General features: G+C 32.1%; 6 protein-coding genes across 9 annotated transcripts in view; 3 read left to right on the top strand and 3 right to left on the bottom strand.

The window, feature by feature from the left end:
• Positions 1–15,010: 15,010 nt before the first annotated feature.
• On the bottom strand, positions 15,011–16,238 carry LOC18095525 (probable glutathione S-transferase). Its single transcript, XM_006370132.2, has 2 exons — positions 15,839–16,238; positions 15,011–15,627 (listed from the first exon to the last, which is right to left on the bottom strand). The coding sequence occupies exons 1-2, from the start codon at positions 16,148–16,150 to the stop codon at positions 15,280–15,282; spliced, it is 660 nt and encodes a 219-aa protein (XP_006370194.1). The 5' UTR covers positions 16,151–16,238; the 3' UTR covers positions 15,011–15,279.
• A 6,931-nt stretch (positions 16,239–23,169) lies between these two features.
• LOC18095524 (ubiquitin carboxyl-terminal hydrolase 25) lies at positions 23,170–29,134 on the bottom strand. 2 transcript variants are annotated; one of them, XR_008059496.1, is made up of 9 exons: positions 28,596–29,134; positions 28,055–28,517; positions 27,899–27,974; positions 27,685–27,777; positions 25,675–25,761; positions 24,754–25,535; positions 24,231–24,346; positions 23,694–23,830; positions 23,170–23,607 (listed from the first exon to the last, which is right to left on the bottom strand). XR_008059496.1 is itself a non-coding variant. In XM_024605370.2 (9 exons), the coding sequence occupies exons 1-8, from the start codon at positions 28,783–28,785 to the stop codon at positions 23,725–23,727; spliced, it is 1,926 nt and encodes a 641-aa protein (XP_024461138.1). In that variant the 5' UTR covers positions 28,786–29,132; the 3' UTR covers positions 23,170–23,607; positions 23,694–23,724. The 2 variants fall into 2 exon arrangements, 1 of the variants encoding a protein (XP_024461138.1); XM_024605370.2 differs by having other exon boundaries at positions 24,218–24,346; positions 28,596–29,132.
• A 1,062-nt stretch (positions 29,135–30,196) lies between these two features.
• On the bottom strand, positions 30,197–33,232 carry LOC18095523 (probable sugar phosphate/phosphate translocator At3g14410). Of its 2 annotated transcripts, none has more exons than XM_024605379.2 (8): positions 32,936–33,232; positions 32,512–32,619; positions 32,392–32,426; positions 32,166–32,278; positions 31,502–31,763; positions 31,114–31,382; positions 30,740–30,900; positions 30,197–30,570 (listed from the first exon to the last, which is right to left on the bottom strand). In XM_024605379.2, the coding sequence occupies exons 1-7, from the start codon at positions 33,035–33,037 to the stop codon at positions 30,776–30,778; spliced, it is 1,014 nt and encodes a 337-aa protein (XP_024461147.1). In that variant the 5' UTR covers positions 33,038–33,232; the 3' UTR covers positions 30,197–30,570; positions 30,740–30,775. The 2 variants fall into 2 exon arrangements, with proteins under 2 accessions (XP_024461147.1, XP_006370192.2); XM_006370130.3 differs by having other exon boundaries at positions 30,197–30,537; positions 32,936–33,231.
• A 7,533-nt stretch (positions 33,233–40,765) lies between these two features.
• Positions 40,766–45,097, top strand: LOC18095522 (glycolate oxidase). Its single transcript, XM_006370129.3, has 12 exons — positions 40,766–40,933; positions 41,687–41,861; positions 41,974–42,098; positions 42,234–42,280; positions 42,874–42,951; positions 43,075–43,199; positions 43,305–43,371; positions 43,497–43,559; positions 43,953–44,022; positions 44,104–44,204; positions 44,308–44,412; positions 44,671–45,097. The coding sequence occupies exons 2-12, from the start codon at positions 41,725–41,727 to the stop codon at positions 44,860–44,862; spliced, it is 1,110 nt and encodes a 369-aa protein (XP_006370191.1). The 5' UTR covers positions 40,766–40,933; positions 41,687–41,724; the 3' UTR covers positions 44,863–45,097.
• A 3,427-nt stretch (positions 45,098–48,524) lies between these two features.
• LOC18095521 (UDP-glycosyltransferase TURAN) lies at positions 48,525–53,478 on the top strand. 2 transcript variants are annotated; one of them, XM_006370127.3, is made up of 16 exons: positions 48,525–48,669; positions 48,767–48,914; positions 48,996–49,051; positions 49,143–49,283; positions 49,887–50,035; positions 50,119–50,208; positions 50,318–50,384; positions 50,458–50,521; positions 50,615–50,729; positions 51,407–51,570; positions 51,692–51,802; positions 51,882–51,943; positions 52,063–52,115; positions 52,215–52,290; positions 52,517–52,642; positions 52,986–53,478. In XM_006370127.3, exons 2-16 carry the CDS (start codon positions 48,788–48,790, stop codon positions 53,007–53,009), a joined length of 1,425 nt encoding a protein of 474 aa, XP_006370189.2. In that variant the 5' UTR covers positions 48,525–48,669; positions 48,767–48,787; the 3' UTR covers positions 53,010–53,478. The 2 variants fall into 2 exon arrangements, with proteins under 2 accessions (XP_006370189.2, XP_024454718.2); XM_024598950.2 differs by having other exon boundaries at positions 48,563–48,669; positions 48,770–48,914.
• Positions 53,479–65,024: 11,546 nt separating this feature from the next.
• LOC18095520 (protein OSB2, chloroplastic) overlaps positions 65,025–71,392 on the top strand; it is an 8,395-nt gene continuing 2,027 nt past the window's right edge. The window contains exons 1-5 of the mRNA XM_006370126.3: positions 65,025–65,644; positions 65,887–66,025; positions 66,705–66,798; positions 66,875–66,978; positions 67,063–67,210. Of these exons, the coding sequence (XP_006370188.2) occupies positions 65,271–65,644; positions 65,887–66,025; positions 66,705–66,798; positions 66,875–66,978; positions 67,063–67,210 (859 nt within the window). The 5' untranslated portion in view covers positions 65,025–65,270. The remainder of the gene's footprint in view (positions 65,645–65,886; positions 66,026–66,704; positions 66,799–66,874; positions 66,979–67,062; positions 67,211–71,392) is intronic.

Below are 71,392 nucleotides of genomic sequence, written 5' to 3'. Positions count from 1 at the left end.
GATGTAGGAGCTTTTTAAGAAAAATAAATATTTTCTTTAATTATTTTTATTATTTAGTTTTAAGTTTAAGAATTTTATTTTTTTTATTCTTATTTTTCTATTCAATGTTATTAGACTTTTCTAGTTTTCTTATGTGAAGAGAATAATTTAACTATTTTTTTCATTTTCTATATAGTATTAATAGAGGTCTATAGGTTTTTCTATATAAATGGTTATAATAGTTTTTTGCCAAGTGAGATTTTGATAAATAAAAATTAAATATCTTGGATGTTTTCTATGGTTATAGTTTCTTGGTCATTAAAGATTTTAACTTGTAACAAATCATATTATCATTTGTTCTTGATTGCATCAAAAAGCTAATTAGGGCAACCCGATGCATGTATAATTCCAAACTATTTTACAAAGGAAGAGAAAAAAAAAATTAACATTAAGTAAAGACTAAAGTGAAAATTTTATATTCATTATGTAGTGGCGTGGGTAACTTTTCTTTTCGAAAAACAATTATTCAATTGAGTGACAATAAAAAATAAGTTTTTCTAAGATTTACTAAATTAATAATTTGACCAATTCTAATAAAATTCATAATTTTTTCATAACTCCTTCAATTTATTTTTCAAACATGTTACTTTTATACCAAAAATACAACACACAATCCAATTCAACAATTTCATATACAACTTGAAGAATTCTTAACTTTCATATTAACAAGGAACACAACAACAACAACATCAATTCAATCCTTCCCCTTTTTTAATCCAAGTATTAATAGCATAGTTCAAACCCAAAAGGACTAATGACTTAGCCTAACCTAACCATTTAACATGACATGTCAATTTTTTTCAATTTGCAAACTCAAATTTTCCATTACACTTACAATTTCGCATAGTATGATTCACTATCCTTTTCAACATACAAAAACATTTAAATAATATAAATCAACTAAATATTTAGATCTATTTCCAAAATTTCTCAAAAACTTACAAACTAATCATTTTTTCAATTTGAAACACCATTCATAATTTTTCATAACCCCATCCAAACATTCGCAGGCATATTTATTCCAATAATAAAACACAATACATAATTTCATTTAGTAATCTCACATACAATTTACATTTTTAAAATCAAGGTTTCCAAACTTCATTCTTATACTTTCTAAACATATATCATAGCATGCTAATGAATTAAGAATTTTACTTCAATTATAATTTTTAAGGCTTTTGCATTTATCCATAAGCTTTCATATCAAAAAATCATACAAGATTTCACACCATAACTTTCCCAAAACAAATATGAAACATGTAATTCGCATATCCAATAAAAAATCTTTCTCAACACAATTACTCATACCTACACATTAAATAAACATACTATCCCATAAAATTTAAATCAATTTTTTCATTTCCCAAAAACTTTCCATATAAGTGGCCTAGGTGTGTGATTTTCCCCAATAATTTTTCATGAATCCTAGAATTGAAAAATTAAGGGTTTTTCATCCACCCATACTAAACCCATCAGAACAAGAAAAATAAATGGTAAAAAACTTCTTACCACCTTAATTAGAACTCAATTAATGGATTCCTTGACAAGTTTTTCCTCTATACCTTCTTTCTTCATCACAATTGCTTCTCTCTCTCTCTCTCTCTCTCTCTCTCTCTCTCTCTCCCCCCACTCTTAAACTTGTTTCCTCTCTCAATTTCCTCTTTGATTTTGTTTTCTCCACTAATAATTACTCATAATCACCCCATAAGCTCATAAATTTTGAAGAACAAACATGTATTTTGGAAGGAAAAAAAAAGAAATATTGTTCTTTTTCCATGGCTGGTCACAGCCTTAAATGGAAAAGGGGAAGGGAATTTTGACTTATTTACGATAATTCCATCACTAATTTCCTCTATATTATTTTAAGTAAACAATACGGCCACCGATATTTTGTACATTACTTTTGACTAAATTCACTGGTATTTCTAAACTAATTCGCGAGAAAAAACCTTCACCTTTAATCATAATAAAAGATTTCTTAGAATTTTCACCATTTTCAATTAAAACAATTATGCGATTAAACACGATGTTTACAGCGACAATTGATATTATTTGTGCGCACTTGTATATTTAATTATTTGGAGTTCCCTTCTAAATTTTTCTAAGGATTTTTCATCCCAATAATAAAATTTTCCTTCTTAATTTATTTTTCTTCTTAATAATAAAATTTAACATTGGTCTATAATTTTAGAATAAAGATTTATATGTCAACCTTGACACATTGTTTCTATATGCCACTGGTGTTTGACCATCATGTGAAGGATCTTATTGGGTGCACCAGGTTGTCCTTCTTCATCCTATAGTGGTGGCTTATGTCATATCATGCCGATTGAGGAGATACGACTTTAGAAGGTCACGATGGTCTTTTCTATCTATTAGGTTGATTTGAAACTTTTAGATATGCTCACACCAAGGTTAATAGGTTATATGGCTTATGTTTCTATGTAGTTCTCTTCAAAAGGATAAGAATGGAAGTGGCTTTTCTTGATTAAGAGGTCAAGGAGATAAATCAAAGAGAGAAGTTTTTTGTGATGTTTTCTCTCTCTTTCTCTCTCTTCAATTGATGATGATACATGAGTTGTTGTTTAAATTGATTAGGGTATTTTATAGAGGGCTTAAAGACAAAGAAAATAACGGTGGTCTCGTCAAAAATAGAGGTAAGAGGTGATAGAAATCAAGGAAAGAGATTTTGGCTTTATAGAGAGAAATACAAGGTTAGGGTTTTTTTAGGGAGAGAGGTACGATAAGACGAATATTGTTCTTTCTAGGGTTTATTTATCCACATTTTAGCTCATATTCTCGTAAAAACTTTATGGTGACTAGGATTTTGGTGGAAAAGAATTACTTGTGTTTTTTGGTTAGGGATTTTTTGGTGGAAGAGATTATGAATAGTGTTTTTTGTGGTAATTCTCATTTTCTCTCTAATTCACTCATCTTATTATAGACCATAAGTTTTGTCTTCTTCTTTTTAGTTATTTGATCCCCAAGTACCTCAATTTTATTTTGGTCCATCATTTCTCTTGTTTTACACTTTACCCCACTTAACTTTTTTTATTTTTTTGTTACATGGTCCCCAAGAAAATCCATTTTCTTCTTAATATTTTTTATTTATTCCCATAAAATACCTAAATTTGTTTTTCTTTTCTTTTTAATGCTTTCCTTCACTTATACTTTGGCACTTAAAGCTATCCTTTTGTGTAAATTCAATGTTCTTTATGTCTTATGGTTCTTGTTGTTCTTGGATCATTTCACTCATCTAGGGCTGAAAAACTCATCATTAAAAATATTCATATGGAAGACAGGAAACATGGCCCTTTATAATCTATCAAGACTTGACCTTAAGAAAATCTACTAGTTGGTTTACCAGGAAAGATGAATTCATAAGGCTCTTTTCAAGAAACTGAAAATGTTTTTCACTTGTAAATATTGTACAAAAAAAAAAGAATAATAGAGCATAAAACAGATGTATAAAGTGTATTTGTTTCTCCATTGATGAACTAAAAGATATGGAAGTGTGAAGTATAGTAGTGTACATATAGATGGAGGGCAATGAAGGAGCAATTAAGTCATATCAATTATGATATATATTATTAATTTTATAGCCATTTTTTTTTAGCATAATTCAAATGTGGAGTGTTCTATTTGGTTGCTAGAATGTATTGTTGTAACCCAATTTTGGATTTACCAAGATTTTCTCCAATGTTATTTTATTTCTATTATTATTTATAAAAATCCAAAAAAATTAAAAAAAAGTTTAAAATTCAAAAATATATTTTTCTCGAGTCAACCGCATCTTTCCATCAAAACCGAGTCCACTGAATCAATACGGGTCAAACCATGTCGACCAGGGTAAAAAATGAGTTTCGGACCGTTTCGGGTCAAAACCATCATTTTCGACCAAAACCGAGTCCACCGGGTCAATACGGGTCAAACCATGTCGACCAGGGTAAAAAATGAGTTTCAGGCCGTTTCGGGTCAAAACCTTTATTTTCGACCAAAACCGAATCCACCGGGTCAATACGGGTCTAACCATGTTGACCGGGATAAAAAAATGAGTTTCAGGCTATTTTGGGTCAAAACTGTTATTTTTTGTCAAAACCCGGTCCACCGGGTTGATACCCATCGAAAGTTTTTTTTAGTATCTCAACATAATTTTCGGTCATTAAAATTGATTTTTAACGGTTGAATCGGACTTTTTCTAATACTGATTTGAGTTTTTAGTTTTACTTATATAAATATTTATTATTATATATAATAAAACAAAATTAATAATACAAAATTTATCATACTAGGCGCCGATAGTAGGCGGAGAAGCTGTTACGATGAAATTTTTCTTTAAAGCAGATTCATGCCAGCTGCATTAGATTTATGTCCCCTGTCATTGGCTATAAATAGATAATATCATTGGTTGGGGGAGCCAGTTACAATTCGTCAGAGAAAAAAAGAAAAAGAAAAGAAAGAAAAGCAAAGAGAGATTACATCCTCATCACTATTCAGGTTTTTTTTAGTTTTTCTTCACAAATATTGATTTTTATTAAAAATAATTAGAAAAATACTAAAAATATCATAACCGTTAGATCTAATAGTATTTAGTTATGAACATTTGATTTAATAGGATACAATAGGGCTTATCGCCTATTAAAACTCAAATACATCTCAGCCCTTAAAACAATTTGCTCTTAGATCTTGTTGCGCCACGTCACCCGGTGTACCAAGCTCTCGGTACACCGCGCCACACCAGATCACACCTCAGCCCATCCGGACCGTCCGATCAACTTGCAGATCCAGCCAATCACAGCCGCAGGATCAGTTCAACCGCGATCTAACGGTTCAAAACCTTTAGATGCACCGGTGAACCATGTGCGCGTTCACACCGTAGTAACTCTCGGAGTCTCTCTCACCTCTTGCCGGCGATTCTCTCTCTCTCATCCGATCTCCCATTTCCGGCCGTTTGAAGCCTCCCAAATACCACAGAAAGGTTTCTAGCCTCAAATAAAGCAAAACCCCGGCCTTTTTAAGCGTTTTATCCTCCCTATATGGCCGGAAAAAGGCCGCGATTTTCGTCGGCCACCGAAGCTTCAAACCGACGATTCTCCCTCTTCAGCCATCAACGGCCGTCAATACCACCTCCATCAGAATCCTCGCCCTCATATCTACCAGAATCAACCATTTTGTGGCCGGAAATCTCGCCAGAAAATTTCACCGCTCCAACAGTAACCGCGCGTGGGCCACACGCGCCGCCAGTTGCATTTTCGTAAATTTCGGAGAAATTCAAGGGTATTTCAGTATTTTTCCTATACAGTGGCACTCAGGTAATTTTTTGGGGTTCCTGATGGTATTTTTGATATTTTGTATATATAAATGCTTGTAAATTTTCTCGCATGCTAAAAGACAACAAAAAAACCAAAAAATAAATATAAACGGAATAACGACGCGGGTCCAACACCCATCTTATCATGTCATTGTTTGTGGGTCCAAAGCCCGGTTCTCAAGTATGGTTATACCTATTTCTCAACAATATCAAAATAATTTTGTTTTTATAAATAAATATTGTTTGTCGGCACGTCTCTTTTTTAGAAAATGACTGATGTCAAAAATTTAAATACCAAATATGGATTATGTCCATTATTTCTTTTGGTAACCCAGACGTAACTCTCCTTTTAGGGACAAACGTCAATATTTTAGACAAGTCTCCTATTTTTTAGGGACTGATGTCATTTTTTTTGACGTGTCTCCTAAGAATATTGTTTGTCGACACGTCTCTTTTTTTTAGAAAAGGACCGATGTCAAAAATTTAAAATACCAAATATGGATTATGTCTATTATTTTTTTTTTGGTAACTCAGACGTAACTCTCCTTTTTAGGGTTAAAACGTCAATATTTTAGACGAGTCTCTTAATTTTTTGGGACTGATGTCATTTTTAACGCGTCTCCTATTTTTAGGGACCGACGTTAACCATTTTAAAAAACAAATTACCAATAAGCCCAAAATATAATAGCATTTGAATCAAATAAAAAACACACAAGTAAGGATAACCTTTCTCTTGAAAGGATGTTTTAAGGGTGGTGTTTACCTTCCCTTAATCATAACTAACCCCGTACCCGAATCTCTGGGACCAGTGTCTAATTTGGGATTTCTAGTTTCCCTCAAATTACTAGATGGCAACTCCAATAAAATCTTTATTTCCCCCAATTGAGAAAAAACCCTTTTTGTTAAATAAACAAAAAAGTGGGAGCCGTCGCCCGACGTCGTGTATCGACATGTATAAAGCAAGCTAAACAAATATTTTGTTGAACTAATTTACAAGTCTAAAACCATATAAGGAAATTATAAAGACATTTTGAGAAAGGTTAGGATACTAGAGTCTAGAGTACAACTTTTTGTTCTTTTGTTCTTCCCTAGGTGGTGACTCCAATTCTCTTATTTTTTCAATATTTTCCAAACCCAATAATCCAATCCCCAAGTCGCCATGATGTCCACCGATGTACGAGAATCAATATAAACAACAAGAATAATAGATTAGGTAATCAATATTCATCTTATTTATGGCATTGTAGATTATGTCATATCAATAAAACAAGAATCATAAAGTTATATAAAAAAGGATATTTCAATTCTTTTGATTATGAATTGTATGAAACTTGTATATTAGGTAAGATGACAAAAACAACCAATGCTGGAAAGAGTGAAAATCTAATGAATTGTTAGGTCTAATACCAATACAGATGTATGTGGATTAATAATAATTTGTGTTATAGACGGATATAGGTGTTTCATCACAAAATTACTGACGATTATTCTAGATATGGTTACATATATTTAATGAAACACAAGTCTGAATCAATTAAAGGTTTAAAGAATTCAGAAGTAAAGTTGAAAAACAAACTAAAAAGAGTATTATGTTACCTTAATCTAATGAGATGGTAAATACTTGAGCCAAGATTTTTAAAATTATCTAAAAGAGATTCTGAAACACCACAGCTTAATGGAGTTTCTAAAATAAGAAATTGCACTATATTAGATATCATACGGTCCATGATAAGCTATGAAAACCTACCACCTTCTTTTAGGGCTATACCCTACAAGTTGTTGTTTATCTTTTAAATAGAGTCCCAATAAAATATGTTGATAAGACTCCATATGAAATATATAAAGGTAGGAGACCAAACTTATCATACTTAAAGATTTGGAATATGAAACTTATATGAAATGTATTATATCTGAACAGTTACGAGTCAAGTCAGATAAATATAAGTTTATTAGATATCCAAAAGAAACTATTATGTATTATTTCTTGCATCTGTTAAGTGAGATGTTTATCTCAAAACATGTTACCTTTCTAGATAAAAAAAAAATTGTTCTTGAAAGGAGCAGTAGGAGAAAAATAAAACTTAAAGAAGTTTAAGAACCACAAACTGACATGCAATTGAAACCCAGGCATGAAGCTATAAAATTGGATGTTTAGCATAAAGCTCAAGAAACACAAGAACTCTATAAATTTGTTATGATATTTCATATACCAATGAGATATGAACTTTTCATGAAAGCTAAAAATAATGAGTTAATCATACTTGATAAGCCCACTAACTATATAGAAACAATAAATAATGACTTGAGACCATGAAATCTAAGATGGATTCTATGTATGTCAATCAAGTGTTGACCTTGGTTGATTTACCTGAAGGGATAAAACTCATTGGAAGTAAGTGAGTTTTTAAAAGAAAGAGTGATATAGATGGCAATTTACAAGCATACAAAGTTATACTAGTTGCCAAATTTACAGATAAAGACAAAGGTTTAACTTTAATAAAACCTTCTTGTAGGTAGCTATATTAAAATGTATAAGGATTTTACTTGCTACAATTGTATATCATAATTATGAGATTTGTTAAATAAATGTCAAAATTGCATTTCTAAATAGAAATCTTCACAAAGATGTGTATTTGACACAACCTAAATGTTTTGAATATAAAATATTTGCCAATAAAGTATTCAAGTTACAAAAAATCCATTTATGGACCTAAGTTTGAAAATTTGTTTTGATGAGATAATTAAACAATTTGATTTCATCAAAAATATGGATAAGCCTTGAATTTATAAAAAGGTTAGTGGAATTGGAGACATTTTTCTAATATTATATATAGATAACATATTATTGATAGAAAATGATATTTATTTACTCTAGTTAGTACAGATCTGGTTGTTCAAGAATTTATCCTTAAAGGATATAGGAGAAACAACTTATATACTATGAATAAATAACTGTAATGATGGGTCTAAAATGTTGCTTGGATTGCCCTAATCTATGTACATAAACAAGATGCTAAAATAGTTTAACATGGAAGAATCTAAGAGATGATACTCACTTATATAGTCAGGAATACGTGTCTTCAAGGATATATACCCCAAGACATAAATTGAGAGAGATAGGATGAAAATGATACCTAATGCTTCCTTTATATGATCCATCATGTATGTAATGCTATGTACAAGACCATATGTATCTTATCATGTAATGGACTAGAATCTTATAAAATAATTTTCTCATTTCAAATGATTATATTACTACAAAATGGACTGTATTTTTTTATAAAAAAATCAGCATAATTTCTCTTGTGCAAATGCCCTTCCCAAAATAAATCAAGTCTCAAATTACTGACACAAACGTGGCCTCAAGCTCACCATCCATCAATTCCATAAAAAAAATATATAATTATACATAATAGACATACAAAATAGCAAGATCATAATACTTCTTTGAATTTATATAAACATCCTAAAATAAAATATAAAAAAAGTCATCCTTTATTTATTTTTTTTCTTACAATCCATGTGGTTTTACTATCTTAAGTATATATGGTACATTTATGTACATATCATTAATTTGTTTTACAAAATCCCATCTAGTATGGAATAACTGATAAGTATATGGAGTACTATATCAAGGTAAAGGTGATGGATGTGATATGCTTGTAAAACATATAGAAATATAGAATACAGAATAAGTATTCAAGTATCCATTTCAACTAATAGTTGTACCGGACTTTAGGAATAACATAACATTAAAGGTCCTTTCACAAACATTTTTAATTTATACTATATTTCCAAATTATTTCATTCTCTTCATAAAATAATAAGCCTCGTCTCCTTTTATTATACCACCACTCTTATGTGTTGATTAATATTCCATCAATTATTTATCTATTGATCCATTTCAATAATCATAACTCGTGTCTTAAGACTCTCTTTAGCCCCTACTATTGTGGCTGGCTCAATTTGCATCAAACCCCCCATCATTATGGCCAATTTAGTTTCCACATATTAGCCTTCATTATTGTCGCCAACTTAGTTTTCACATCTTATCCCCTGTTAGTGTGACCGGTTTAGTTTTCACATTATAACCCCTGCTATTGTGGCTGGCTCAATTTGCATCAAATCCCCCATCATTATGGCCAATTTAGTTTCCACATATTAGCCTTCATTATTGTGGCCAACTTAGTTTTCACATCTTAACCCCTGTTATTGTGACCAGCTTAGTTTTCACATTATAGCCCCTGTTATTGTGACCGGTTTAGTTTTCATATTATAGCTCCTGTCATTATGTTCGGCTTAATTTTGCATCACTTACACATTCCTATAACATACTTCATTTACAATCATAGCCCCCACCATTTTAGTCAACTTAGTTTTCACATCTTAGCCCCTCATCATTGCAGCTGATTTAGTTTTACATTATGTACATATTTTCATAACATACTTCATTTGCACACAAAGTAATTACACAAAACACCTTTTTAATTTAAAAGAAGTAAGGTGATGAACACGTACCTAAAGCTCCTATGAATTATGCTTCTTCTACTATGGGTCCCACATCTAATATTCTCTCTGAATCTTGAAAGAATATCCCAATCAATACCTAATTTTCTTTGGTTTATTTATCACTTCTACTAAATCATATTGTCACCATTTATGCAATATAATTTAATGCCCAAACACATCATTCCCCATTTTTGTAATACAATTTAATGTCTAGGCATGTCGTCATCCATTTTCATAATACAATTTAACAATACACCACTTTTACATATTTACCTTACTCTAAGCAAATCAATATCTCATGTATATGTCCTTAGTCTATAATTTTAGGTTTAGTAGCTAATACATTTGTCTTCCTATGACATTTAGTTAATCATTATCAAGATTGATAAGCTTCCATTTAACAAGTTTACTTTCATTCATGTCATTTATCAAACATATAGGGTGCACTTCACTAAACCATCCTTCATATAAAGAATATATACGTGCATGCGCGCGCACAACTTTCCCATCATATAACAACTATGGTTTAAACTCATCATAAACATGTAAAGCTCCCCTTAGCAAAGTACATATATAATTTATATAAACATGTTACAACCATATGCAGGTCTAAACAAACTTGGGGAAAAAAACAATGCATAAAATGTTCAAAAAAATTTTAGTGGCCCAAACGATTAGTCTATTTTAGAAAAACAGTCTCACCATTTCTAAGAGAATGGTTGACCAACCATGTTGCTAAACATTATATTTGATCTTCAAATATAAGTCAATCAATTTCTTAAATTGATAATAAGTTAAATTATTTAAGTTATTTAATCCTATTTTATTTAGGATTGTGATTTATATTTGAATCAGCTTATTAGAGAACCTAACGAGTAACACACATAAGAACCATTTGTTAAAAATAAATTAAATAAATATGACTTGATTCTAAATAAGTTTTAGAAATTGAGAACTACAATGTAATTACTATAGGGGATTATAATTTTAGACCTAAAAAAATAAAGAAGAGACTTGATTGAATAAATTAATAAAACTACCTTGAAATAATATATGTAATATTAGTTAGGGAGAAAATTTATATTTTACCATTTATATGGTTATCAAGTTTCCTTATAAATATAATATTATGCCTTATATTTTCTGAACAAAAAAATTATATAAGTTGTAGACTATATAAAAACACTTGAAACTATAAAAGAAAGAGCTAACACTCAAAGACATATAAATCACTCTCTCTGATTTAAAGAGATTTCTCACTAGTAGTTCATGTAGGTTACTGTTAAAAGTTGAACACTTGAACAGCTTATAATTTATGAAAACTTAGCCTTGAAAAAGTTTACCAAACCTAAAAAAAAGATTTGATTTTTTTGGTAATCTTCACTCACACCCTAAATGATCTTAGATGGTTTAACAGAATCCTACGAACTCCTAAAATAATTTATATTTAACATTAACCATAGACTTGTCATTTCTCATTACCATCGCTAAGAAGGTTTCTACATACATGTGAAAAGGGACATCATGAAATGGAGTTTTTAGCAAGCTTTTTCTTATGCATGTTAATTTAGGGGGTCTTAAGTGGCTTTGACATTACTAAATTAATGGAAATAGACAATCGCTCATGCTTGAACCCACTATAAAAATTCATAAATACTTTATTTAACCATAAATGGATAATCCTCACTCTTTTCTTGGTAACCCCTGGTACCTTGTGGATATGGCTAAGTACGAAAGGTCTTAAAGCAATGATTTTACTCTCAGCCAATGTCAATGCTATATTTGAGGAAACCTAGAACAAATCAAGTTCCTAAACACCTAATAAAAGAGAAAGGTTGCATGCTTTTTTTATATAGGAGGATTTACTTTCTTTCTTTCCCTATGTAACATAGTAGTAAACTCTAGAGTTTATGTCAATAAGCCTTTAAATTTGGCTAGTTTGAACCTGTGAGGAAACAAACAATACATAAACCTCTTGCTAAGGCCAAAACATAAATTGTAATGGTTTGTATCTCTTACCTAAGTAAGAAAGCATTACTAGACTTTGACTAAAAGAGGAATATGTCTGTTAATAGTTCTTTGTTTGGCTTGGTTACAACTTGAGATAGTTGAATCATGTTTAACATATTTTGGTATTTCTATTATTCACCAAAGAGCTCTTTCATTTTATCCAACCAATTGATGTAGTTTATAATGGCAATACTTAAAATTCAAAAGGGAAGGAAGAGGTCATCTTCTTCATAGGTAATTTTCACTTGGTACAACCCTAGGAATTACCTAGACATTCCTTTCAATGCATTACTTATAATTGCCTAACTGATATGGGAAATGCAGTATGTGCAGTTTTGAAGGTGAAAGAGAAGGTTGATTTCAGTTAAAATAGGTTGCTTGAAGAGGTCATTAAAAAAAGCTTAAGGTTTTTCTTAAAAATTATGGGTCTCTGTTAAAGAAAGATTGAGGATTTTAGAAAGGCTTTAGATTTTTAAGAAATTTAAGGGTTTTGATAAAGAACTAATATTAATTACATAATAATATTGCAATTCATGCAATCCTAAATGTCTCTTCTAAAATAGCATAGCATGCTTTGTTTAAAATGATTTAATTGACTAATATGTTAGAAAGAAAAGCATGGTTAACATTCTGACAATCATTATTGGTTGATTTGTTTGATAGATTTAATAGTAAAATGATGAGGAATATTCCTTTATTTATTTTAAAATAAAGAAGTATGTAAGATATTGTTTATATTTAAAATAAATATACAGATAACAAAATAAAAATAGTAGTGGTTCATTATCAAGGAGAGAAAAGAATCCTAAAATTAATCATTAATAATAAGATCAACCATGAATAAGAAAACATATATTTGAGTACATATATTGGAGTAGGTTAAAATGAAATTAATCCTAATGTCTATCTTGATGAATGAAATGCTACCTGTCTTTAGCGATATATATATATATATATATATATATAGACACACGCACGCACGCACGCACTTGGTGGTGTTGGTTCATGATTTAAATTCTGGATCTTCTCATGTGACGACTGGTCTAATGCACTATAATTTTTCTACAAAAAAAAAAAAAACTATTCTTCTTGTTGACAAAATGATGCACAGGAAAATCCGAACATTTCAAAAAGAACTGGTAGGAGAAATCGACTAATCATATAGCAGAATACAAGGAAATTCTACAATTCTATTCTTGAAGCAGTTCGACCATTCTGATGCAATCAATGACAACAAAACCGAAGAACCTTGAAGTAGAAGGGAAACTGAAAATTCCCACCAAGGACTCAAGTTCTGCTATAAATTCTAGTTTTCGTCTCAGTCCCACATCGCCAAGTGAAAATAGAAACAAATTACTGAGTAAAATCTTTTTTTCATGTGTATCAAATGGCTAGTGTAGTAGCTTTTTTGGATTTTAAGGTTAGTCCTTTGCAACAAGGGTCGGGATAGCTTTGGAAGAGAAGGGAATAAAGTATGGATCAAGGAAAAAGGACTTGAGCAACAAGATATCTCTTCTTCTCTAGATCAACCCGGTTCATCAGCAAATCCCAGTCTTGATCCATAATGGAAGAAGACCCATATGCGAATCAATGATCATAGTTTAATATATTGATGAGGCTTGGATCCATAAATCCGCATCATTGCTTTCTGATCCTTACCGACGTACACATGCCAGGTTTTGGGCTGACTATATTGACAAGAAGGTAAGCTTCTAGAACTGAGTTTTTTTCTTATTAGTTGGTTCTTTCTTATTGTGTTATGGTGAGGTGGGGGGGAACGTTGATTAAAAAATATGTTTTGTCAGTACACTGACTATATATCAATCTATCTTTGTTGCCATGCAAATTGCTTTCGTGCAGATTTATCCTTTTGAACAGAATTCTCTATGGGCGTCTAAAGGTGAAGTCAAAGAATTATCAAAGAAGGACTTAATTGATTGACTGCTTCAAAATCTTGGAAGGAGAACCTGGAGACAAGATATACTTGCCACTTATTCCATCCTACCGCTTCATTTACAGTTTTGAGACCCTTGGAAATTTGAGCATAGTATTTGATAATACAGAATAATATAAATTATATTTTGAAATTTTACTTAATAGCTTAAATTTTTAGGTGGAAAAGATTCTTTAACATAGTATCAGAGTCTTGATAATCAAATAGTCACGAGTTCGAATCTCACCACCCTCATTTATTTGATAAAAATTAAGCACAATGTAATATGAGTCTATCCAAGTTTCAAGCCCAAAGAGTTTTCACTTAAGAGGATGTGTTAGAGAATAATATAAATTATATTTTGAAACCTTACCTAACAATTTAAGTTATTGAACTGAAATGATTTTTTGACAGTCGAGTGCCTAAGCCAAGAGTAGGCTGAGAGTTGCCTTTGAAAAGGAGAGTGTCCTTATGTGATCAGCAAAAGGCTTATGAAGTCATTTTGCAGATAAAAACATAAACTGGGGATCGAATAAATATGTAGCAGTGCAAAAGAAGCTTGATAATATTGTGCATTTTGTGTTTATTAACTTGTTGTGGAACTGTAATCGGTTGGTTTTTCAGCCTGATGACAATAATAGGGTTCTTAGAGGATAACGTTTACGGGATGAAAATCACCAGGTGTCCCTCTATGTGTTGTCTTTAAGCTTGAAGCCTGAGTTTGTGGGACCTGTGTGTTATTCAAAGGAAGGCGTGGGCAAGGGCTTGTTTGGTATGAGATAGAGAAGAAAAGAGCTGTTGGTTTTGTGATTGAAGGATGGGAACGTTGGTTTGAAGAAATTTTATGTTTGAATAGCCTTGTTTTACGTAAACATGGACGGCAACCCACTGACGAAGAAAAGGAAGACGGCTAATCCAGTTGTATTCTCGTGCGAGAATTTGACGCTTCACCATATCTTCAGCAAAAATCAAACCTGGCATCAATTACTTTCATGCCTGTAGAGGACCCTTTTTTTTAAGAAAATCCTTTCACCAATTCAGCCAAGATAATTATAAAAAAATATTAAAAAACCCTGCAACAGATCACAGCGACAGCCATGGCAAATTATGCACTCCCTAACATTTCTCAATTATCACACGCTCTTTTGTCGCGAAGCACCATCATCAACCAATAAATTCCCTTGTGGGAACTGAAAATTTCTCCATTTCTCAATTTACTCTTTATTTATTTATGGAATAGGTAAAAGAGGACATGATATTACATCACCAACGAATTCCCTTGTGGGAAATGAAAATTTTTGTATTACGTAGTAAAGAAAAGTAAAATCCCAATAAATTTAGTCAAGGCCGGGCAACCCATGTACAGAGAAACAGGGTAACGAAGACAAGCTGAAGGTAATCAAGAGAAAATCAAATACAAAAAGAGTGACGTGAAGCCTTATTGTGTAGTAGATTTGCGTGCGATGTAATAAGTTCATTCAATCCCAAGCTTCTTCCTGTGCTCCATAACAAACTCGTAGGCCTTGTATGGGTCAGGTAGGTTCTTGGACACACTTTCCTTTTGCAAACATCTCTTACCCCATTCAACAAGCTTGGGGCACTCTATAGCAAATCTGAAGTTCCCAAACGTCTCATAAGTATAGAAGTACCCATAGAAAGGAACAAGGGCAACATCAACAAAGCCAAAGCCTTCTCCTCCAAAATAGGGCTTGTCTCCAAGCTCTCCTTCTATTACTTTGAAGAACTCGATGAGGTCCTTCGCGGCTGCTTTTTTGTTATCACTGCTTGATGACCATACCAACCGTCTAATAAGGCTATAAATCTGCATTAAATGATCCCAGTTTTTCAAATCATAGAAGTTGATTTTGAAGATATTGCCTTATTAGTGAATATCTTATCATATATATATATGATGCTATAAAATGGATCAACTGATTATGATATGGATGGACACAAATGATCTTTTAACATAGAAATTAGCAGCAGCAGCAGCAAAGAGGGGTGGGGGGGTGTGGAACAAGATGATTCAGTACCTTTTTGTCAATTAAGTGAACCCAAAACCTTGCTCGAGTTCTCTCCTGAACATCTGAAGGCAGCAAAGGAGACCTGTCATTCCAGACCTCGTCAATGTACTCAACTATGATCATCGATTCACATATGGGCTTACCATTGTGGATCAAAACGGGGATTCGCTTATGGACTGGGTTCATCTCTAGAAGCAGAGGGCTCTTGTGTGGCAAATCCTCTTCCATGGACTCATACTCGATTCCTTTCTCAGCCAATGCTATTCTCACTTTCATTGCAGCAGGACTAGCCCACGAATCTAGTAGTTTTATTCCTGCCATTATTAAACAGCTACCTTTAAAAATATGGAAATTCAGATGGCTTGTTGCTTTCGTGTTGTTGTAAGTATTTTCTGTTAGCGCATGATATTGAGGCAAAAGCAAGTGTTGATATATATATATATATATATATATATATATATATATATATATATCAAGAAACATTCAAGCTGTCCTATATCAAGAAACATTCAAGCTGTCCTATGGAATGTTTCTTGCATAAAAGATTTCCACAATTTCGAGATCACAGTGAAAGTGTCATTGCTTGCATCATAACTAAACCAGACCTGGGTTCAATACTTCACATGAAATACTAATTCGGTGGATGAATTAATCATTCAGTGTTGTTTTTACAGGTCTTAATTTTAACGTTCTGGTCAAAGTTTTGCTTAGTCTAATGTACGTGCAGATGTAGAAGCGGCTTGGAAATATGTCTCTCGCCGTACTTTGAAAAGGAAGCAACAAAGGAAAAGGGTAAAGAAATCAAGTTTTGTGCATAAAAGTCACCAAGGATCAGCTATGGCCAAACAGAGTTTAACATTTAGGCAGCATGTAGCTCAAACTAGTACTCTTATTAAAGCAATAATCCAGAGGTGATCTTGGAGATTTTAAAGGTGCTCTGGGACTGCAAAGCACAATATTAACCATATATAATGCCGTCCCACTCATCAAAGGGAGAGCTATACGAAGAAAGAATGAAACCAAGGAAGAATGTTGGTTTATATGGAATATCTTAAAGCTGAAATTTTTACATTAATGGTTGAAATCCAAGATTTAAGCGCAGAGAATAGGAATTTGGTTCATGAAATTACAGATTTGAAGATAGTTTATTGCAAGTAGGGGTGGCAAATTTCGAACCCGATGGATACCGACCCAACCCGACCTAAATGGGTGGGTATTTTTTGAGTCTAAAGGATAATGAGTAGGGTATAGATATTATCAAACTCAATCTGAAACCGCCTAAACCCAATATATAAATATATTTGTAGAATATTTATATTTTTTTAATATAATATGATATGTGCATCCCTTAATATTGATATAAAACACATATATATAATAATATTTATCATTTTATCATTTAATATACATATAAGCACTTCAAATATATATTAACTATTTTATTTTTTATTGATTAATAAATAATAGTAGATAATGGATACCCATTGAATACCCGAAACCTGATGGATAGTTTATGAATATCTAAATTTTTTACACGATAGATAATGGATAGAGTATAAATATCAAAAAACTCTGACCCATATGTAGCTGTACCATCCCTAATGACAAGCAAAAAGAGAGCAGAATCTTTTGAAGCTTATTGAGTTCATATGTTTTTCACAAGACAACTAGAAAGATAATTTATGGAAAAATATCAAATAAAAAGATAGAGAACTAATATACAAAAAAAACATAGAAAACAATGTTTAATCACACATTCTCGATAATTTTTATTTTGATCCATGAGTTTATTTTGTTTATTTTTCAATGCATGTCTTTGAAAGTCATCTGAAAATGTCAATGAGAGAGAAAATCATTAGTTAGGCCACTTTTAGGCGATGAAACCTAACATTCTTTGTGTCAATGGATTCCATTCAACGAGAGAAGTTTGACGGGGGTTGTTTTGAACCTTCATCTTGCCTAGAAAAACATATTGGGGTTGAGAAGGAAAACTTGATATCATGTTTTCAAGCTAGATTTTGGGGTTTTTGGCTTGATGAATTGGTTTTCTAAGGTTCTAAGGATGTTTATTAGGTGTTTTGGTAGATGAGAAAATGAATTTTTCACACCCAAAAACCCTCATCCATGATTTCTCAGCCACCATAATGGTGGCTAGCTTCTAGGCAGGCAGACGGCATGTTGTCTGTCACCTTAGACAACACGTCACCAAATTTAAATTTTATATATATATATATATATATATATATATATATTTCATACTCCCTTTACAAAAGAAAAAAAACAAGAAGTTAGCTTATGCTTTTGTGATTTTTTTAAGGCCCACGCATGTTAGGCAATCTAGGTTCACGCATGTTAAGCAACTCAGGCCTGTGCGCCTAGCCTGGCTTTTTTTTGGGCATTTTTTCCCTTTAGAATACCTCAAGTCTAGATGGGGAGAAGAAGAGGATATATAGTAGGCTACGTAAACTCCAAACCGAGTATGAAATAAATTTTATGAATCAAGGACTCTATCACCCTTCTAATACCAGTATTCTATTTTCTCAATCATTTATTTTAGTTTAGCATTGTCATTCATCATCTAATGTTTTCCTTGTGCAGAATCCTTTACAAGAACAACTTACTCGAAGTTCAACGAGTCCACACTAGTTATGCCTAGCCACGTGACTACCCCAACGCCTAGTCACGCCTCTTCATCCAAAGACCTTCCTATCTCCCTCTCAGGGTAAGTCCTTGTATCCAAGAGGATAGATATAAAAGAAGCTTACAAAGGTGTTGAGGGGCTCTTAATGGTTGGGTCTTCTCATTTAAGGAACGCTTCTTCAATTGAGGTGGGACCCCAAGTCATTATAAAGAAAGTAGAACTGCAAAAGGAAGTCAATATCCAATATCAAGGTGTTACAAGGCACTTACTCTCACTTCAGTCATCCTTGATGTTGCCTTTCATTGGAATAGACAAAGGGTCCTAGTTGTTTCTGACTCTGATGTGAAAATGATTATACCTTGCCAGCACTCTAGCTCCACCCAGCTAAATGCCCAATTTCTATACTCATTGGGTCTTCCAACTAGGTGCTTTATGCCATGGATATGGATGACTTCTTCTCCAGGTTAAACCTGAATCATGCTCTTGTATACTTTCCCAACTTTAATAAAGAAAAGAGAAGGATAATGGAGTCTATCTTGCAATGGAGGTCCACCCCAGGGCTTGGTGGACTAGAGGTAATGGATACCTTGGACAAGTTGCTCACCCTCCCCTTTGACATCAGCACTCTAACAAACCCCAACTAACAGTGTCATTTGGCTATAACTAGCTAGATGATTTTTCAAGTATGAATAATCTTTTTATTTAATTTTTATTTTCTATGAACTAGTCTTTGATAATAAGAATTAACTCATTTTGTTATTTGTTGTTATTTAGACCTTCATGATATATACCAATTTGAGAAATCGATAGGCTGAGGAAAGAAAAGTCATGAAAAAAGGTCATTCAGCAGTATCGTGCAAATAGGGCTAGGATTTGTAGACTGAGGGAGGAGGAAGTTGCTCAAGATGTTGAGGTAAAGGTTATCAAGGCTACCCATGCTCAACTGTATGGGGAATTAAAGGGACGGACTTACATCATAAGCTCAGTTGAAGAGAAACTTGGGGAGGCATACAACCTAATAAACTTCTTGGAGAAAGGGGTAACTGAGCTCAAATAATCCAAATAAGTATTGAGGGAAAAGATGAAAATGACAAAAGAAGAGGCACAAAACTTGAGTCTAAAGATAAAGACATTGAAGAATTCTTCTCAAGAGTTATATGTTGAGTATGGGGAGTCTGCTCTTTAACAAAGACCATTGGAGATAGACTCTTTATCTTCAAGTCCAACTTGTACTTCTTCAATCTTTCTAAAGAAATGCAAGTGGACTTTAGGGAGTCTTTCCATGATGATCAAGTTCCTGACTTCGAGGATGTCTTCCCTACAAGAGCTGTGGTGGCCAAGGATGGTGTTTATCTTGCCTAGGAGCTAGGGCTGGACATGTAAAAGTCCATTTTAAGTAGAAATAATTTGTGTTTCTTTATTTTGTTTTCCCTAGTCCTATAGCTTATATTATGACTCTAAGCCTTGGATTTAGCTTGAAGAGTTACATTGTGTATTATTTTATTCTTTTCTAAGTATGATGTAAGGTTCATGATAGATTTAAGACTTTTATAGGTAGTCTAGATTAATATATTCTTTTACAACCTATATGAGTCCAACGCTCTACATTTAGAAAAATATATGGAAGAGACTTCTTTTAGGCATCTTTTATGGGTCCAACACCCATACTCGGAAAAAATTTTAGGCCATGAAATTCAAATAAATATAATATATCATTGTCTCAATATTCAAACCATGTTCATGATGGTAATCTGAGTTGCCTTTAAAATTGTCAACTTAATTGTTTCATATCAAGACATCTCCTAAATTGTTTAATTTGAAACACATGCTAAGGAGTTGAGTCAAGAAATTTTAAAATTGACTCGCTAGCCGCTAAGAATCTCTATGTGGTCTGGATATTTTTTTTAGTTCAAAAAATTTTTGGAGCGGCCCACAGCATAGCCTAAACTTATGGAGTACTTGACCAGTTACAAAATATCCAGTCAAGACTATACTTGCGTTTATACTCTAGTTGAACTTATGGAGTCACAGGACAGCAAAATAGAGAACAAACTTGAGCAGAGGAAAGCTAGGACCACCTGTTTATCCACCATTTCCTTCTCTGCCAAAGCAATCTTCACCCTCATTGCAAAAGGGCTTAGCCCAAAAACCCAGTAATACCGATTCTTGTTCCATTACCATCACACTGCTTATTTGTTGTCAGTTTTGCATTTCCCATATTTATAACTGAATACCAGAGGATATGTTCTTTGTTGAATACTTTCCCAAGTATGTCTACGTTCTTGGAGAAGTTGGCATTGCTTGCACAAGGCCAAACAATAGTGTTTTAAAATTTGACCAATTGGTCAAGAAGGGAAAGGAGCGCGAAGATGTTGACAAACTAGGCTGGAAGCTTCTGTAATTAGATTCTTGAACCCTGCCAGTATATACCTGCGTGAGCATCAATGTCAGATGTCCAGCTTCAGATTTATCTTATGAAAAAAGCCAACGCGCTAGTTATATCGTATTGAAAACGTCAACAAGCACAAATGAGATTATAGATTGAACTACAAAAAAGGCCCGTTTTGTGCCACTTCTTTTTTATATTGATAACTTTCGACCTGCTTTGACACCTTGATTTTTTTTATTGTCTCATACCATAAACCACTTGATTCGGGTTAATACACAAGACTCAAGAGGATGGTAGACTAGTCTTGGCTGGAAACACATGTAATTGGATTTTTGTAACCCCATCCTTGCTTGACCACCAATTTCAGAGGTCCAAAGTCAGAATCAACGCGTTTGTTTTCTAAATCCATGATATTTAGCTAAAGTCCAATCCTTTGCATGACCAAAAGATAACATGATTGGAGTTCTTCGATGAAACAATTCTTACCACATATTTTGTAAGTTTTCAAATGAACTTGAACTCAAGGTAACTTTCACCTGATAATGGCAGCTAGCCACAACTTGAAACAGAAATATCATCTAAAGACTTTTGATTTACTTGTTTTACCCTTCATACTTTTATATTTCTCCGAGAAGTACTTAAAAAAGGCTTGAGTCTGGGAAGTAGTTTTCTTTTGAAAAGTAAATTTCAGAAAAGTAATTTATTTTCTGATGTTTAGTAATGTAATGAAAAATAAGTTGGAAAACATTTTTCAGTGTTGGTTAAATCATGAAAAATAAGCTGGAAAATAACTTATTAATGTTTTATTTTTTTAAAATTTATTAAAATAATAAAGAACAAATCTGTATAAAAAGTTGAATGAGAATGAAATTGAAAAAAATATAATTTCATAAATTATTTCAAATAAAATAAATAATAATCAAAATAATAGAAATCAAATCTAACATATAAAAAAATTAAAAGATGAAGAAATTATAATAACAATAATAACCATTTCATAAATTATTTCAAATAAAATAAATAACAATCAAAAAAATGAAGATCAAATTTAATAGATAAAAAATTTCAATTAAAAAATGATAAGGTAAAAGCAAATAACAATTATAAAAATGAGGACCAAAATTAATATAAAATTAAATTCTAAGGGATGAAATTGAAAAAACAATATTCAAAACAAAATATATATAGCAATCAAAAGTTTGAGGACCAAATTTGATATAATCAGCAAATAATATAACATTTTTAAATTTTTCATAACTTCTTAAAAGTGTTTTCCATCCAAAAAAAAAACCACTTTACTGGAAACCGAACCAAATTTTTCTTTGACTGAAAAGTGTTTTTCATTGACCAACTTTTCTAATGACAAACAAATACAGAAAAGTTTGAAAGTTCCATCAAACAAACGCTGGCTAAAACAAGTTCAAATAAGACCCACTCAATTCTAGTTAACATAAATGTCAAATAAAGCACAATCCGTGTCAGCTGTATTTAGGACCTTAATACTTGGCAACCGAACCAATTTGTTTGAGATATGCAGATTCCCGTGCCCAACAAAATGAATAATCATCAATGCATGGCTAATAGAAAGCTAGAAACTGACAAAAGGTGGTGACAATATTTCTCAATTACGATAGTCTCTCAAACTTAGATTGCAATTTAATTATATCTGCAACAAATTAAAGAAATTAGATGTATGATAACCTCGCTCTTCAAAGAGATAAGCCCAGAAGCATACCCCTGCCTGCAATGTCGCTCTAGCTGTGATTTTCCATGACCATCATACATGCCATGCAGCTCTACTTGATAACATGAAAAAAAAAAAAAAAAAAAAAGCAAAAGCAAAAGCAAAAGCATGTGATACTCCCCCTGCCTCCCGATACATATTCAGCTTCCATGGAAACAGTTAATTTGAAATGGACTTACGCATGTAGCAAACCAGCAAATAAAAGATCCATGCCTCATATCAGACTGTCCCAGAATAGATTGCAATCAAATGCATGCTCCACTGAAGAAAACAAAATACCATGTGCAGAAAAAGGAAAGTGGTTGTACCAATTAAACATCAACAGTTCAAAGAAGGGCGGAGGGAGCGAGCTGTACAAGGGATAAAACCACGCCAAGCTTGAAGGACAAATCAATGATAGCATACATTCCACGACTATCCAGCCACATTTTTATGAAAAAATTCCAATGCATTCATAAAATGAGGATTGTATGCTAAGATATTGCCAAAAAAAAAGGTAAGAGTGCAAAATCTATAGGATTACTGACTTTATCTCTGCCAAAAGCAACTTTAAAACCATGTCATGCTTGAAGGACAAACTCAATGATAGTATACATTCAAGGACTATCCAGACACATTTTAATGGAAAAATTGCAATGCATCCATAAAATAAGGATCGTATGCTAAGATATTGCCAAAAAAGGTATAGTACAAAATCTATAGGGTTCCTGACTTATTCTCTGCCAAAACTAACTTTACAGCCTTAAGGAAGAAAATTTTTGCAAGATTTTGAACTCAGCCTTCTCTTCTCAGCACCAACAATGGTGCACCTACCAGTATACCATATTGCCGTGATAAAGAATAAAAAAGACAAGATCATGACCTCTTGTCACTGCCAGCACTTGCCCAGAGATGCAGGTCACAGCAGATCCCCAGTTATTATCTCAAGAAAAGATATCACTGTCAATACATCAATTAGTGATACAGATTATACACCAAGCTCCTCCAGTGACAAAATCAAGAGACTGCAAAAATATCATTGCAGAAAAGTAATGGTCAGCCAAACTCAGATATCAAAAACCAAAAAAAAAAAAAAAAACACCTCAATTACCAGTTGAGTTCACCAAAACTCCAGAGCAATATCATTTCTCTTGACTAAATAACTGGAGGCGTTTGACTAGGTCCTCTTTCAATGACTCAGGTATTTGTGGAATATAGGTTCGTTTGGCATCTGCAATCAACAACTTCCTGCATTTCAGAAGCACAAAGGGAAACCAGTTTAAAAGCCATAACCTAAAATCTCATTTAGATTGCTGTATTTAATTGGACAAAGCAAGCAACCACCAGAGAAATATAACAAGAATGGCACAAGTTTATTAAGAACCTTTCCCCTCTCCTCCCATCAAAGAACAATAGTAAAAAAATAGGTCAAACACTGACAGGAAGAAATATTTAACTTGTTCTAAATAGGCTTTCTTGCAATGTTAATGTCATATTAAAGAAAAGACCCTAAAAACATATTTTTCATTACATGGGTTGCGATTACAAGTGGCATTGTCTATGGGGAGAAATTACTAGAATCACAACTCTGAACATCTATGAAACTGTACAGAAGTCAAATTAATCAAGACGTACTTTAAATCAGTACCACTTGGTTTGTTTCCTGCTTCTTGAATACATGACCTCTTTCTCGCACGCATGAAATTGTATACCTTATCTGACAAACCGCATGATCCCAAAATGGAAGATGCTTCTTGGTTGAGGCTAAGACAAAATAAAGCAGCACACAAACAAACAAAAAAGTTAGTAGGAAAAGCGAACATGATTAACGAAATAGTGAGCATACAGATAATAAGCATTCAACCATCCAAAAATATGAATATAGCAACATCTAGTTTCAACTTATAATGAATGGCAACCAATGAAATGGTTTAAGAAGAAGAACATCAAAATACTAAGCTTTAGTATGAGGATCCGAAAGACCAACAAAAAGCTTAGTAGCAAACTTGAGTTTTTAAAATTACAGAATAACCACAACCACAAAATTTAATAAACACAAATCAAGCAAAATAAAAATTGAATGCATAATTTAGGAAATTTAGGTCATACTCCAGAAGCTAATCGGTTCAATAAATAAGACTTCAAAACAGATTAAGTATAATATAACATACACTTCTTTGAATTCTTCAACTTTGGCTAGAGATTGAGCATCCTGTGAAAGCAAAATGCAGGATTCCTCCTTTAGCTTTCTCTTCAAACCTGAAATGTCAGCGTGATACTTCATACCACCATTTTGCAATTCAAGTTGATCATGTCCTCTTCCTGGTGTCAACTTGCTTGTTGTATCATTACTGTCACAGATATGTGGCTTTACAGAATTAAAAGCACCGTTTTGAGAATGACCATTTTCACTTGCTGCTGCAAATGTGTGGTGGGTCTCACCTTCAACAGCATCAACATTTTTATGCTTTTCAAAGCCATTACTGCTTGTCACTGTTGATACATCTTTGTCACATATCTCCACATGAACTGTCTCTTTCACATTCCCATTCATTTCCTTGTTTTGACACTTATGAGGATCAACCTTTCCATTAACAGATGAAGAAACACTTTTGGATCCAGAGTTCCCAACAAAACTGAACTTTACCGGTGGGCTAGAAGGCACTCTATCAATCTTAGACATGGCTGAAATATCCTTTCTTGAAGATTTTTCAACCTGTGGTTTTGTAGGCAGTGCTTTCAAAGGAACAGCAGCCTTTGAACTTTTAGATGCTTCGCTGCCATTCAATTCGCATGATTTTACTCCATTGGAGGTAAAAGCAGAGTCAGCAGATACTGGCCTTTGGTTAGTGCGGGAAAAGAAAAGAATATAGGCCTTCTCTGACATGACCTCCTGCAGTGTTGAGAGTGTCACATATGAATCATTGCAGCAATACCACTGACCGATTGCATCCTGCACACAAATATATGGAAAATGGTATCAATAAAAAAAAATTGAAGTAGCAGCTTTTATAACTACCATAAACCAAAATCAATAATGAAGTACATGTAAAAAAGAAAAAAGAAAATTAAAAAAGCCAGCGAACACAGACCTTGATGTATGCATAATAGTGTCCAGCTTCCAAGGAATATCCAGAGTGCACAATGATACCAAAAAGATTATACTTGGGTTGTGGATCCTGTGATGGATTAAAAAAGGAAAAAATAATTAAATAAATATAGAAATTGTCATAATAAGATACAGGGCCCACAATGGCTATAGTACAGATGAACCTTGTGCTCAATCAAACATTAAAGTTTCTCAGTTATAAATGAGGCATTGCACCAAAGAAATTACTTTAACTAACATATATGTGCTTTGATTCCCCACACAAACTTTCAATTCTTTTCTATATTTGGGACCCTACATAAATGTACTGCCATATCATTTTTCTATGCACACAACAGAGAATAAGAAGCCTGAGGAAATATTAATACTGATGAATTACAGAGGAAAAAAGGGAAGAACACAATGTGAAATATTTATAAACTATGGATTACATGTGTTCCGATCAGGTAGCTTTTTTCATTTCATAGGCTTTATTTGTTCCTTTTCTTGTTTGTTGGGAGGTGAAAGAAGGCATTAAACAGAAATCTCTCTATTGTCCATTTGTCACCAATAACTGACCCTTGTAAACTTAAAGAAAGATCACAGATAAGATACTTGAACACCAATCAATTGATTACAAATGAGAATGCACACATGAAAAAACAACGAATTTCCTTATCTGATCAGAAATAATATCTGTCAATTTTGTTTCTATTATAAAGGCACATTCACTTTTATTGGAAAAGCAATTGTCTTTATGCAGCATGAAATTCTGATCTATTAATTACATCAAAAGGGTATAATGCCCTCATTCTTTTTCAATTGCCAAGAGAAGAGGTTGTAAAGAGAACTAAATGGTTATAGGGGTGGACTGTGAAGGCATGGGAGTACAATCTTTCTTCACAGGCAGGAATTCTATGAAGCATTGGCAAACTAGTTTACCAGAAGATCCCCTTGTTGGAATGGACTGTTATTCTCCATTGTTTCTGCAATTGATGATATTGAAAGACAGTGGAGATTGCACAATCATTTGTGCTGGACACTCCCCAAGTTGGTTTTAGCTGTCTCATATATCAGTTTCAATCAATTTAGGGATCAATTTAAGAGGGAAATGGAAAATCAAAAGTTGGGTAAGAATACTGTCACATTTATTTATCTATGTCATGCTATGATCCCATGTCAAGCAGCATAAATTGCAAGGTCATGCTAAATGGAGTTGAAGATGACATACAGTATCATGACGGTGTTAGGACTAGGTGGTTGCAATTGTAGAATAATACACAGCACAGCAGGAATCATTTCTTTTCCATCTTGTTTCTACAATTAAAAAGGAAGGCTAAAAATAATATTCTTATAAAAGTCAACGGGATGGAAATGGTGCAAATTGAGCAACAGGTTGGTTTTCACTTGCTTTAAGATTTCAAGAAGAGAGTTAAAAAAAAATAACCATGCATTGAAGCACCCTTCAACAAGCTTTTGAAAATGGTGCTCATTAATCTTATCCATAAAAAAAAAATGGTGCTCGCTAAATGCTAGGGGCTTATGTTCCATTCTCATTATATACACATCCAATCTGAACTGCACTGTTTTAAGGCAGAGTCTAGCTTAAAGACATCTAAGACTTCAATTCTGCAGATTAAAAGAAATCTAACGCTTGCAATCACTGCAACTGCCTTCTGTTTTGGGCAAATCCCACTCTACCAACTAACACCTGATTCTGAAGTCTAAAACCTTATATTAAGTTTTGAATCTAGTAAATTCAAGGAGATATAAGAAATATGAATGTTATATATTCTACAGTTTATACTCGTCATCAAGAAATTGCAAGTCTTCTAGTTTATTTGATTTTAATTTCAAACTAAGTGCATGTGTGTTGTTGGAGAAATGCATATTATTCACATATAAAAATCGAGAAGTGCATTTATAACGAACTAAATACTGGCAGTAGAAGAACCTAAGTCCAACCACATAGATCTACAGGACCGACCGATTGAACTCATCAAATTATTCAAACCTGGCTTGTCTTGCTCATGAAGCTTGAAAGAACCAAAACTTCTTCAAATGCAATGGCCTTATCAATCTTCCCACCGAATATGCCCTCAAATCTCTGCTAAAACCAAAATCCAACAATAACTCTCATCACTCAAAAGCAGCATCACAACCAACTTCAAACACCTACAACCTAAATAACAACAGCACGAACACAATCATGAAAAGTTAAAACCCACCTTCAATTGGATAACAAGAACATTGGGCGCTTGAAGTACTGACATTTGCTTCCTAGCTGCCACTAGTTTCTTACAACTAAACAAGCATAAGTTTCTCATTCATAAATATCAAACACACAAACAAAAAATAAATACACACAAATTCAAACTACTTACTTTTCGCATTTGTACTTGTTATTCCCATCCAAAACCTCAGGCTGAAAAAACTTTTGCATCGCATCTCTTACCGAATTACTATTTAAAACATCTAAACTAATATCCATAATCTCATCAACTTTATTCGACTCGCAATTGCAACACAAGCACTTCACTTGACTTTGCAATGCACCTCCAAATATCTTCTTAACCACACTCCCATCACCACCGTTCTCAATCCCTTTCCAACTCAGTTTCTTCAAACGCAAACACGTATTATGGCACGCATCAATCACATATCGCAAAAATTCGTGCGCATCTTCCTGTCGTCCACAGCGAAAATGCTCAGCAAAAATCTTCAAACAGCTTCGAATCTTCGAGGGCACATCGTGCGCGAGATCCGAACTGAGTGAACGGACTATCTGTTTTTCAAGAATACAAAACGGACAGTCTCTCTTCCTATCTCCGCTAGCAAGGGAATTACCTTGAAAAAATCTTTAAGATATTAGCCAAAAAAAAAATTTTAAAAAAAGAGCAGAAATTGAAAGATAGAAATGCTTACAGAGAGAGGAGTGTTGGAGACGTAGGCAGAAATTAGCGAGAGGAGGAGTGTAAGTGAGGCACTGAAGGACGCTATTGAGATAACAGGAGTTGCCGAGATTCTTTAACCCTAGAGGACCGTTTTTGCGTTGTTGACTCAGCAAATTCGGTTGCCAACTCATTTGCAATTTTTGCAGCTGAAACCCGCCCATTCATTAATAGCAAAACGAAATCTATGGTGATGTTTCTTCTTCTTCTTCATTAGAAACGACGCTGTTTCCTGTCGTCAACCACCGCAAGAGCCGCCGGGAGAAGGCGAATCGCATCGAATCGAATGGAATCGAATCTTTGTGTGTTGAATGGGTATTGGTTTTGGGAAAGAAAGAATAAGGGATTAATTATTAATTGTGAAAGGTAGGAATTAAAAATGGAAGCATTTTTTTAAAGGGAGGAAGCTGCAGCAGCAGCAGAGGCAGCATCACACGAAGATCACCAATCCCGAAAAATGCTTCTTTCTTTTATTTTTATTTCTCTCTCTCTCTGGTTGTCGAGGGTTAACCCCCCTCTCTTTTGATATTTTGGGTCTACTCTCTTATAATTATTCTCTTGTAATTTTATTGTTTTTTCAATAAAATCTTTTATTTTTAATATAAAAAATCTGATATAATTTTTTTAACGTTTAATTAGTAATTCATCGATAATCTCCAAAATTATGAAATTGTATGGGTATAAATTTTTTCATTCGAGTATCTCAATTTTTTAAAATCATCCAATCATACTTTACAGTATTTTTATTTAAAAATATATTAAAATAAATAAAATATTTTTAATATCCACACATTAAAACTATTCAAAACATAAATAAATAAATAAATTTTAACAAAAATCTATTTAAATTGTACTTCCAAACTGGAGCTAAATAGCTGATGGGGGCATCAAGTAAACATGTGCAGTCAATGCTTTTCTAAACAATCAAGAGATTGTGTGCTTATGACCTATGGTGGTTATGAATTTTTTTTATTTTTTTTATCTTGAAATTTGCGAGCATGGGAGAGTCATAAATTAATGTTTTTCAAGGAAAAGAGACCGCAACCGAGAGTCTTTGTTTCTGTTTCAGGAGCTTGGGATAAGTCAATTTGAATTTTCAGTCGGGGTCATTTCCCTTGGATTAGTAAATTTAGATTGAGCACTCGCATGTTGGTCGGTCCAAATGGTCCCCCACCCCCCTAAAATGGGTCCAAGTTCTCCTATTTTATATCAAGGAAATAAATAACGTGCAGAGAATTTATTTTAAACCAGACCCTAATCTATTTTATTGCTATTTTTCCTATCCCTAAATTCTTAACTAGTTTTTTAGAAAGTACTTTTCATTTAAAAATATATCAAATAATTATTTTTCCATTAAAATCATAAAAAAAACTTTGAGAAAATATTAATTTAATATATTAAAAAAATACTTTTAAAAAACATATAAAAGCAAAACCAATGGCACTCCAGAATAGACTTGACCGAAAGGTCAAGAAAGGTATGGCGAAACATTCTTATCTTAATGAAAATTTTGACATTTTTCTTAGAGGTTAAGTTTTACTGTCGTCGGTCAGCAGACGCAAGAATACGACAATGTGAAAAGGTGAACTGCAGGCATGGCACATCGGCATCCACTATCCAAATTTAAAACTATACACGTTATACATTTGTGAATTTCATGTGTACCCGGGCAATGATACTGGTATTTTCTAGAAGAAGAAGGGAAAAGAACGTAGGGACGAGGGATCCCACAATTGCTTCACCTCCTCCTTTTTCTCTCCTTACAAGTGACAGAAAAAAAAGGAACAATGGACAGCAGTCTACAACAAAAATACCTCAAACAGTGAAACGTTTCCGCAAATGTTTCTTTTCATAGTGATGCATTTGTGGGTTTTGCATCTTTACACATCATTGCCTCCACTAGATTCAGCTCCATACTGGCACAAAAAGAAACACCAAAGTAGGAGCAGCTGAGCCAATGCATAGGATGACGAATTTCAATACAAAGTCCACTATTAACATGCAAGGTAGTTTCTTATGAAAAATAAAAATTGCAAGCAGAAAATTGACAAAAATACAAGATACAAGCAACTGATCTCACAGAAGCAACAAAAGATTGCTTTATGTGTAATTGCATACCTCAAAAATGTCTTCACACACTACTCTATGGTATATTTAACTGTTGGAAGTTGATGGTTCAGTCAAAGGTATGGATTCAGGATGTTTCGATTCATCAGAACTGCCTTTAGAAGCTTCCTTCTTCAATTTGTGATTATTATATGCTGCTACACCAGCAATAGCTGCAGCAGGTTCAAAAAAATCACCGTTTAGCATAACTTGTGCAAAATGTCACTTGTAAATTGTTGGGTTTCTCTACATTTCACAATTCTAGGCCTTCCAAGCACAAATATGAAGGGTCTGTTCTTGGAAATGGAATTTCATCAAAAACATTCTTATTTTTTAACTAAACGGGCATTTATAACATCATTAGACTTCTTAATGGAGACACTCACCAATAGCATAGCCAAACAGGTTTATAATTGTTAGCTTCGTATCTGCAAATAGAAGGGCAGACAGCAAGACAACCACCCAATCCTTGACGACTCCAGCCACACGAATGGTCAGAGCACTCGTATGTGAGATCACAAGGAAAACTGATAGATTGAGAGCGAAGGTGCAAAGAGAGTTGAGCATTAACACTAGTGGTTGAAGGTTCCATGTCCCATGTGCTTCCATCCTTGATTTCTCCAGAAAGATCCAAGGAATTAACAGGAAAACAGAACTGCATAAAAGAACCAAAAATCGCATTCAAACGATAATAATTTTCCTGTTCATGGAACTAGTAAGGAACACTTCCATAAGAATGAAGTTTTACTAGTTAAAGATAAAAATAATACTTGCCTGCAGGGACTGACATAGTACATGACAGATATAGGGTTTAATTTCAGACCCTTCCTCTTCACCAGAATCTCCATAAAAATAAGTCTCAAGGCCTCTCCAACAACTCCACCCATCTGGTACACAACTCCAATCCAGTTGATATTTATTTCTCCATAAGAAGCCACTAGAACACCAAAGCTTATCACTGACATTATGAAAAGCATTCTGCAGCTCATCATTTCAAGTCCAGCTGCTACACCAAGAACGAAAACAGCTACTGGCACTGCAAATCTCATTGAAGAAATCAAACATCACAAAGCATCCACAAGGACAAATCCCAAAGTACTTAGTAATAACCGGCCAACTCTAGCCACCGAACAGAGATGCAGTCACAGATGCTCAGGATCATAATTAATATCCAGAATAGATCCAGGTGATTATTCAAACTCATAACGACAATTTATCAAGATGTAAGAGGGAAAATGATAAATATAATGAACAACAAAGACATGAATCACCCACATTAACAAAAGAGGCAAAACGTTTAGCGTAATCACAACCAGAGCATTGTGTGTTCATGAAGTTCTGTGCCTTAATGTAGCATTGATCATGTAAAAACCATGTTTATTTTTTACACTGTAAACCTAGTAAAAGAGGGATGAAAATGAAGACAGTAAACACTTACTGATAGCCTTCAACATTTGTGCAAAAGCCACAGATATGTAGAGGTATGCTGTGTTTCCCAGCCACAGAGTCATTGCAAACGTTGCACCAATTGGAATAACTGAAGTTGTATATCTTGGTACACAAACATCAGTTAGATATAGGACAAAGCACAATCATATGTAATGAAATTGTCAAGGATGTTCATCAATGAACAGTTACGGAGAAGTTTTAATTTTTGTACTTACATTTCCAGTGTCATTCCTTCCTCAACCCTCATAACCTGTAACGAGTTACAAATCAAGATTAAGAGTTGCTTAAGGGAAATTATCATAATCAGAGAGCCCGATCAATCAATCAATCAATACCTTGAAAACCTTGGTTAGTACAAAACACAAAACAGAGGAGAAAACCATGTGAAGCAGAGTCAGTCCAAGAGGATAAGGAAAGTTTATTTCCTTAGATGACAAAACCCACTGCAATTAAACAAAACCTTACATTAGCCACACAAAGGATCAATTTATTAAATAGTACCCATGTGAGCTACTTGTGTAAAGCAAAATCATGAAAAAAGTTCATAAGATGAAATATAATAACATTAAATTCACTCTATAAACCCTATAAATATAAATATATAAAGGAACATTCAACTGCAAATGCCAACAACGATAGGCTTTAATGCAATCTTGCCCAAAAACTCAACAGAACACTGACGCTTAATCAATCAATCAGTTAATGAAGAAATGAAAAGGAAAAGGAAAGGAAACAGCGTGAGAGAATAAGGGAGTTGACCTTGTTAAAGAAGATCTGGCCACTGGAGAGAGCAATGTAAAGGAGAATATAAGCATACGTTACTGTTCCTTCTTTCAGGAAACTTCGACTCCGATCCGCCATTGCCGCACACTTGCGAGATTCTGTTACTTGGTTTTCTCAGTTGAGTTTTGATAGAGCGACTGGACCTGGAGAGGAGTAGAGTAGAGTAGAGGAGAGGAGAGTTGAGTTGTGAAGAAGCTATGCTTTGCTTTCCTTGCTCTCTAGTCTCGCCTCTTTTCTCGGCAGGAAATTAAAAAATCGTTTGAGACGGATTGGGATTGGGTCTTTCAGTTACAAAACTTTAAAGATCTGGATATGGGCCAGCAGTCTGTCCAAGTTCAGTGTTAAATTAGCATACGCTGGGCTAGCCTTAACTAAGGTGGTGAAAGCTCTTAGCCCAACTTAACACTCTTTTTTTTTATTTTAGAATCAGTGAACCCGTTTATTTTTTTTATTTAAAAAGTATTTAAAAAAAATTATTATTTTTTATTTACTTTAAATTAAGATTTTTTTGGTGTATCCATATTATTTTGATGTGTTGATGTCAAAAATAAATTTTAAAAAATAAAAAAACATTATTTTGATACATTTTCAAACAAAAAACATTTTAAAAAGTAATCATTATCATAATATCAAATAACCTTTAATCTTTAATGATATGTGAGTGTTATACAAATCAATTAATTATACAAATAGAAGTTGAGAAATGGATTTTTTTATATTTTTAAAATATATAATTATTCAAACTTGAGAAATTACTCGTATATCAAGAATTGTATTCGCTTTTTTATATATAATAATAATAATAATATTTTTGGATATTTTCATAATAAAACTTATATTTTATAAAAAGAAAGAGCACAACTAGTACATATCTATGTTGTCTAAAAATTAGGTGATTAATTACACTAGTGAACATGGATTATTCGGTTTATTGTTGTAATAACATACTAAACAAAAAGTTATCCAAGAAAATATTAGAGTTCATACATGTTAAAATTATAAGCATGTAATTTTATATATCATGCAAACTTGCAATCAAAACTAAAAAATAGCATGTATACTAAACATACATTCAAAGTTGCATAAAAGATTGAAATACAATCATAACATGCATGCTAATAATATAATATATTTATGTTTAGACTAAAATAAATAGGAGTACTTATTTGTTGAAGTATTTTGAAAATAATGAAGTTTTTGTTACTATCAGTGTTGAATCATTTGTCATTAAAATTTCATTGCTCCTCACTTGCACAACTAGAATATTTGTAATAAGCTTCATATGATTCCAATAACCACCACCTTGTTTAGATGTAATTTTAAACAAGGTTTACAAACAAAAATAAATGGACTTAAGTATCTCTCAACAAAACTGAATCTAATATCTAGGTTAGGAAGAAAAACAAAGCTCAAAACTCTAAAAAATTGAGGTGATGAATAGTGTATAAAATTTGAAAAAATAGTATGGACCTCTTATTTTATAGTGGATTTTAGAGACTAATAATGATTATCATAATTAATTTTCATCATTACCAAATTTGATTACCTATCATAAAATCATATAGAGAAATTAATTTGAAATATATGTACTAACTCAAGTCAAGCAAAACTAATTTAAGAATACTTTTAAAATGAAAAAACTTACATTATAATTGTTCTTTTCAAGATTTTATATTTTAAAATTGCTTCATAATGATTTTATTTTTAATCTCATTAAAAATATCTTTCTCAATATATACAACAAACTTTCATTTATCTATTTCTAAATCTTTCAAGAATTAGGAAAGATCTTGGCAACAATTATGTGCTGACATATGGTACATAGCATCTAAAACCATAGCTTAAAAGGATTGTCACAAATTGATGTTGTTCTTACTAACTTGTTGTTTTGTACAAATGGATTAACACATAAATATTAAATGTTTTCTTTTTAATTTATCTATTATTTCTTTAATTTTTTTAGTTTATCTTGTACTTTATTTTTAATCACTAGTAAATTCATCATCATCATTTTCCATATGAAATTCATAACAAAATACTTATCAATTCATCAAAACTCATTTCAATTCATATCCATTAGCATATAATATTACCCATACACATATTAATTCAACAAACCCATAAATTATTATAAACCCTAACATTTTCAATAAATAATTATAAAGAAATAAAACTAAAATTATATAATGAAACAAATAGAGAAGATGAAGGAAACTTTCCTCAAGCATAAAGCATAAGAGGTTACTTGCTTAACTAATTAATACCTTAGGGCTAGAAGAGAAATTTTGTAGAAGGGAGAGAGGCAGGGACAATAGTAAAAAAAAAAAAAAGAGTTTGGATCAATTAGTAGCTAACAAAGAAAATTAACTCTGTAAAGCTATTATATTAATATTTTAATGCAAAAAAATATTTTTTTAAAAAAATAAAGGGGCAATTGCCCTCTGTTGCCTCTATGTGGCTCCGCCATTATGCTTTATCATTTTTTTTTCTACTCATATTAAACAAAAAAAAACATTTTAAAACAAAATATTCATGAAATTTGTATTCATTCATGTTTTTTTTTATTTACTCCAAGTGTGCTAAAAATAATAAAATGACATAAAAAATAACAAATTATTAACTTGAAATTATCATAGAAAAGACATTAGTTATAATCTTATGTTATCGTTAGATGAGAACTTCTTCCTTATTTTTTTAATAGTAACAATTATTTAGATGCATTGCAAAAAAGAATAAGGCTTTCTTTCTCTCTTTTTCATATCACTCTCTCCTTTTATTTTAAAAAATAAAACATGATTTTTTTTTAATAAGAGCATGATATATAAAATATTATTTTAATCTTTAAGTATGCTTATAAAAAAGTTATTTGAGATTTTTAAGGATTATTTATTGAAGTTCTCATGATACATATACATATACTAAGCGATTTAACCTACGCTTCACCGTGGACCATATAATTTTTTTTTCAACAAAAAATAGAAGTAGTTTTCTCCAACGTGTTTTTTGACAAAAAGAAATCCTAAGCATAAATATAAAAGCATACGCATGTATTTAATTAAAAAAATTGAAAATTATTTGTGCCAATAAATAAAAATAATAATTATTAAAATGTCTATTCAACTCGGGTCGGATAATGTTTTTTAAATGAATGAACTTGCAGGAGCTATTAACACATTTTTTAACATTGAGAAAAGAAATATAACTATGAATAAAAACAGTTGATGTTTATATATAATTTTACAAGTCAACCCACAAACCTGCTACTCGAGTCATGGACTCCATTAAGTATAATAAGATTTTTATGTATTTTTAGTTTTTGCTAAATATATAATAACAATTTAAAAAAAAAAACAAAAAAAGAGAAAATTAAAGGGGAAAAAGACTAGGCCCAGAGCCTCTAGGCCTTTAAAAAACCAAGCCTGAGCCCACGCGCCTGAGCCTATTTATTTGTTTGAAAAAAATAAAGTAGACACCAAGCCTAGACCAACACATCTAGCCTTGTTTACTTTTTTTAAAAAAATAATGCAGAGGACGTGTTGTTTGCCAGATCGAAATTTGGCCACCATTGCGGTGGTTGAAAAATCAGGTCATAAATTTTTTTCTCTTAAAAACTCATTTTCAACCCATTTTTACTTAAAAACACCTAACAAACACTTGTATAACATCAAAAAACCAATTTATCAACCCAAACAATTATATAAAAAAAAAGGGTCCAAAAACACCAAATCAAACCAGGTAAGAATTTTCTTTCTTGACCTAGATCTGTTTTTAGACAACTTTGAGACTCAAAATAACTTTCATTAAACTCTCCTTGTTGAATATGACTTGTTGACACCAAGTCTGATTTTCGTTTTTGCTAGAATTAATGTCAATCATGATTTTCTTTCTTTTTAAGTGAAATTCAATAATTTCCTCTCTACTCTCTTTTACATAGAGATTGAAAAATAAAAAAACTAAAGTTTCATACCAAAAGTGAGTTTTAAAATTCTACAAGTATAAAAGAATGTGTCATTGGAAAAGGAAGAGGACTAAAGTTAACTTTTTACATAAAGTTTGAAACCACCACCAATTTTCTTTGAAAATATATAATAACAAAATTTTAAAAAAATAAAAAAAATAAAATAAGAGGAAAATTAAGGGGAAAAAAGACTAGGCCGAGCACATCTAGGCTTTTGAAAAACAAAGCCTAGACCTATGTGTTTCATCATGTTTATTTTCTTAAAAAAAAATTAAAGTATATACTAAGTCCAAACCCACGCGTCTATCGCTGTTTATTTTCTTATAAAAAAATTAAAACAGACAATGCGTCGTTTGCTAGCCTAACATTTGATCACTATTGTGGTGGTTGAAAATTAGGTTATAAAGTTTTTTCCCTTAAAAACCTATCTTTACTTTAAAACACCTAATAAACACTTGTACAACATCAAAAACCAATTTATCAACCTAAAAATATATATATTAAAAAACAAGCAGTCCAAAAACACCAAAACAAACTAGGTAAGATTTTTTTTTTCTAGGCCTAGATATGTTTTTAGGCAACATTGAGACTTACAACAACCATCATTAAACTCCTCTTGTCAAATAAAACCCGTTGACACCAATTTTTATATTTTTTATGGTCGAAATCAATTCCAATCATGATTTTCTTTCTCTTTAGTTGGAATTCGACGACTTCCTTCTCTCTCTAACATAGGGATTGAGAAACAAAAAATAGGTTTCATACCAAAAGTGAGTTTTAAAAATCTACAAGGATAAAAAATGTGTTATTGAAAAAGTAGAAGGACTAAAGTTAATTTTTAATGGAAACTTTGAAACCGCCACCTATTTTCTTTGTCTTTTTTCACTTTGATATTTTATTTTTTTTATTTTATCATCTCTTGATAATCTTGCTTAAATTGATCCTCAATTTAGTTTAGAAAAGATGAAATTAAAAAAGAATGGAACAAAAACAAAAAAAGTGAGGGCATATTGATTCATGAAAAGATCCACAATGCAATTTTGAACGATTAATCCTCCTATGTCTTTTAGAATATTGTTATTATATATATATATATATGAAATTTGTATTTTCTAGATATTAAATATTAAAATATTTCATGAAAACTGATAAAAATATATATATTAAATATATAGTTGAATAAACACATGCAAGGCAAGTGACAAGAAATTAAATTGATGATCAAGTACATGTAAAAAAATAAATCTTCTTTTAAATATCAAATATGAACTTATAAGTATATAAAAAATACAATAAGACTTTTTAATCAGAAAATTTATTGATAATTTATAATAATGAAAAGAAAATATATAACAATTTAACCAGCTTTTATATATTTTTTAATAATTTTTCCTCGACAATTATATCTAGTGTGAATTAAAATATATTTTATTTTATTCAAGTTTTATTCCTATAGATAGCATTTGATTAAATTTTAAACTCTTGGATTTTTCTTTTTCTTTTTTCTTATAATTATTTTATTAACAAATACTCTAAAACGCGTGAGGAAAGTACTGTAGCTTTTTCTACATGTTTTTTTTTTTCTGTTTTTTCATTTATTTTTGTTTTTTTGTGTTTTGTCTTTTTTTTTCCTTTTTTTTCTTTCCCCACATTTTGTTTTCGTTTTTTTCTCTTTTCTTTGGGTTTTACATGTTTTTTTTTCTTTTTTTTCCAAGATTGTCTTCTTTTTTTTTATTATTCTTTTTTGTTTTTGTGTTTTTTTTTTTAAAATTATCTTTATCATTTTTTTTAATATTGAACTGATTGAAAATTTAGTTCTGTAGTTTTTTTCTTTAAAATATTATGGATTACTACAATGTTTCACCACATGGTTTTTTTTTTATGATTTTTTTTTTTCAAAATGGTCTTTGTTGATTTTTTTTTCATATTGAACTGGTTGAGAATTTTGCTTCGTAGTTTTTTTCTTTAAAACACCGTGGATTATTACAATGTTTCCCAACATGGTTTTTGTTTTGCTACAGTGTTTCCCCACATGTTTGTTTTTTAAAATTATCTTTGTCGAATTTTTTTTTAATATTGAGCTGGTTGAGAATTTAGCTTTAACTTTCCCCACATGTTTTTTTTCAAAATTATCTTTGTTGATTTTTTTTAATATTGACCTGGTTGAGAATTTAGCTTTAACTTTCCCCACATGTTTTTTTTTCTATTTTTTTTCATTTTATTTTGCTTTTGCTTTTCCAAAATTATCTTCTTCTTTTTTCATTTTTTTTTTCATTTTTTGTGTGTTTTTAAGAATTGTTTTTGTTGATTTTATTTTTTTAATATGAAGTTGGTTGAGAATTTAGTTTTATAGTTTTTTTCTTTAAAACACTATGGATTGCTACAGTGTTTCCCCACATGGTCTTTTTTCCTTTTTTATGATTTTTTTTGTTTTTTTTTCCAGAATTGTATTTGTCGATTTTATTTTATTTATATTGAACTGGAAGAGAAATTAGCTTTGTAGTTTTTTTCTTTAAAACACTGAATTGCTACAGTATTCCCCTACGTGATTTTTTTATTAATTTTTTCAAAATTGTCTTTATCGATTTTATTATTTTTAATATTGAGCTGGTTAAGAATTACAACTGTAGATTTCCTCATGAAACACTATAGATTGCTACAGTGTTTCCCTGCATAGTTTTTTTTCTTTTTTTTTTTTTTTTGTTATGATTTTTTCCAAAAAGTTTTTTGTTCATTTTATTTTTTAAATATTAAGCTGGTTAAGAATTTAGTTTTGTAGTTTTTTCTTTGAAAACATTGTGAATTGCAACAGTTTTTCTCCATATAATTTTTTTTGTATTTTTTTCACAAACCTATAACAATGCACAAGTATACAATAAGCCTGCGACATCGCGCGGGCATAACATCTCGTACACATGCCAAACATGTATTTTCTCATTTGTTTCAAGGAAAAAAAGGTTTTCTTTTGCGACACTTGTGCACATGTTACAAGGTGTTATTTAAAAAATATTTTCTGTACTTTAAATCTTTTGGATATAATATTGTGATGTACATGGAAATTTCTATTTTTATCAAAGTGAGGTGCTTAAATTAATTATTTCTATCATATAATACTAATAACTTGAAAAGAGTGGCAGAAAAACAAGACCTTCATCCATCTTAACCTGACATCACATATTAAGGTAGGTTAGGATTGTAATACTGTTAATAGTTTAAAGTATTTTTTATTTAAAAATATATTAAAATAAAAAATTTTTATTTTTAAATAATTATTTTTGACACCAGCACATTAAAACAATCTAAAAATATAAAAAAATTATTTTAAACAAAAACAAAAACATTTTAAATTTTTTTGAGAATGTGGTTTGCACTAAGTTCCTAAACACACTCTAATTGATTGGCATGGACCTTGAAACATAAGGAAACCACCCTCACCCCAACTATTATGATCTGGATATCATGGTAAAAATAATTTTTATTTTTAAAAAAATATTTTTGATATTAATATATTAAAATAATATAAGAATATAAAAAATAAATATTTTAATTTTAATCAACTTTTATTTAAACTGGAATTCCAAATACGTGATTCATGTATTTTGGGTAGTACTGATATTTCATTAGTTTTTTTTATATATAAAAAAAATTGGTGATGGAAATGATATCGAAGGAGAAAAGGCTGCGAAACACACAAATGCTATGTGGACGAGAAGCACCCAGTTTGCAACGATAGGATTTGATCTTAAATTCCCACCTCCAAATGCTCATCCACTCCAACACCATGCACATATTTTTTTTTTTTCCTTTTCTCTTCTCCTGTACTCCTGTATCCCTATCCGATATATGTAACCACTGTGCATACATATGGTCGAGTATCAGCCCCACCACTTTTTGTCTCCATGCAGATTCCTACGTATAATTAACCTCCTTGTTTTGCGTTCTGTTTCTTTCTCTAACTATAATCTCTTATATCTGCTTTCTCTGCATGTAGTGCATACTCTTGCTGCTTCTCCAAGGTCTGTTTTGATTTTCTCTCTACCTTTCTTCACTCTTAGTTTCTTATTGCTTGCTAGGATGTAACCACAGTGGTCTTTTATCCTTTACCCTGTTCTTGAGGTTCTGCTTCTGAGCACACAACATGTTATTTTTCTTCTCGTGCTGCTACAAGTTATTACTTCTTATCCTTTTCTTTTAGCTGTTCAAAGTTAGAGGTTTTTGTTTATCTTGCGTCTTTTGAGTGTTTCAAAACTTCAAGACAGAAAAAGGAGCTGCAAATGTTTCTTTTTTACAGCGTGCTTGATTAAACAAAGCGTTAATAGTTTCTTGGTTTATACTTTACACCTTATTATAGTTATAGTTACTTCGGAGATAAATTAAAGATATGCATGTTCTTTTTCTCTTTTATATATATATATATATACCATACGTGGAATCCCACTTGAAGTTTGATACACTTTGCTGGTTTCTTTTACCTGGACTTCTACAAGTATTTCTTTTTGGTTCATACTTTATCAACAATTTTACTTTTGTTCCTTTTCTTTTAGTTTATTCAGTTCTTTCGGTGTGTCTGTTCTTTTTGTATTAATTGTAATTTTAGATGCGCTGGTGAAGATTCTTTCAGCATGAGTATAGTGTAATGATAATACACTATTAGTTGAGAGTTGTGTTGGGAACCCATCATGTGTTTGTGTTTTTTTCCTTGCACTGAATTCTTTACATGGCCTCTTGTGTTTATTGATTGGTAGTAATTTGTTAATTCTTAAATACAGATTGTTTAAGTGGGAGGATTTAACAGTTGATTTTAAAGATGGAGATAACCAATGTCACGGAGTACGAGGCCATCGCTAAGCAGAAGTTGCCAAAGATGGTCTATGACTATTATGCTTCTGGTGCAGAGGACCAGTGGACTCTAGCAGAAAACAGAAATGCATTCTCAAGAATTTTGTGGGCCTTTGTCTCTTTATCTTTATAGTTTATAGACAAAACGCAGGATGTGGAACTTGATTGTAATTTGCATCTTTAGTAATGTGTTTGTTTTGGTTTGAATTATACATAGGTTTCGACCCCGTATTCTTATTGATGTGAGCAAAATAGACATGGCCACCACTGTCTTGGGATTCAAAATATCAATGCCTATTATGATTGCTCCAACTGCCATGCAGAAAATGGCTCATCCTGAAGGTATGTAGCAGTGTGCTTCTATTTTGGCTTGTTGTTGGTAATGGATCTCTTCTGCTAATGGTTTAATCTGGCCCTTGAATCTGTTGAAGACGGGCGTGGTCCTTATTTTGATAGAATCCTTCTCCTTTAATGCAGGGGAGTACGCAACAGCAAGAGCTGCATCGGCTGCTGGGACGATCATGGTTTGATTTTCACCATCTTACGTGTTTCATTTAGATATGAGCACTGCAGCGTTCCATAAACTGAATTCTCTACCTTGAGAGGCACTGCTAATGTTTCTTTTTTAAGGATAGATAGCACTAATTCAACTAGTTCATACCAAAATAGTTAAATAGAGGATCGAGCAGCTAAGGTTATGTGCCTGTTTGTTCATGTTTTATCACATTTCTCCCTGAATTCTGATAATTTGGTGATTGCAAGTAGTTAAAGAATGTTTCAATGTTCATTATGTTGCTTACAATTATGGGATATGTGATTGTTTGAACTGTCTAATGTAAATCACATTACGTGAAACCCTTACCTGAAGTGTATACCCTCAAACATTGAAATCGTGCTGTGGTGATATTTTTCGAACTTCGAGTGTTTCACGTATCTCTACTGGTTGTTTTCTTCCTTAAAACTGTTCTCTCTCTCTCTGTCTTTTTCAGCTGTTCTTCTGAAGAATGTTTTTGACAAATTTTAAATCATTGACATTCCCATCATAGATGCTTCTTCAACTTCAATCTTAGACGTCTTCGCTGTACTTAATTTTAAAATGTTTTCCTGATTATTTCAGACATTGTCCTCGTGGGCTACATCCAGCGTTGAAGAGGTTGCATCCACTGGACCTGGCATCCGCTTTTTCCAGCTCTATGTAAGCTTGAGATACTATGTTTGACGTCCTTCTATTTGTTGGATCAAAATATCTTGGTTTTCAGGTGTGCTTGCAGATGTCAGTAGTTTGCTTGCCAAATGCTTTTGCTGTTTATTTTCGTAGGTGTACAAGGACAGGAATGTCGTTGCTCAGCTTGTCAGAAGAGCTGAAAGGGCAGGTTTCAAGGCTATTGCTCTTACAGTTGATACCCCAAGGTTGGGCCGCAGGGAGGCTGACATCAAGAACAGGTGCTAACTTAAAATTAACATCGACCTTAACAAACCATTTGCTCAGAGGAGTGGTATATCCTGATTGTGACTTTATATGGTTTCTGCTGATTGGTTTTCTTACAGATTTACTCTGCCACCATTTTTGACATTGAAGAACTTTGAAGGTTTGGACCTTGGAAAAATGGACAAGGTGAGTCCAATTAATTGCTTATGAGGAATAATTATATGATTCTCAGAAGAATAATTGTATAATTGAACATTTTAGATGATAGCTCTCTTTTACACAACTCATAATTAGCTTTGTTAGCGGTGCAGGCTGCTGACTCTGGACTTGCGTCGTATGTTGCTGGTCAAATTGATCGTACACTGAGCTGGAAGGTATGCTAGATTGGTCTCTATGGTTGAGATTTGAAATGTTCGGAGGCTCCGGGTTAATTTATAAGCCACTACTTGAATCAGGACAAAGCATTTAGATAATTTTCTTTTATTTGTTTTAATTGAATTTGAGACATTTCGTAAAAGAGGTTGGACATTCTTAAGACTCGTAAGATGTTAGAACTTTAAATAAAAACTTTTTTTTCTTGAGTTCTTTGTATTGGAAGTTTAGAAAGATCATTAGGCAATCCAAATTACTTTGGTAAGGAATTTAGAATTTTTCAAAATCTGTGAGTAATTGTAGACTGTAATACTGATATAGCGTGATTATGTGTTAATTCTTAGTATAGATGACTTGCTCCATTGATTTCTTTTGGAATATGTATAATTGTATAGGACGTGGAGTGGCTTCAGACAATCACCAAACTGCCAATTCTAGTGAAGGGTGTACTCACTGCTGAGGATGGTAAGAACAATACAATGACAGTCACTTTTATAATTTTTGTGAATGCTTGAACATTTTTTATTTTTTTTACTGGTTTTGCAGCAAGGCTTTCAGTTCAAGCTGGAGCAGCAGGGATTATTGTGTCGAATCACGGTGCTCGCCAACTCGATTATGTCCCTTCCACTATTATGGCGCTGGAAGAGGTAATTCAACATGTTTCTACCTGAAACATATGCTAAGTTGATTGAAAAAATGATTACAGTCTAAAAGAGGGATTGTATTTTATCTCTGTATCGATGATGTCAGGTTGTCAAGGCTGCACAAGGACGAGTTCCAGTGTTCTTGGATGGTGGTGTAAGGCGTGGAACTGATGTCTTCAAGGCATTGGCGCTCGGAGCCTCTGGCATATTCGTAAGTATCAAACCTTGACATAGCCACAGCTTTCGTTTGGCAATCTTAAGAAAAGGGCTGCATAATTATGATCCACCTAAATGCTAGGAATTAATACAGACCATAGTGCACAGCTATTGTTAATTAAGGGCCTGTTTCTTTTCCAAGTCACTGAACTTGAGGTGGAATTCATTTGACAAGATGAGCCTTTTCTCATTTTTATCATCTATTAAAAGAAACTGAGAATTGAGACCTGTTCGGTGGTGTTCTTGATGACAGATTGGCCGACCAGTGGTCTTTTCACTGGCTTCTGAAGGAGAGACTGGTGTGAGAAAAGTACTTCAAATGCTGCGTGAGGAGTTTGAACTTACTATGGCGTTAAGTGGTTGCCGTTCCCTCAAGGAAATCACTCGTGCCCACATTGTAGCCGATTGGGACCATCCTCTCAATCGCCTAGCTCCAAGGTTATAGAAACATTCCCTGGATGTTCAGCAGCCCCATGCCTAATAACTTACTCTGGGAAGTTGAGAGCATGCCTTTTTATTTAAAGATGTCATTACCCTATTGATGGGTCTGCAAATCTTTTGAAAATTTCAAGCTTTTCTTATTGATGATGGACGGTTACAATCTTATGGCTACTTTGCTGCTTCACTGTATATTCTTTGATCAAACAAAAAATATTATATACTATAGTTTTCGCCTTCAAGTGCTGATATTAAATGCATCGTCTTCAAGTCGCTAGGCTCCAACAGTTTGGATGCCAGATTTCCAACATAAAGGAAAGCTAAGGCAGTTAACTCTGCTCCTTCAGATGTTTCTATCTTGTCAAGACTTGTGCATCTTCGATGCGTAAGCATGCATTGAAACAAGCACGAGACATTCCCGCTTAGAGCTTCGCTTAATCCTAGCGAAACTGCTTGAAGAAACGAGCTTCGTAGAAAATTGAAATCCTGCCCTAATTCGTAAGGTTCAGTTTGTTTAGAATGGTAGCTAAGGTGGAGCGCTCTGGAGTTGATATTGTTTTCTTAGGGTTATGAAATCGCGTGGTATAAATTATTTTGATTTTCTCCATTTTATTACCGAGTCGTATTAATGTTTTGCTGTTCAAACCGAGGAAATATTTGCTAACGTAGTTCAAATTGTATTTTTTAAAAATTTAAAATTACTTTGTTAAAATTATTTCAACATACTGATATAAAATATAATTTTTAAAAAATAAAAAAATATTATTTTAATATATTTCTAAATAAAAAACAATTTAAATTGCAAGTGCTAATATATTCTCAAGCATCCCTAGTAAATAGCGGCATATGTATAACTTGATTAACGGGTCATTTTACACCACTAAAATTTGAATTTTTATTTTTAGAAAAGAAGTTAAAAAATATTTTTTATATATTTTCTCTCATAAATAAAAAATAAATATGAAGGTTCTTATTAAGCTGATCCTACCAAAATGAATTAAGATCTTCTCATGTTAAATAGAAAATATTATCTATCATTTTCTTTTTAATCCAACATCTCAACAACAAAAAAATGAATGGTTAAGATTGTAGTGGCCAATATTTACTTAATTAAACACTAAAATTAAGATACTTTGTTTTAATGTTTGTCTCTTAAACATATTCTCAATTCAGACTCTATTTATTTTTGTGTTTTAAAAGTATTTTTGAAAAAATTTAAATTTTTTTTATTTTTACTTTAAATTATTATTTTTTTGGTGTTTTTATATCATTTTGATGCGTTGATGTCAAAAATAATTTTAAAAAAATAAAATAAAAAACATTATTTTGATACATTTCTAAATAAAAAACACTTTAAAAAGCAACCGCAACCACACTCTTAAACAGGCTTTGATATTTATATTAAACTCATATATATAACATCATTTGACTTATTCATAGTTAAAATATCTCACCATTTCTATTATTTAATTTTTTTATGGAAATTAAAATTCTTCCGGATTTTGTTTTGAATTTTATACTTATCTAGAATGTAATAGACAAGGTAACAAAATACCTTTTTTTTAATTTTTTTTTAATTGAATATATTTGTACATGTAAATATAATTTTAACTTATCACTCATTCTTTTTTTTTAATTAAAATAATAAAACTATATTACTTTTTTAATACATCAATTATGTGATTCCCTAATTATTACTATTATTATTACTATTACTAATTAATAATGCATCTAAAAGATTTGAGGTGTGGATGCTGTTCATTTAAATAGTGCCTGAATTTTTTTTTATTTTCAATTTCAATATTTTATAGCCAATTTAATGAGATATGATTTAAATTTGGAAGGAAAACAAGAAGGCTAAAATGTAAAACACAAGGAACTCACGTGGCTAATCTAAAATACACATGAAAAGTTATTTAGATTCAAAAATTTATTTTGTATATTTTTTATAATCCATGTGTTTAAAAGAAAAGAGAGAAAGTAGCTAAAAATAGTGAGAAAAGAGAAAACATTGTTGATTGATTGTATTTTGATGAAGATGTTTGTGTTAATGAAATTTTCTTTTCAAGAGAAGTTCAATAGAGATGTTTTTTTTTTTTATAAGCATTTTAAGAAGAGTAGATTGGCATCCTTATTTTTTTCAATTGATTTTCATTTTTTGAAGTGATTTTGAGGTGTTATGGGTCTGGTAAGTGGTTTCTCAATATTTATATTGTGTTTTGGAAGTGTTTTCGAGTAAAAAAAAATTGAAAATTTAATTTTTAAGGTTTAAAAACTTGAATTCTAATTTTTTGATTGGCCTAGGCGACAACTCACTTATCCTAATAAGAAAAATAAAAAAAACCAAGTGCACCTAGGTTTTTGATTAAATCCAAGCACGCAGGCCTAATTCATTAGAACCTAACCTTTTTGTTTTTATTTTTTTTATTAATTGTTTCTATATAAATATGATTTATACCCTCTTTCTTATTTCTTAAACAAATTGAATTAATTTTGTGTTTTTAAATAATAATTTAGTTTTTTTTACTTTTTTTAGTTGAATGATTTTTCAAAGAGATTAGTTTAATTTATATTAAATTATTTTCATCTTATATTTTATATAAATTAGTTGTATTTGTATGGTTTTTTTTTTTATAAAAATAGAAATTATTTGTTATTAGCAACCATATTTAACTACTAGGATAAAATAAATGAAAATATATAAAATAAAAAAAACAGTCGATGTAAAATATTTGTATGTGTATTTATTTTTATTTCTATTATAAAAATTTGCTTTTCAATTTAATATTTTAGCAGTGTTAACAACTTTTTTTTAATTTATCAGTTCATAAATGTTTTTAGTTTATTTTATAAAGTATAAACAGCATCTTTTTTTTCTCAAGTAAAAAAAAACCATAATACATGAAAACATATTTACTATGTAATTTTGTTCATGTTAGAGATTTACTTGAAATCTTACCCGGCATAAATAATATATTTTTATTTTTTAATTAAAAAATCATGATATTTCATAATACACTCACAACATTTGTTTATTATGTTATAAATCAACTTGAAATTTTATTCATGGAGTAGCGCAGGTGATAGGTCTGGTGTTAATTATTTATATATTCATGACATATTTTTTTTTAATTATTTTTATTTTCATTTTACTTTTTATCCAAATTTAATTATCAATTATATCAAACTTCTTTGTCAATATTTATTTTCTTAGTGATCGAGATTTTTTTTTTTTTATCTAGAATCATAATTTAAATGTGAATGTTTGTGTAATATTATGTTTAAAACTATAGAGGTAATGAAAATATAATATTTAAACTTAACTTGTCCATTGACCCTGTTGAGGAAAATTTATGGATCCGTGCCATAATTGTTTTTTAAAAAAGGAATTCATTATTAAAATATTAAAAAAAACAAAGAAAAAGGAAAAGAAAAGTTAAAAAATATCTGTCATATTCTAGTCTTGACAGGTTAACAGGTTGGTCCAAGTGAATTGTTTTTATTATTATTATTTTTCTTCAGAACAATTTTACTTTGAAAAAAATTTATTTAATTAATTAATTGGATAATCTAAATTTAACCGGGCCGATACATGCCTTGTTTTAAAGGAAACCAACCTGGTTTAATCTTTGGTTTGGTCAATCCGTCTGGCCGGGCTGGTTTATAACACTGGTTTGAAATGAAACCAATTCTATACAGTACAATCTCTACTAGGCCTATTTGATAGAACCCAGCCCAAACCGATCATTTCTAGCTCCGCAAACTTCAATTTCAGCTACATCTCTGCAACAGCAAACTCCGTTGAAATTTGGTGGTAAGCTCTCTTTCTCTCTCTGTTGCTCGCTCGCTCCAATTTGTTCTCGATAAAATCAACTGAATCGATCTTTATCCGATTTTGTAATGATGATTAGAAGTGAAGAGAGAAAGATCAGATGGGGAAAAGAGGGAGGGCATGCGTGGTGGTATTGGGAGATATAGGCCGGAGCCCTCGAATGCAGTATCATGCTCTTTCCCTTGCTCGTCAGGCATCTCTTCAAGTTGACATTGTTGCTTATGGAGGTACCTCTCCTTTTCATTTCCATTTTCAATTATTTTATTTTTTTGTGTTTTTTTAATAAATTTTATTCAAACTTTCTGCAGGTTCTGAACCCCATATGGCATTGCGGGAGAATCAATCTATCCATATCCACAAAATGGTACTTATCACTCTAAAATGTTTCCTTCTCTTGCTTGAATATCTCTATCGCATCATAATACTTTTGATTTTAATGTTTTTTTTTTTTGCAGAAACAGTGGCCAGCAATTCCGCAGGGGTTGCCGAAGATGTTTAAGCCATTCATGCTTTTACTTAAGCCGTTATTTCAGTTTCTTATGCTTCTTTGGTATTTGTGTGTCAAAATACCGCCACCCGATGTGTTCCTTGTGCAGGTCAGAACATGCCAGTACCATAATTCTTAGGACTTTCTTGTCTGCCCGTGTAATGAGTTGTTTAAGAAAAAAAAAGTTACCTTTTGAATGCTGCCCATAAGACACATAGAAATTGTGGTATGAAAGTGCAATTTGCTGGAGAAAAGTTGAACTTTTGTCTAGGTTATGGAAAAAGTGGAGGAGAGAAGGGGCAGGCTGTGTGTTAGTGGAATTGGTGGAGAGTCCTAGATGATAACCATCTCTCAGATAGGCCTCCGTGTGTCCTGACTTTTATTTGTCAAATTGTGTGATTAAATGCATATTGGAAACTCAGGCACTTAGCCCAGTCAAGTAGAGACTACAGAACAGTTATTGAGCCCATGCTTTGTTGCTGAGAACATGATAGAATTGCCTCATTTAAGTGACCATTGTTAATTATTCAACCTGCAATTTTTTTTTGGTGGTAATACATTTAACCTGTAAAATATATATAGCATTCTGTTGTTCTGGGCATTATAGCTGATATATGTATGTGTGCATGCTTATATTGTCTATGGATCTTTTTATTGGATTCCTCACAGATTAAGCCAAGACTTGTCTCATTATTGTTTTTGGCTTCTGCAGAATCCTCCGTCTGTTCCAACCCTGGTAGCTGTAAAATGGGCAAGCTGGTTGAGAAATGCCAAGTTTATTGTCGATTGGCATAATTTTGGTTATACTTTGCTAGCATTATCGCTTGGAAGAAATAGTCGATTTGTGACAGTATATCGTTGGTACTATTGATTGTCCTTTGCCCTGTGAATTATCAGTTTTGTTGTTTCTGTGACAGATGTCTTGGTTTTTCTTACCTGCTTAGGTTTGAGAGGCATTATGGGAAGATGGCTCATGGTTCCCTATGTGTAACAAGGGCTATGCAACATGAATTGACTCAAAACTGGGGAATTAAGTAAGATGGTCAGCTCAACATGCTCAGATTTTCTGCATTCTGATTTGGACTATTTTATTATCATATCTTTATGGGTTTATTACTCATCTTTTGTACATTAAACTGACAGAGCTGCAGTTCTATATGATCAGCCACCTGAGTTTTTTCATCCTGCCTCACTCGAGGAGAAACATAAGGTGAACCCATGTTTCATGCTAAGTTCTTCAGTCAGAAGACACTGAATTGTAAATTTATCATGGATCATTGTAGTTATTCTGCAGGTTAGGTAAACACATCAGTGAGTCCCAAGGTGTTCATGATTGTGCCAGCCATGGTAATATCATTGACAAAATAAATTTGTGATCTTATCTTTGTTGAGGTTCAGTTAGATCCAGATTTATTTGCTTAAGTTATACATTTTTTGCAGGAGCTGTGGGAATGGGTAGCCCTAATCTAAATGAGACTTTATTTACAACCATGGTTGCTGATGATATTTTCTTAAAGCCAAATAGGCCTGCTCTTGTTGTAAGCAGTACAAGCTGGTGAGTTGTTCTGTTTTATTTTTCATGCTCACGCTGATGAGCCATGTATATACCCCAATTGCTGAGTAATCTCAGATTATGGTGCCATTGACATATTCGGTGGTTCTTACAGTTTTCCTTCTCACTGTAAAATATTATTTCACTTACAGGTTGTCTTAAGTTTGTTATGTGAACATGGCTACTGTATTACATCATTGTTAATGATTTTTTCCCTTTTATTTTGTTTGGATTGGCTGGAGGGATGAAAGGAAGTGGTTTAATTTCCTTCATTTGAGTGTTGAAATGATGGAAGTGAAAGGAGAAGAAAAGAAGTATCCTCCAAGTAGAGAGCAAGGAAAACACAGAACTCTGTTCAAATTCTTTTAAATATACCCTATCATCAGTTCTATAATAACAAATCACTGATGAGAAATTCTTTATCCTAGTAATCTAATTAGATGCCCTGATATATGTCTTTTTTTTCCATACCAAACTCAAGGTTTTCTATGTTTCCCTATATTTCACGATCCTAACCTTAAATCTCAACCATGCAGAGTAATAATTCTAGTTTACTCCACCTGATTAACTAGTTGACCTTGCATAGTGGAACACTCTCAAGCAATGCAGTGTTGCCTTTATGATAATTCAATTGAAAGTAAACTTACCAGAGCATATTAAAATGAGAGAATGGTTTGCAGGACAGCAGATGAAGATTTTGGCATTCTTCTTGAGGCAGCAGTTATGTATGATAGACGAGTTGCTGCTATTCTAAATGAAGATGATTCTACTGTGGAAGTTCTTGGGAATGAAATGTCAGCTGGAAAGGAATGTTTGTACCCTAGGTTGTTATTCATCATTACAGGTGATATTTTTGTTTGCTTCATTTTCTTATCAACATTTCTTTTGCTTCCCAAATGAATGTTTTTGCATCTTTGGCATACAACAACTTCTAACCTGTGATCTCACTCCTTCGATGAATGAAGGTAAAGGGCCAGAAAAAGAAAAATATGAAGAAAAAATAAGACGGTTACATCTTAAGCGTGTTGCATTTCGTACCATGTGGTTGTCAGCTGAGGATTATCCATTGCTTCTAGGTAGTAAACCATCTCACTGGTTTTTGTTATAATTTCTTCAAGCGAGTGAAGTAATCCCATCTCTCTCTCACATTCACAGGTTCGGCAGACCTTGGAGTGTGCTTGCATACTTCATCATCAGGATTGGACCTTCCCATGAAGGTATAAACCCAATGTTGAAATATGCATGAAATCTGTTTTGCTTTTTTCTCGACTGATATAAACTCTTCCTCATTGCACAAAAGTTATGTTATTACTCTCCATAAAAATCTCTGGCACAGGTCGTGGACATGTTTGGTTGTGGACTACCTGTTTGCGCTGTCGCCTACTCTTGGTAAAGCCTTACTGTTTATTTTTTTCAGCATGTGATTTAAGGTTCTAGTTGCATTATTCACTTATTTGCCATGTTTTCTTTGGCACTCTTGATTGGAAGCATCAAGGAGCTCGTGAAAGTTGAGAAAAATGGTCTCCTCTTCTCATCATCTTCAGAATTAGCTGATGAACTTTTGGTAAATTTTAATTACTTTGTTATGATAATATTTTTCATGAATAACTAAAAGCGAGAAAAAATTTAAGCAACTTGCCGGAAACTGATGGTATGTGGTATAAAGGCACTGACACTTGAAACAAAGTTATAGATGGAAAGATAGTGGAGCTACAGTTAAGGAATTTTTTTTTTTTTTTTCATTTTGGTTAGTATCATGGCAAAAATGATGTTGCGGTGAATGTGTGCAGATGCTGTTTAAGGGTTTTCCAGAAGAATGTGATGCACTGAAGCTGCTAAGAAATGGTGCACTAGAAATGGGTTCTTCAAGGTGGGCTACCGAGTGGGAAGAGCATGCTAAGCCATTAATATCAGAGGCAAGCTTACTTTTCTCAGTGCAGTTATCTATATCAGCATTATAGCAGTAATTTCATTAAGTTTCCTCAAAGTCTTAATCTCATTTCCTCTGACATGCTATGAAAATTTTCATATTGATGTCAATACTCTACTTGCCTAATAAAAACATGTACTTATATAAAGCTGCTTTAGGGATTGGTTTTTCCTTTGATTCAGTGGGGGACTGATTAAGTCTTCATCTGCTTTGGACTACACTACTGCTACTAACTGAATGCTATTCTTCTCCCTACCTCTTCCTTTAATGTGCTTTCTTTAATTTTGTGGTGCATGTAATTTATAGGATTTGTATTTGTAAGCTTGCAGGTTATTTCTCAGAACCTGGGGTAAAATTTGCAGTTTCAGTTTGAATCTTCTTTGAAGATTTAAACCAGGCAAGCACAGCAAAACCCTCTTAATGGCTTCTTTAGGATTGGTTTAGGCAAAACGTCAAAATGATGGCTTCAGCTTGGACAACACAGTAGCATCCAGCTGAGATTGTTTGTTCGTTGAAACCTTGTTTTTGCATTTGACAGCTCTACAGTATCTCTGATTACCTGAATTATGCGACATTTTGTTCTCAGAAGTATATACATTCGCATATAGCAGTAGGCGTGCGTGTGCAATGCAAATTGTCTTTCGAGTCTATAGCAACTCCAGTTGGATGAGCTATATCTGCTTCTAGTTGTTGCAAAAGAAACTTGTGTACTTGGAAGAAGCATTGATTTTCATACGTGTGAAGAGCACAAAAACCACGTCGTTATGATAAAGAGTTTGGTATCAAGGGGCTGACCCAACAGTAACTTGAGCTTTTTTGTTACATTTGACTTTTCTTGGGGATCCTCAAAGAGAATCACATTCCCGTAGTGGGAGAATGCCAAAAAAAAAAAAAAAAATTTGACTTAAAATGCTTTCATTTCTAATTTGAAGTGGACCAAGGGCTATGGTTGTTTGCTATAAAGTATTTTTTTTAAAAAATAAATTTTAGAAAAATAAATTATTTTTTGATGTTTGGTAGTGTAATGGAAAATAAGTTGGAAAATATTTTTCAATGTTTGGTTATGTTATGGAAAATAACTTATTAGTGTTTTAATTTTTTCAATTTATTAAAATAATGAAGAATAAATTTAACAAATTAAAAAGTTGAATGAGAATGAAATTGAAAAAAAATATAATTTCATAAATTATCTTAAATAAAATAAATAATAATCAAAATAATAGAGATCAAATTTAAAAAATAAAAAAAAATAAAAGATAAAGAAATTAAAATAATAATAATTACCATTTTATAAATTATTTCAAATAAAATAAGTAACAATCAAAATAATGAGGACTAACTTTGATAGATAAAAAATTTCATTTAAAAAATAATAAGAAAAAGAAAATAACAATTATAAAAATGAGGATCAAAGTTAATATAAAAATTAAATTTTAAGGGATGAAATAAAAAAAATTCAATATATATAGATATATATAGCAATCAAAAGTTTGAGAATCAAATTTGATATAATCAGCAAATAATATAGCATTTTTAAATTTTTCACAACTTTCGGAAAGTGTTTTCCGCTCAAAATAAAAGGCAAATATTTTTCTGAAAACCAAGCCAAATTTTCCGTTGACCGGAAAGTATTTTCCGTTGACCAACTTTCCTAATAGCAAACAAACACATGAAAGTTTGAAAAGTGATTTCCCGGAAACCACTTTCCGGAAAACAAACACACCCTAACACACCTTTAATTCTACTACTGATACCAAATTTGCTTCAGGCAACGAAGATGGTTAATATAATATACATGCTATGTAATTACTGAACATATGAGCGGTTTTTAAATAGAGAAGGTGAACAAGGATTTAAAGTGAAGAAAGAGCAATGATTTATGAGATGTTTTTTTATATAAAACATCTCACATAAAAATATTTTCTTGATTTTTATGTGTTTGTTTCTCATAAAAATCTCAGAAAAAAACTAATTAATGTATAATATCTTATGGATAATTTTAAAATTTAATTAATTTATTAAAAATATTAGCAGCTCATGAAGTTTTTGTAAAACATAGTAATCTACTTTTATTATCATATAATTATTTTAACCATCATTTCCATTACAATCTTGCTATCATCACCAATAACTTTATTGTCATTGTCCTCTATGATCATCTTTATAACTGTCACTAGCACTACCATCTTATTCGTTGTCAATACACCATTACCACCTCCATTCTCATCTTTATTACTAAATTGTTGTTATCTATTTTTTACCCCATAAAAAAATCAAGAAAAAAAATAAAATAAAAAATACAAGAGGATACACATGAAGAAAACCTAGAAAATTGCTCAAGTTGGAGGCGAAGGACCAAAATGACAGGTGGAAAAGTTGAAGGACTAGAATGTACAAGATTAGTAAAATTGACGATCCAATTCTAATTGAAAAAAAGGCCCTATTGGTGAGAGTATTTTATTTGGGGTAAAGAAATATAAGTTTAGATGAGTAAGGACTCAATGAGAATTTTAGAATACTTAATTAATTTTATTGAGAACTTAATTGCAAGGAAAATTAGTTTTTTGGAGTCAAATTGGGTGTCAATCGGAAGAAATTGAAGTTTAGGGGACTGAAATTAGATTTTGAAAAGTTTAATTAGTCAAATCAGGGGCTTAATTGTGAAAAAATTAAAGTTTGATAGCCAATTAGGGGTTCAATTGAAGAAATTCAAAACCAAGGACCAAATCATAAAAGACGCGAGATTTCAGAGGATGAATTGACTAAATCAGGGGTTAAATTGTAGAAAATTAAAAGTTTGATGGTTAATTAAGGATTTAAGTTCACAAATTGGAAACTATGGATCAAGATGAAAATAACGCTAAACATTGAGGCTGCTTATTAAGTTTGACATAGGTGAAATTGCATGAAATTAAGAGTTTGGGGACAATTACGAGTGCTATTAAAAGTAATTGGAAGAATAAGAACTAAAATGATATATGTCAGATCTTAGATTAAAAACCCTAATTTCTAAGGGTTTAATCTAGACGACGCATCGTTCACCCATTGTTCATATACTTTCTTGGCAGTTTTGGATGATCAGGTTGGCACCTTCCAAGAGCTTGTTGTGGAGTTCTAGCCCTCCAAATGGCATGAGGTTTTTTGCAAATGGAAGAAAATCCCATATACAACCTCATTTCTATGAAATTAGATGATTACATCTCAATTCTTCCATAAAAGTCTTCAACATTTTGTCCTTGATCAGTCATCACTATATTTTCATATTCTGGACTGATCGAGTTGACATTTTCAAGCAAATAAATGTGAACCTACAAACCTCCAAATAGAGCAAGGATAGATCCAAATGAAAGGTGTGCATCTCCTTTACCAAGTTCAGGTGATCTTTGATGGCGTTTACATCAGAGTTTCTATGGAGAAGCCTCGAAAACGGCCAACTCAATCAGCCTTGATTGAGATATTTATTTGTGCAAAACCCCCTAATCTTTTCGTGTGTTCACACTTAAAAACTCCCAGAGTTCATGTGGCTTGCCCATTCATGTCTTTTCGATCTTTAATGTTGTTTTTTAATCCTTTTGGCATTACTTTGTGTTTTTATCATTTATATGGATTGATGAATGAAAATGTTGTCTTGACTGTTTAATTTTGTTTTGAAGTTGTTGTTAATGTTGCTGAGATGTTTAAAAGGTGTTTGTGTGTTTGGTTTTGATGAAGCATAATAATTTGGAATCTGTCAAATATAGCAGTAGATGTTTGATAGCTTTTTCTAGGTTGTTGATGCATGTTCTTGGTTCCTGAGTTTAGTTTGGGTCTCAAGTGCTTAAAGAGTCAATTTTGGATTAAGTTTTGATATTTTTGTTGGTTGATAATATGACTATAGTTTTGGAAGTTGAAATCTTATATATGTTCTTGATGATTTGAGGTTATTTGTTGGTGTTTTTTATTCAAACCTATTTGTTTATGATAATGTGGTTTGTTGGGGGCTAAGAGAGCTTGGTTTGGAGGCCTAAAATGTATTTTCTAGGTTTGACAGTGTATGTTAGGTATTCTGGGCAACCTAAGTTCATATTCTTCATGTTCATCTGAAAAACATTGTCTTGAGTGCTAGTTTTAGATCTCATTTTGATTTAATTTTGGTTTCTTCAAGTTTGTATATCAGTAAATAATCTAGGGTTTTCATGCATCAACAACATGTGTTTTGTGGGTTTTAATCTTAGGGTTTTGAATTTGAACATAAATTTATTTTTAACAAAAATTGTGATGTTTAATAATCTAAGCAAATGGATACTTGATTCTTGATCTATGCTTGATTACGAACAAAACTTTTTTCTTTTATTGCTTGAAATCTAGTTTGGTTTGATGTTTAAGTTGCGGAGTTTGAGTTTGAATGTTCTTTATTGTTTTTATTTTCCTTGATGTTTCGTCTGTTTTTGTTAGAAAATTTTATGTTTTTGTGTTTTTTTTTAATAGTTTTGATCCGTTTTTAGTTAATGGTTTGTTTTGGTTTAGTTTTTAGGTTAAACCTTGGTTTTCAGTTCGGTTCATGGTTGAACCGGTGTTTTCGGGTCAACCTAGTCGAGTCAAAATCAGGCCAAATACTTAAGGCTTTGTTTGATTTGCCACTGTTTGATAAAATGAGTTTTGGCTTAAGGGCGTGTTTGACAAATACATTCTTAGACATGTTTTGACAGTTTTGTTTTGAACAAAAATATTTTTTGCCAAACATTGCCCTAAAAAGTAAAACAAAAATGATTTTTACTTATTGCATATGGCCCAATCCTTATAAAAAAATTGTATTTTATTTATAAAAAAAGAGAAAAAAAAAGTTCTTTTAGCATGGTTTTATAAAATGCTCGTGTTAATTTTTCTTTGTTTTTTTTTTTTTGGAATTTACAATAAGTTTGTAAAATTCCTTAAGGATTTGGCTAATATTTCAATAACTTTAAAAATTTTAATTCATTAAAATTAATGGTCAACATCCTAGTATAAATATCAGACCTATACATAGATTAATATTTAAATACCAAGAGTTGACTAGAAAATCTTCAGAACTATTTTGGATATTCATCAATTTTAATTGAGAGTATTTTTCACCACAATATACGAGTTATGAAGAATCCTTTCGCCTTTCAGGATAGATGAACCCTGTCAGGGCACTTAAATGAACCCTTCCCATAAGAACTTATTTGGACATATGAGTACATAATAAACTCGAAATGCAAAATTTATCCATGAAAGTAAATCTTTATTCTAAGTCTTAAACAGATCATCGATTAGTAACCCATCAAAACCTTTAAACCATATCTAAACCATACAATGCAGCTTACCTCAGGTAAGATGCGTTATGTGTGTTAATATCTTCCCTTGCCACAACTAGTTTCTTACCCTTGGAATTTCTGATAAGACTAGTACACTCGAGTCTCCTAGTGACCTTGAAACAAATAACTAGGTGGTGACTCCTTGACCCCCGACGCTATATTTGTCGCATGCCCACATGCAACAATAATCATTACCACAACTAATGAAAGAACATTTTACAACATAAAATAATTTAAACAAGCATTAACTAAAAAACTAAAACGCGTGGAGGATTCACTGTGAAAAATGCAATGTGGATCCCCTCATATGGAATTGTGGACGAACTGTTCACAATGTAATTTTTTTTGTCTTTTTTTTATTTGGCCCTTATTAGACCAAATTTTTAGTCAATTGGTTGGGAGAGGGTGAGATTGAAAGACTGGGAGGGGGGACTAAAGTAAAAAAACAAGTAGGGAATGGGTGGCGTTAAAAAGTTTTGGCAAAATGTGTATTGTAGTTCCTATATTTTACAAATTATAGATATCGAGTCTCTTTAGTTTTCAAAATTAAAGGGAAAAATCAAAACTATTTATTTTTTTGGGCCCTCTGGTGTGAGGGGGGTGAGAGAAAGTCATCAGAATTCAGCACTATAGAGAAAATTTATGTTAGGACCGATTCTGGCCATCAAAACAGTTCAAATAGGTGTTAAATTTTTTCTTTGATAAGGAAAGCTCACATATAAGGTTTTTTTTACTTTGAAATTTCTAAGAAAAACATATGTGATCTTGGTAAGATTTTTTATTTCGAGTTGATTTTGATGGTTTTTTGGAGCCATGAATGAGTTTATCAAGTTGCCTATGATGCTTTTGTAGTTTTTTTGGTTGAAAAAATGGTTTTTGGGTTGAAAAACCATCAACCCTGTTTTTCTAGCTACTACAATGGCCGAAAATTGGACAATATAGACAACGTGTCGTCATAATTTTTTTTTCAAAAAAAATGGGGCAGACAACATGTCGTCCCCCCCAGTTACAAAAAAAAAAGGCCATTGTGTGGGCCCTAACAAAATAGGCCAAGCAGGCTAGCCTGACCGTTTTTTTTTAAAACAATTTTTTATTTTTTTAAATTAATTCATTTTTTATATTTTTTTTCTAGATTTGTTTTTTTATTTATATTAATACTAATACTCATTCTCTCTTTTATTTTGTTTAGAAGGTCTCTTTTAAATAGTAGTTATTTTTTAATTATTTTATATGCATTTATTTTTTGAAGAGGTTTTTCTGATTTTATAATTTTTTTTAATCTTTTGTATAGATGAACTTTATTTCTAAAATAAAAAAATATTTATTTTCAAATAATATTTCTAATATATGCAGCCTTGCATAATATTTTTTCCCTTTTATTTTATTTAATAAATTTATTGTATGCGTCTATTTATATTATCATTTGATTGAATAAAAAAATTATTTTAATAAAAAAATTTAGCAAACACAACCTGGTAAATGTTCCATCTGATAAGATTAAATATCATCTCAACCCAATAGTTTAAGCTGTTAGGTGAGGTCACAAGATATGATTTATATTATTTTCTAACACACCTCTTCAAGTGAAAGTCTTTTGGGCTTGAAACTTGCACATGCTTACACTATTTTATACTTAATTTTTATCAAATAAATGAGGATAGTGAGATTCGAACTCGTGACCGCTTAGTCATTAAGGCTCTGATACCATGTCAAAGAACCATCTTAACTCAATAACTTAAGTTGTTAGATGAGGTTCCAAGATATGATTTATAGATTTACACTTGTCTCTCAATTTTTCCAGTTTTATTTTTAGGTATCGTTTATGGTTTTTTTTATATTATTTATGAACATACATAGTTATCGATTTATTTAATTACATGTATGCATAAACTTTCTAATCTTTGCTTTGATTTGTTTTAACTACAAAAACATGTCGAAAAAGCCTATGTATAAAATGTTTTTTGGTTGATTTTGTTTTTTTGAAAAATGAATTTATACGTGCGACTGCTAAACTTTATTGTCACTTATGGTGGTCAGAATTTAAAAAGTAGACGACACGTTGTCTAGTGTATTGTTTTTTTTATAAAAGGTGAACGACATGTCATGTTCCCTTTGAAAAAAAAGGATAGATAGCCCATGCACTTGGACATTTTTTAGAGGCCTAGGCTCGCATATCTGGCTTATTTTGTATCCTTTAATTATTATTATTTTTAATTTCATTCTTCAACATTGAATATTTATTAATTTTTCTTACTAACTTTCTTTTTCAATTTCATCATTCAATATTTTGTTGACTTTGAATTGAGTTACATAATTTATTTTGGTTTTTTTTTTGTAGGTTTATCGTTGTCTCAAACAAACATCATCATATTTGGTTGGTGCTTAATTTTGCGAGAGTCTAATTTTTCATAGTATAATTAACAAAAAATAGTTTTAGAAAAATAAATTTATTAGCCCAGTGGACGTATTTGGTGGGTTAATTTAGGTTGATTGAGAATAAAGTTTTATAATGTTTTAGTTTTTTTTCTATAAGATTATCGCGTTCTCAAACAAATATCTCAGCATTGGATTGATGTTCGGTTTTTTGAGTGTTTATTTTTATTATCATATAATAAAATGAAAAATTATTTTTTAAAAAAAGTTATTAAACTCACTAAAATCTATGACTTAGGTTGTAGGTTTGGTGGGTTAACTTAGCTTGATTAAGAATTAGGATTCATAATTTGTTTCAATTTGTATTCTTTAGTGTTATCACAGTCTTAAATAAATGTTATGGCATTGATTTGATGTTCAATTTTGTGAATAACTATTTTTATTTTCATATAATTAAATAAAAAATAATTTAAAAATTATTAAACTTGTTGGAGTTCATGACTCAGATCGCTAGTGTGGCAAATTAGGTCGCAAAATCCAGGTCGATCAAATATGTCATCTTCTCAATATCTAAAAAAAATGATGTAATCTTGAAATTTTTATTTGAAACCAAAACATATTTTTATTAGTCTTCCAAATTACCTTTGAACTCGTTAAGTTGGTCGGGTTATATTAAGGCAACTCTCGAGTAATTTAATTTGAAATTCATAATATGTAAAGAGTTGGATTGAAAAATTTCAAGGTTGACATCAATTATTAAAACGTTTCCCATTCATTCCTTCAATATTTGTTTTCATGTTTAAATATTTTTAGTCCAACCCATAACATAACACAACACACGGTTGAATTATCTAAGTTACTAGCTTTGATACCCGCGCGATGCTGCGAGTATTTAAAATGAAATTTAATTTTAATTATTATTTTAATTATTTATAAATTAATTAGAAATGTTATATAACAAAAGATATGACATTCATAAAGAGCAAAAGACATAAATTCATAAAGCTAGTTGCAAAAGTTAAGTAAAAATAGTTAAATCCAAGTATAACAAAAGTATCTAGAGTTACATATTTTATGCTTTATACATATAGATAGAGAAGTGGACGTCGATGAGCGGGAGGTTGTATTAACAAAGCAGATGATAAAGACATCCAATTAGCTTGCGATGTTGGATAAGAAAGCATTGATTAACTGAATGCTAGTTTTTTTCCTACAGCAAAAGATAAGTGCAACCGTAAGCTATAAATTTTTTATAAAGCAATAAATATCAAATATTCTTGACGATAAATTAGAAATGAGAAATAAAGCTGAACATGTCCGTGAGGACTTGTCATCTCGTTGCTCTAAATAAACCATGTAAACAAACATAGAGGCAAATGGAAAAAAAAAAAAACACTAAAAAAACCATGATTAGGACAGGATCATGGTTAAGTGAAGGAAAACACAAGGATAGAGAAAATCTTAATGACATGCATTTTCTAAAGAAACCATGTAAACATAGGGATAATAAGCAATCAAAGAAAAAACATCATGAAATTAAGTGTTGGGCAAAGATTAACTCGCGTGCAAGGAAAAGGAACGACAATGGATTGAAATCCTTAACATGTCATGAGACATGATGATGAGTAGGCTTAGCTAAAAAACTATTCCTTGGTTTAATTAAGTAAGGAATAAAAAACATAATTCCACAAAATTAACATGTTGAAGAAAAGATGAAGATATAACAATAAAAGATCAAGCGAATAAAAACAGAACATTACGTGTTGTTAAACATTGGAATACCATAACCATGATTAAGCATTCAAGGCAATAGAAATGCATAAAGCAAATAAGAGAGAGGCACAAAACAAACCTCAGAAAATGTTGACGATAAATAAAAGCGACCTCTTCAAAAGATCTAAAAACAGCGTAATTTTTTTATTAATATGTGCAAGGATAAAAACGTGGGGCATAAGAATTGGAAAATTAGGCATGAAAGAACAAACAAAAATAAAAATAAAAGATGAGCCAACATATTCAAGTGGAAGAAACATCATAATCCTGGAAAGTGCCATAAAAAAACAGAAGTTATTTCGCATGGAATGACAGAATGGAAAGGTAAGAAAGCCAAAACAAAATCGTATAAGCTGCAAAGAATAAGGGAAATAATTTTTGTAATTTATTTAATGAAAATGTCTTGTGTTCTGTAATCTTTTAAAAAATAGGGCAAGAATTTTTTTTTATTTATAAAACCCAATTGTAATTCGTAGTTTGACATATATAAACACTGCTAAAAAAACAGGGAATTATGACCTCCCTTCTTTATATGATCGTCGGGCATGTGAAATCTGGTGTAAGCTCATGTTCTTAAACGAAGAATAATTAACCTAACCTCATCATAAAAGTATAAATCCCATGTAATTTCCTAAAATGTCATTCATACCATTAATACATGTATAGCAGTCATGTAGAAAAGTGTTAATTTGTATATATCATTGAACATTTTGAATTTTTCTTTTCACATTAGATCTAAAAAGATATTGTTTTAAAATATTTTCTCCTCCCAAGCACAATGGAAAATCCAATGTTTATATCTAGCTGATGTTGCTTTTAATTAAAAATGATTACATAATCTAATTAATTAATACCTCTTTAGCAAACCCTCGTGCTATTATTTCACCACATTTCTCTGCCACAAACCCATTTTTTCTAGACTCTGATGATTAACTTACATGCTCTGTGTGTGTGTGTGTGTGTGTGTGTGTGTGAGAGAGAGAGAGAGAGAGAGAGAGAGAGAGAGAGTAAATAATCTTTGATCAATTTTTTTATAATTACTTTTTTTTTAAAAAAAATCTTATTATAAAGAGATTATTATATTATTTTTAACTACAACATCAACAATGTAATGCTGCCGAACATCATTTAACAAAATTTGACAATCTTGAAAACTAATATATTTATTTATTTCTTTATTTTTTCAATTTATCTGTTCCTTGAACGAAAAGATTGGAGTCCAAGATCCTTTCTGTATCTTGTAGTGTAACATCTCCCTAGATCCCTTTTAAGTTTCAAGTAAGCATGGGTTTATGTTACAAAACTCAGCGATTAAATTTGAGATTAATTCAGCTTCAAATTGAAGACCATTTTCTTTGAAAACACAAAAAAGAACGATGGTTTGTTCTAAATTAGTTTTTAAAAATTGTCCCCTTCTAGAAAATCAAAATGTGATGCTGAAAAACATATATAAATTAATATACAATCAATCAAAACCAAAATGGCTCTAGCAAAATCTGATGTTGTCTAAGGTGGAATGAAAAAAAGACAACCTCGCAAAACATGTGAGGAATCCATTAAAACCAGGAAGAAGAAGAAAAAACACTAACTTTAAAAACACCGAATGAAAAGAAAACCAAAGAGCAATGAAATAAGCAGGTAATTTCGATCACCAGTAACTGAATGAACAACCCATGTGCACCGAAAAAACACACAACATTAAAAAGAGCAGCTGAAAAGAAAGAGAAAGAGCAATGAAATAACCTGAAAATTCTGATCACCAGGAGTCAAACAAAAAGCTACTGGAAATTGATTGTTCTTTTGAATGCAATGGAAGAAGTAAACCCTTCAAAGCAATTGGAAAGAAACCAAACATCATGTGAGTTACAATAAAATAAGATTAAGAAGCCACAAAAACCATAATAATTAAAAAAAAAGAATGAACGCACACCAATTAGAGAAATTGCTGGAAACAAAACCGGAGCTGAAGGCAACGAAGAATGCAAGAAAAAGAAAAGACTGTGGAAAATTGTCAAAGTATTTAAAGCACCATCATGATCTCGCCTGTACAAGTAAATTCTTTCCCACGAAGAAAAGACTGAATTGCAAAAAGCAAAGAAAAATTAGTGTAAATTTTCAAAGCATTTAATATATAAACATGATGATATCACTTTTGCAAGTTAAATATTTTCCAAGCTACAGTGCTTTTAATAATATAATAATAACCAACAAAGACACAAAATCATCTGAAAGAAAGGAAGAGTGCAAGAAAAAAGAAAAGACTGGTAAATTGTTAAAGCATTTAAAGCACCATCATGATCTCGCCTGTGCATTTCCCACTGCAGATAAGAAGAAAAGACTCAACGAAAAAAAACAAAGACAAAACAGTGTACATTTGCAAAGCATTTAATACATTAATATGATGCTGTCACTTTTGTAAGTCAAATCAGCTAGCTACAACTCTTCTCATTCAAATCAGCTAGCTACAGCTCTCATAATATAATACTAACTAACATAGAAAATCGTTCTATGGGGAAAACACAGCGCTTACAAAGAAAATCGTTCTTTGGGGAAAGCACAATGATTTCCCCCCACTGCAGATAAGAAGAAAAGACTCAACGGAAAAAAAACAAAGACAAAACAGTGTACATTTGCAAAGCATTTAATACATTAATATGATGTTGTTATTTTTGTAAGTCAAATCAGCTAGCTACAACTCTTTTTAGTCAAATCAGCTAGCTACAGTTCTCATAATATAATATTAACTAACACAGAAAATCATTCTATGGGGAAAACACAGCGCTTACAAAAAAAAATTATTTTGTGGGGAAAGCACAGTGATTTCCCCACGCATTTTAAAGTTCTTTTAAATATTGTAACAAAATTTAAACCTCAAATATCCAGTAGCCTATTTTGAACCACGAGGCTGTGTGTGTCATAAATTGACACCACAGGGACCTCAGTGTTACTAAACCAATTACTTGAACAAGGGCAATCTGACCAAATGTAAAAGAGTATTGGGAGTGATTTTAGCAGTCCAAAATCTAAATCCCCAACGAGGCTCCGCGCTCCCTCTCCAAAAACATACCAGGTGAGTGGAAATAGCAATTTCGCTGAAGTGTTTGTAAAGGGTTTAGAAGAGGGTTTATTGTTGAAAAAACACAGACCACTATCATGGCGATGAAGAATTCACTGTGCAGATGCAGAGTACTTGCAAAAATCGCTACCTCACAACCAACTACAAGGCGAATCTCTCCTCCACTAATTCTCCTGCTTCAACAATCATCTTGTTACTCCACCAACGAAAAGGAGCACAACCCACCAACAACTACACTAAAAAAAACACCACCTTTATACAAGAAATCACCGTCTTCTACAGATTTTCCAAGGCCCAAAGAAATCCCATTTCAAGCAAAGGTTGCTAATTCCATTAACTTAATTGGGTATATCGATATGCCTATTCAAACCCAAGTTTCATCTCCTGATGAAAAGTTTCGGGCTGCCACTGTTATTACCCAGGAACCTTCTTATCATTCTCCTGCTCTTCGGTACTCTCTTTTACTACTACTTTTTTTCTTACACTTCTCTCTTCTTTTCTCTTCCTGAGTTTGTCTGTTATTTTTGTCTCTGTTGCTTATGTAGAAAAAAGATTTTGGATGGATTTGCATTTTTAGTAAAAGCTGCTGTAAAGTTTGTTACTTTCACACTGATTGAGTTGCTTTGTTCTGTTACTGATGCTATCTATGTTTCACTTTTGGTTGGTTGATTTGTTTGTCTCTTACAATATTAGGATTCCAATAATATTTGAAGGTGATTTGGCCCATATTGCTGCTTCACACTTGAAGAAAGGAGATTTTGTCTACATAGATGGGCAGTTAAGTACTGACCCCCCTCCTTTCCCTGAGATGCAGGATCAAACCCAAGTTCAGGTAAGCATCATTAACTATGGACCTAAAAATGCAAACATGCGTCACTTGCACTGTGCTTTGGGGTTAATTATGTCTAGCATTGGATTCTTATAAGTATTGTGTTAATTTTATACTGTGGAATGAATAACATCAGGAGGTTGGTCTATTAGATTCTTTTCTTTTCTGTTTTTTTTTATAGAGTGGTCTATTAGATTCTGGACTTTTGGTAACCATAACATTTTAAGAATTTTAGGCTTTGCATAACTTAGATTAGAAGAGAGTTTTCCTTCATGCCCTGAAAGAAACTCAGGCTTAAACATTCTTGAAATATGCCCCTGCCTTAGCTCACTTCTGTTTGCATTGGTCAGTAACTAGGTGGAATATGAGGTTCATTGCTTCTTGTTCAACAGGATCTCAAAGTCAAAACAGAATGAATAATGGTCAATGCCAATATTGCAATGAGTATTGATCTGGATATAATAAAGAAATTGAATTTTTTAAACATATGCGAAGGTGATACCAAAGATGATGCCTCCTTGCGTCATATGCTGGAATTTCTTAGCATGCCTATCTGATGTAGGATTGGGATAGCCCGGAGACCAACAAAAGATGCAATAGATGCTCTTTTACAAACCTGATGGGTGTTGTGCTATTGTACATGTGAAAAGCTTATAATGCTAGATGTGTTCGTTCTTGCTAGGTTTTGGTGAACAGTATCAACTTTATTGAGGGGTCTTTCCAAGTGAAGAAAAGTATACTCGAGCAGCAACTAGAAGTGCCCTTAGATGATGATGGTAAATCCTTGTAAGATATTTTTATTAACTTTTTTGGTGATGCTGATTGCTAAACTATGGCTTACTTATCTTTCAGCCAGCATGAAGAGAAAAGGTGAATCTGGATCGAATTCCTGGACAGACCTTCTTGAAAATCCAAATCAGTGGTGGGATTATCGTAGTAGTAAGCGCAGTGGATTGGTAATGATTCACCCTCTAGGCAAGTTCTTATTTAGCTGTTGATATTTATGGATCCGATACCTGCTTGCTTCTTGTTTTGCACAGGTAAAACCAAAGCACCCAGATTTTAAACACAAGAATAACAACCAGTCCGTCTGGCTTACTGGGGCACCAAGTTGGATTTTTTCAGGACTTGAGAAGGTGAAATTTGATGTTAAGACTGCCCTACCAACACAAACAAAGCAGCAAAAAGGTACAAACAACTTAGCTACTATCCTTAAACTACCTTCACCTGGCCTCCCTATGCTGCATCCTTTAAAATTGGCATATCTAGCAATGTGGATGCTTGTTATTTTTTTATGTCAATATGTGCTTAGAGAACAATTCTCATGGGAGCCATCAGATGCTTCTGTCCCATGTGGCAAATGGCACCATGCTGGTATAAACATACAATATCTACACCGATAAAGACACCGGACTTGAGACATTGTTTATGCATTCGTATGATTATAAATGATGGAGGGTAGCCTAAATGATTGAGAGAGGTAGTCCAAACCATTGAGAGATTGAGCTTTAGCTTATGTTTTGGTTTAATTTATTTGAACTTTTAGTTGAGGTTTATTAATTAGGTTTTATTTGTTGGACTTGATTTAATTATTATTGGGTATTTTATTTAGAGGGCTATAAGCCCAATTGCTTGTTTTAGTTAGGGTTTTAATATTTATATCCTACTTTTCTAAATGTTAGACAATTGTTTATGAATTGAATAAAAATTGCAAAGTTGCAGACTTTTCTAGCCCCTATTTTTTCTTTTCTTTGGCTTCTTCTTCTCTCTCTCTTTTTTTCATCTTTGGTTTTAAATCCCTTTTGTCCTGCAAAATCTGGTATCATAGCTTGGTTTTTTAATTGTTCTTACAATTAAACAATCTATGGACTTGTTCAAATTCCTAACATTTAACTTGGTTCATAAACCCTAGACCATGTAGGATGCTTTCATCAACAGTGAAAAGAAAAAATCAGTAGTACATTACAAAAAAAATAGTGTTTATGTTTTCATTTTTCCCATTTACAATCAAAATCTGAAAAAAAAATTGCAATCAGCCAAACACACCCTTAGATTTATTTTGCCCCTAAAGCATAGCCACCACACATTCATTCCCCCACCTCACAGCTGCAAACCGACCACTCCACCAGAAGATTGGCCTCCATTGCAGATTGGCTGACCCACAGACTAGGTATCCTTGTCGCCAATTGCAGATCAGCCGCTGCCTTGCCTAACTAGTTACTGAGAAGACCATTACTACCTTGCACAACCGCCAGCAACAATCAGGGCACAAACTGGTCGATCTTTTGCCCACGAACCATAGCAGCCCCTCCCTTAGCTACAACAGCTCTAGCATAGCAATTCAACCATCCCCATTAGCAAATTGTAATTTTCCTTGGCAACTCCCGGCCAAAACCATAAACTAATCTGCTCGACACCACCACCAGATCTAGCACAGCAAATCAATGGCGCCGAAGATGCCACAACATCACACCAGCAGTAGGGAAGCAATCCTTTTCTTTTTATTTGCACCGGGTTCAGTCAAGGAGACAACAAATCATTCCAACCATGTCTCACTTTCCATATTAGTCATGACAACTCCTTCACAGCAGCTGTTTGTTCCTCAACAGCCACACCTTATCATGGGATTAGCATTTTTCTTTTCTTTAGTTGTAACAACACCACCAATTCAAGGGATTAGCATTTTTCTCTTTGTTTAGTTTAGTTTTTGTTTTATAGTGATTAAAAAATAATCATCATGCACAATTACATCAACGAGGGATGCCATATCGACAATAGCTTGTGTAATTCAAGTGTTCTATCATCGTTATTCAACAATTTAATCGATAAATTACTTGACCTCTCGATTCACTGGATTTTACTTTTCCTGGTTTCGCACTTTCCATTTAAGGTTGTCATTAATATTACTTTTGTGTCTAGAAAATTCAAAAAAATTAAAAAAAATCTCACGTTTCATTTCTATATGTTATTTTTGCTTATCAATCTCTTTCATTTTTGATAATCTAGCATCTAGTCTTTGTTGTTATTTGTGAGTTCTTGCTTGGTATTGTGTTTGATTAATCATTTACATTTAAGGGTCTAACATTGCTTGCTTAAAATTTTTCTAGTTTTTTATGTTCTTGATTAATCTTCACATTAAAAAAAGAAAGAAATCAACTTTATTTTTGCATTGCGATTTCACTTGCAAGAACCATTTGTAATCTCAATTTCATTTCTAAATTAGTGTTGCATATATTCGTGTCTTGATCATCTAGTGTCTAAGCTTAAGTCTACAATTACCGTAGATCCAACTCTTGGTGATACTCTTGGGGCCATTTGAGGGGAACTGCAAACCTAGATGATCAACATGTTTAAAAGAATTGAACCCTAAGAGCGTTTTCAAATAAGGCACTCAAAGACCAATAAATATTATAGGAATAATCATTATAGGCAAGTTCACCCTGAATGCAACTAATATGACTATCATTTATGTTACTCTAATCATGATGACCTTGATGAGCGAGTCATGAGTCATGACAAAATAGAAGCCGTCATTTTTTATGGTCCTCATGACCCTTGAATCTTTGATATGTAGATTCGTGACGTTGATCAATTCTTTGAGTGGCATAACTTGTCTGATAAGAGAAGAGTTTGATTGCTAAGATGATGTTCATCGATGAAGCCCGACTTTATTGGGGAGATGTTGACGATTGTTTAGAGAGGAGAGTTAAACCTCCCATAACTGATTTAACCAAAATGAAACAAAAACTACAAGAGAAATACATACCTTGGTCTTATAGGAATAAACTCTTGGACCAATGGAACAATCTTAGACAAGGGAATAAGTCTGTCAATGAATATATAACACAATTTATTGATTACATGATGAGATTTGTCATAAGAAAAAATAAAGCCATGACTTTACGTAGGTTTGAATGATGATTTTAGAAAAGAAGTCATGCTCATAGGTGCTTTCACTCTTGACCAAGCCTATAATGTAGTGCAAGATTATGAGTTACTTATAAAAAGTTGATGGACAAAACATCAAGACCCTCTTAGGACTCTTTTTAGGTCTCAATTTAGAAATAATGATTTTTCATTAGATGTTTCCCCCCGTAGGTTTAATCTTAGTAGTGCCCATATTTATAAAGAAGAAGAGGGTAAATGAGTTATCAATGAAATGTCTAGGATAAATTCAAAGGTTCAGTGTGCTAAATGTTAAGGTTTCGGTTATATCTTCGTTAACTGTACCTCTAAACCCTTAGTCATCCAAGAACATAAAGATATAGGTGAAAGTGAAGACTATTATATTCAAGTGTATGAACCTAATCCTGAGGATTTTAATGACCTCAATGAAGAAGATATGCAAGAAGAGGGACTTAACATTATAAGTCCAAATGAGTTTGAAATGAAGTTAATAAAGAATATAATAATTCTGTTTTAGTGGTAATGGAAGAAGTTTTAGAAAACTCTTTAGTGGAATTGCTCGGAAAGATAAATATAGTCTTAGAAGAGTTTCATCATTTTAGTTCTCTTAAACTACTTGATTCTCTATCTACTATGCTTGATGTTCAGCACGTCAAAGAGAGCAACATGCTCCTCACCCCCTCATGATTGACGTCCAACACGTCATAGGTTTAGAACAACATGTTGAGCTCCTTAATCTCTTACCCTTGACACGTGAAGAGAAAGATGAAGATAATCTTAATATACTAGGTTATGTCCAAACTATATCTACTAAGGCTTCAAATATTGTTTGTACTCCACATCCTCGATCATATAGTGTCCATAGTTACGAATCTAGGAAGCTTGTAAATCTTCTTCTTATGTCCAACTCAATCGAGTTTTTTGCATGTTGAGATCATAAAATATATTCAAGTAATGAACAATACAAATTTAGAGCTAATTTACATAAGTATAATGATGCAGTTAATCTTGGAGAATATTTCATGATATAGATTAGACCTGAATGATGTCTTTTGGAAATCAGTCATAAATTGCAAGTGAGTAGTGTTAGACCATTCAAAGTGTTGCAAAATGATTGAATCAAATAATTATATCATTAAATTGTTACTAAACTTTGATATTAGCTCTACTTTTGACCTGAAGAACCTTGTTATATATAAAATATGACAATCTATCCATGATGATTCTTTTAAAACCTCTACCCCATTATATTTATCTTTAACATAAAATGAACATATTAATACTACTTTGGATGCACAAGTTGTTTTTACCAGGGATGTGAACTTCAGCGAATCCCAATATATAATCTCGACGACTAGATTCAGACTATACTTGGATTATCAGAGAGACATCACAACAACTTGGTCATGATCTTTGAGAGCATTATTGGAACTGTCTTGAACTACACTTGATGAGGTCAAGTCT

The sequence above is a fragment of the Populus trichocarpa genome, chromosome 1 (genome assembly GCF_000002775.5).
Source record: "Populus trichocarpa isolate Nisqually-1 chromosome 1, P.trichocarpa_v4.1, whole genome shotgun sequence".
NCBI lineage: Eukaryota > Viridiplantae > Streptophyta > Magnoliopsida > Malpighiales > Salicaceae > Populus > Populus trichocarpa.
Note: the sequence above shows the minus strand (reverse complement) of the source record. Positions and strands in the feature narration are given on the sequence as shown.

Coding starts and splice junctions, on each gene's coding strand:
- LOC18095521 (XM_006370127.3), top strand. CDS start 48,788: ATGGGGAAAAGAGGGAGGGCATGCGTGGTGGTATTGGGAGATATAGGC. Junction 49,284..49,886: donor CCGATGTGTTCCTTGTGCAG/GTCAGAACATGC, acceptor TGGCTTCTGCAG/AATCCTCCGTCTGTTCCAAC. Junction 52,643..52,985: donor CTAAGCCATTAATATCAGAG/GCAAGCTTACTT, acceptor GTAAGCTTGCAG/GTTATTTCTCAGAACCTGGG.
- LOC18095525 (XM_006370132.2), bottom strand. CDS start 16,150: ATGGCAGGAATAAAACTACTAGATTCGTGGGCTAGTCCTGCTGCAATG. Junction 15,628..15,838: donor TTCACTTAATTGACAAAAAG/GTACTGAATCAT, acceptor CATTTAATGCAG/ATTTATAGCCTTATTAGACG.
- LOC18095522 (XM_006370129.3), top strand. CDS start 41,725: ATGGAGATAACCAATGTCACGGAGTACGAGGCCATCGCTAAGCAGAAG. Junction 41,862..41,973: donor AATGCATTCTCAAGAATTTT/GTGGGCCTTTGT, acceptor AATTATACATAG/GTTTCGACCCCGTATTCTTA. Junction 42,281..42,873: donor CGGCTGCTGGGACGATCATG/GTTTGATTTTCA, acceptor TGATTATTTCAG/ACATTGTCCTCGTGGGCTAC.
- LOC18095524 (XM_024605370.2), bottom strand. CDS start 28,785: ATGGGCGGGTTTCAGCTGCAAAAATTGCAAATGAGTTGGCAACCGAAT. Junction 27,975..28,054: donor AACAAGTACAAATGCGAAAA/GTAAGTAGTTTG, acceptor ATGCTTGTTTAG/TTGTAAGAAACTAGTGGCAG. Junction 23,831..24,217: donor CCAAGTGGTACTGATTTAAA/GTACGTCTTGAT, acceptor TCTGAAATGCAG/GAAGTTGTTGATTGCAGATG.
- LOC18095523 (XM_024605379.2), bottom strand. CDS start 33,037: ATGGCGGATCGGAGTCGAAGTTTCCTGAAAGAAGGAACAGTAACGTAT. Junction 32,620..32,935: donor GCCAGATCTTCTTTAACAAG/GTCAACTCCCTT, acceptor GTTTAATTGCAG/TGGGTTTTGTCATCTAAGGA. Junction 31,764..32,165: donor ACAAATGTTGAAGGCTATCA/GTAAGTGTTTAC, acceptor TGAGATTTGCAG/TGCCAGTAGCTGTTTTCGTT.